Source organism: Rousettus aegyptiacus, unplaced genomic scaffold, assembly GCF_014176215.1.
Source record: "Rousettus aegyptiacus isolate mRouAeg1 unplaced genomic scaffold, mRouAeg1.p scaffold_m13_p_9, whole genome shotgun sequence".
Lineage (NCBI taxonomy): Eukaryota > Metazoa > Chordata > Mammalia > Chiroptera > Pteropodidae > Rousettus > Rousettus aegyptiacus.
In genome coordinates this window covers 100,999,170-101,067,544 of record NW_023416312.1, presented here as the reverse complement: position 1 = coordinate 101,067,544, position 68,375 = coordinate 100,999,170, and the positions used below count along the sequence as shown (strand labels likewise).

At 51.9% G+C, this 68,375-nt stretch overlaps 4 protein-coding genes and 1 pseudogene across 10 annotated transcripts in view; 3 read left to right on the top strand and 2 right to left on the bottom strand.

The window, feature by feature from the left end:
• Positions 1–790, top strand: part of LOC107499636 (tropomyosin-1, isoforms 33/34-like) — a 1,420-nt gene extending 630 nt beyond the window's left edge. Inside the window, exons 2-3 of the mRNA XM_016124040.2 lie at positions 93–221; positions 480–790. Of these exons, the coding sequence (XP_015979526.2) occupies positions 93–221; positions 480–618 (268 nt within the window). The 3' untranslated portion in view covers positions 619–790. The remainder of the gene's footprint in view (positions 1–92; positions 222–479) is intronic.
• Positions 791–18,088: 17,298 nt separating this feature from the next.
• On the bottom strand, positions 18,089–19,607 carry LOC107499630 (EKC/KEOPS complex subunit LAGE3-like). The gene is made up of 3 exons (XM_016124027.2): positions 19,117–19,607; positions 18,585–18,716; positions 18,089–18,384 (listed from the first exon to the last, which is right to left on the bottom strand). Exons 1-3 carry the CDS (start codon positions 19,563–19,565, stop codon positions 18,246–18,248), a joined length of 720 nt encoding a protein of 239 aa, XP_015979513.2. The 5' UTR covers positions 19,566–19,607; the 3' UTR covers positions 18,089–18,245.
• Positions 19,608–35,291: 15,684 nt separating this feature from the next.
• Positions 35,292–57,657, bottom strand: IKBKG (inhibitor of nuclear factor kappa B kinase regulatory subunit gamma). 5 transcript variants are annotated; one of them, XM_016123914.2, is made up of 10 exons: positions 53,155–53,264; positions 49,631–49,832; positions 45,682–45,893; positions 44,778–44,893; positions 42,028–42,180; positions 41,357–41,453; positions 40,147–40,290; positions 39,727–39,869; positions 39,454–39,515; positions 35,292–39,315 (listed from the first exon to the last, which is right to left on the bottom strand). In XM_016123914.2, the coding sequence occupies exons 2-10, from the start codon at positions 49,815–49,817 to the stop codon at positions 39,173–39,175; spliced, it is 1,257 nt and encodes a 418-aa protein (XP_015979400.2). In that variant the 5' UTR covers positions 49,818–49,832; positions 53,155–53,264; the 3' UTR covers positions 35,292–39,172. The 5 variants fall into 5 exon arrangements, with proteins under 5 accessions (XP_015979400.2, XP_036082573.1, XP_015979392.2 ...); XM_016123906.2 differs by lacking the exon at positions 53,155–53,264 and adding an exon at positions 57,181–57,657 and having other exon boundaries at positions 39,173–39,315; positions 44,778–44,896; XM_016123931.2 differs by having other exon boundaries at positions 39,173–39,315; positions 44,778–44,896; positions 53,155–53,551.
• On the top strand, positions 50,024–50,142 carry LOC118608307 (annotated as a pseudogene).
• On the top strand, positions 53,637–68,110 carry G6PD (glucose-6-phosphate dehydrogenase). 3 transcript variants are annotated; one of them, XM_016123868.2, is made up of 13 exons: positions 53,637–53,840; positions 54,681–54,808; positions 62,989–63,026; positions 63,108–63,216; positions 63,921–64,138; positions 65,028–65,186; positions 65,287–65,412; positions 65,769–65,862; positions 66,223–66,409; positions 66,693–66,928; positions 66,995–67,071; positions 67,191–67,283; positions 67,386–68,110. In XM_016123868.2, exons 1-13 carry the CDS (start codon positions 53,729–53,731, stop codon positions 67,474–67,476), a joined length of 1,668 nt encoding a protein of 555 aa, XP_015979354.2. In that variant the 5' UTR covers positions 53,637–53,728; the 3' UTR covers positions 67,477–68,110. The 3 variants fall into 3 exon arrangements, with proteins under 3 accessions (XP_015979354.2, XP_015979379.2, XP_015979364.2); XM_016123893.2 differs by lacking the exon at positions 53,637–53,840 and adding an exon at positions 53,958–54,102; XM_016123878.2 differs by lacking the exon at positions 53,637–53,840 and adding an exon at positions 53,979–54,113.
• Positions 68,111–68,375: the final 265 nt, after the last annotated feature.

The window sequence follows — 68,375 nt, the reverse complement described above, 5'->3', positions numbered from 1 at the left end:
GGCCCGATGGGCGGCCTGAGGGGAAGCGGGCCTCAGACGGGGCCTGAACCATAAAGTCTGTGTTGATGCTGCCTTAATGGTGACTCCACCAGCAACTTCACGGTGCCTTTCCTGTCCCACATGGACGCGTTGGTGGCCCGCGGGTACCTGATGCCAGCTGCTGAACGCTACCGCGGGACTGTTCATTGGGAGCTCAGAGTGGCCGGCAGAGACCTGATCATGTAAGTTCTAGAAAGGGTCGGATGGGAGTGGCAGCGGGAGGCCGTGTGGCTCTGTGCCTTGAGGCGCCCTCTGCTGGAGATGTGGAGACGCCAGAGGGGTGATCTAAGGTGGGCCTTGGGGCGCAGGGACCTATCGCAGCCTGAGTATCTCACTAATGGAGGCGCAAAGGAGTACCTCTAATTGCCACTGTGGGGAGGGGCTGGCGTGAGGAAGGCCAGGAGTTATCACCTCTAAAGTGAGTTTATTTTCACTCTTAGCCGACTAACTTCTGAAGACGCTGACATCCTGCAAATTTCCACTGCTACCTTGCTCAACCGGCTTGCCATCTTGGTGCAAAACATGCAGCACTTTGTGACCCCGTATTTCGTTGTGTCTCATCCTGACAAAGGGGGTTAAGGCCACAGGAGTGTACCAGCCTAGGCAGTGCATCCTTCCCTAGGGCCACGATTTTTGCAGTAGTTGCCACTTTATGTAAGTGTTCTGATTGTTTTTCCTATGTTGTCCCTTGGGCACTCTCTGCTTACTTGTTTTGATTGGCCTTTAAACATTGCCTACGGCAGATAATAAAACTGAGTTAATAGTATTGGTATTCGAGTTTTATTGCTTTTGTCCTTGGGTTGGAGGGGAGGTTCTGGGGCTCAAATACTCAGGTGGTACAAGGCAATTGAAGACAATTTAGGAAATGAAAGAAAATAAAAATTACTTGGGTCCTGTCATTCAGCATTAACTATTGGCAGCATTTTGTAATACTTTTATAGTTTTAGAGTTGTAGGTCTACATGAAATGTATAGCAGTCATATAAATGAATAAGGTTTTTAAAGGCTGATATTATTTTTTTCCCTGAAATTTTCTCATGCAACACCTGGGCCTTAACTTCTGTCTAAAAATTCCTCCAAAACACCTTATTGAATGCGTGCATAGAACATATATTATAATATAAGTGTTCAACACTCAAATCAAATGGTTCTCATTTTGTCTCTGTTATACATAATGTTTCAATGAGATTCCTGTATATAAATCTCCACATGAATGGTTGTTTTCTTAAGATAGTTTCCAAGAAGTAGATATACTTGGAAGTACCTAATTGACCTCCAGAAAATGTGCCTGCCCCCACCAGAATGCTAGTTTCCCCACATCCCAGTCGCTACTGGATCAGTTTCCTGCCACAGTAAAAAACTCAGTTTGCATGAGCAGAGTGAAAAATCCAGAAACACTAGAATAAGAATTTTGTGCTTTACTGGTCCTGTTTCATATCAAAGAAGAAAAGTGCTGGGACAACTGGTTAAGGGTTTAGAGTGGGGAGAGGCAGTGTAGTGTAGTCCTCGGAAAATATAATTCAGAACAAAATCTGGGTACGGGCAGTATGCCATGCAGTTCATCTACATTATATATAATTTTCACAAGCTAGTGAGCTGGGTACTTTTATTAAACCTTTCGTAGATGAGGAATTGAGGCTCAAAGAGGCTGAGTAAATTTCTCAATGTCACTCAGCTACAGAGTGGCAGAGCTTGGATTTGAATCTAGGTCTATTTAATCCAGGCATCTGCTGTCTCAGCCACAGTATCACACCAACCTCGGCACTGCCATGTGAAGCCACGAGGAGGCTGAGATAGTGCTTTTCCTTCCAATGGCTCCAGGGAACAACCTTCTGACTAATGACATATACAGGAAGGAACGAATGCTGGAAAAGTAGATAGTTACAAAACAGTCATGAGGCCGTGAAGTACAGCACAGGAAATATAATCGCTATTACTGTAATGGCTGTGTGTAACGCCAGGTGAATGCTAGAGTAATCGGGGATCCTTTCATAAATTATATAAATGTCTAACCATTGTACTGTATGCCTGAAACTAATATAAAATTTTAAAAATGCTCGAAAAGTAGAGGGGAAGAGAAGGTTGATAAGAAACCCAATCCTGGCTTTCTAGTGGCTACCCTATACTCCCAGAGCCTTTTGCATCTTGAAACCTTCTTTGATCCTCTTTGAAATGGATGTACAGTGATATTACCTGTTTCCCTGCCCTGCTGCCCTCTCTCCTCAACTATGAAGAGGGCTTTTTCAGCTACTTCTAGTAGCTAAGAAATAAAAATATATAGAGAAAATCTTCTGCCACTCCAGAAAATGTCTCTGCAAAGGTAGAAGAAAAACAGTTTTATTATTAACTATTGTACCAGGATATGATATCCATCAAAGGCAATCTGCTAAGAGATTCTAAAGACAAAGAAATCTCATCCTTTGTATAGCCAAGCAGATATAACTCATTACATACATGTTCTCAAGATACACATAACTAGTCTTCAAATAAGAGGACTTGACACCACCAGGTCTCACACATAGTTCATCTTAAGTTTACCTGGTAACTGGGGTGACCATGTGTATTAGTTCATTGGTGCTTTGGACTGATTCTCTGTGTTCCCCCACACACCACAAATTCATATAGTGAAGCCCTAAACCCTGGTGTGGTTGTAAATGAAGATGTAGCCTTTTAGGAAGTAATTAAGGTTAAATGAGGTCATAAAAATGGGGTCCTGATCCTTTAAGATTAGCGTCTTTATAAGAAGACACTAAAGCTCACCAGCACTCTCCTCTCTTCTCCCCTTCTCTTTCCACATACACTGAGAAAAGGCCATGTGAGGACATATAAAACAGCCATCTACAAGCAAGGAAGAGTCCTCGCCAAAGCTGAATTTCCTGGCTTCTTGATCATGGACTTCTAAGCTCCAGAACCATGAAAAAATAAATGCCTATTGTTTAAGCCACCCAGTGTGTGGTATTTTGTTAGAGCAGCTCGAGTAGACCAATACAATTGTCTTTAACCAAGGGAAAAATAAGCGTCTCATATCTTTATGGCAGGAGCTAGTTTTGCAACTTGGAGCCAGGTGCCCACTGAAGTTAGGCTCCTACCTTCCCTCAGAAACCCAGAGATAGGGGCTTGATCTTGCTTCATGTTTACATTCCAAGGAAATGTTTCCTAGGTCCTTGAAAAATATATTCATGGGTCACAAAGCTAGCAAGAGGCTTTTTTAGCCTTTAAAAATATCTACATGCTTTCTCAAAGAGACAGAGAAAAGAACTTACAAGTTTTCTAAAGTAAATGCTTTAAGAAAAGGGAAGGGAGTCATTTCCCCTATTTCAACTGGGAGAATCGTGTCTCGTTTTTAATTTTTACATGTTCTTACAGTAGCTCTCTCTAAAAATATGTTGCATCATGCAAACTTGCTATACTACTTAATAGCTCTTTTGTAGAATCCATCGGATTTTTCTCTGTAGGTGATTACGCCTGCAAATAAAAGCAGTTTGTCTTCTTTCCAGTCTTGATGCCTTGCATTGCTTGATTTCTCTCCTCTTTGTGGGTGGGGTTTTCCTGCTTCTCCTCAGGCCCGGTAATTTTAGATCGGATGCCAGACGTGATTTTCCCTTGGGTGCGGGATATCTTCGTAGGCCTAGACATATTGGGGGGCTTTGTTCTGGATGCTGGAGACAGCTGGATGCTTTAGAGTCTGGCTCTGAAGATTTGCTACGTGGGTCCTCTCAGAGTTGGAGTCCTTTTTCTCCGCACTACCGGGGCAAGACCCTCCTGGGCCCTCTGCCCGAAGCCTCCCGAACTGTGAGGTTTGCCATTCTGGCCGGTGGGGACCGCGGCTGGTCCCCGTCCCACTCGAGCGCTGGGCATCGTCACCTTTCATCCTCTCGGGCGGTCCTCCCCCCGGCCACGAGCAGTTTCCTCACGTGCTGTGCTGGTCAGGGGTCCTCCTCCCGGAATAGTCAGCGGGACCTCTGCGGACACGAGGGTCCTCTCCCCCTGCCGCTCCCTCGCTCCCTTCTCCCCGCTCCTCTGCCCCCAGCTCCAGCTGAGGAGGAGAATTTCAGGCTGGGGCTGTCCGTGGGGCTCTGCCAGGAAACTCCCTCTCCAGACAGGCAGCTGGGGAAGATGCAGGGCTGACCCTGCTTCTCCTGTCCCAGACATCACTGTCCCGCACGGCCTGACACCGGTTTCTTTACAGCCTGGGCTTCATACATTTCATCTGGGTGGGTGGGGGTCTTTCGAGTAAGTGGCGGGGTAAACCCGGTCCCTGCTCTCTCATGTGCGTGAACAGCCCATCATCGGAGGACGTGGAGAGCTGACGTTGGGAGCTGGAGGGAGAGGGGTGCCATCGATGGGGATGGTGGCGCTGGTCATGATGATGACGATGAAGAAGCTCACGTGTAGCACGCAGCTCCTATAGTGGCTACAGCGAGGGTCTCTTGTCTTCCTTTCTTCTTTCCTTCCTGTTTCTCTTCTTTCCCTTCCTCTTTTGCTTCTTTTTTCCTTTTTCCTTTCTGGACTCTTACTTTTTAGAGATTAATTATCAACGAATAGAAGAGGATTCAGCTCTTACAAGTCTATCCACTCTGCTTCTGTTCCTGGTTCTTCCATTATGGTCCTGGTACATTTTGTTCATTTCTGAAATTTTGGATATTTATTGATTAAAATATAATGCATGGATGTTCTGGGTGATATTGACAATGAGGGGCAAATGGGGAACTCCAGGGCCCCATTCTTCCACAAAAGCAACTAATGAGCTGGCAAAACCCATCAGAATCAAAGTTTACAAAACTCTGGAATCTAGTCAAAAATGAACCACTAGGGAAAAGCTCGGTGAAGAAAGAAGGTGCCGATTTGTGGAAGGAGAGTGCTGTGGCATTTTCAATCCCCTACCTACCATCCCTCAATACCCAGATCAGCGGAAGGCTGGCGACAGCAGCCAGCACACCTGGTGCAGGCTGCTCTGCCCTCATAGTCACCACCCCCTTCTGCCCTTGAGGGGAGGAGATTATTATACAGGCTGTACAGGAGAGGGATTGGAATCTGTGTACACATCTTCAAATTCTACCCACCACAGAAAAAGATTGAGGAAAGGGGATGTCTGTGAATTACACTGTCACCTTTTATGCATTTGTATCATGGATTTTTTTTTTTTACCATGAACACTTGTCAGTTTTAAAATGAAGAGCCTGAGCGGATTCTGTCTTTCTCCTGTGCACTCTAGACTGGACTTGCTGTTTCTCTTTCTGTCCTGCTCATGTGGTGTTAGGCATGCAGAAAAGCAAGAAGTTAGTGCCGGGAGCATTTTACTCAACAGAATTGAGCGTTATGTGCTCAGAATAAAAGCTTGAACTTCCTGGAGTGTTCAAAATAAAAATTATTGTTTTTACTTAAATCATTTCTAATCTTTTTGTTAGTCTCTTCTGCTGTTACCCTGAGACACACTGCCACTTAATTGGAATCTCAGGTCTGGGTGGTTGTGCTTGAATGTCTGAAGAATGTCCCAGACTCCAAGATAATAAAATCCGGAGACAGGAAGATGGCAGACTAGATAACAGCAGAGTTCTCCTTCTCCCAGGTCTACATTGAAATTACAACCAAATTATGAAATAATCAATGTGGAGAATCACCGCTCTGAAGCCCAGTTGATCTTAACACCTACATCTGATGATATAAAGGAGCCATATCGAAGCCGGTGAAAGGGACAAAGTGGCGAATCAGGCCAGACTCAGACCCGCAGGTGGCGGAAGATTATCAGGAGGGAGAACGAGGCTACAGAGGCTCCCGTGAAGGAGAAGGGGGTCCTGGCCTCATTCAGGAGCTCCTTAGCTCAGGGTCCCAGCCCAGGGGAGAGGAGATTCCAATAACTCTGACTGTAAAAGCCAGAGGGGATTCCGCACATCTGGGTGAGATGGAAGGAGACTGAAACCCTAGACGCCTCTTTGAAGGACCCGCACACAGGGTCTCTGACCTGCGGACACTCACTCCGGGCACTGGTGATGGGTCAGAGGCACACGTGAGATTTATACAGGGAAAGATGGCATTACCTGGTCCCAGAACGAGGGCTTGCCAGGCAGCCACCATTATGCCTTAGTTGGGCCCCACTATGGGGCAATCTACAGACCAGGCCAGTTTACTCACATAGATCCCTCCCGCATGGCCAGTATGGAAGTGCTGGCCTGAGTTCAGCCGGCCCCACCCAACCCACAGATGGCCCGGAGCTTTGGTGGCTGGGTGGCTGCCACGCCCTGCACGTTTCGGGGCCAGGCATTTGCAGCTGGCAGCCAGCACTGTGAGCGTGAATTTCAGGGACAGTTCATTTCAGGCAGATCTCTGCTGCCAGCATGAACTTGGGCAGATCTCGGGGTTCTGTGGGCCAGTCCCAGACAACAGCTGGTCTTGCTGTGATCTGGGACTTCTGCAGGAACCCAGGATGGGTTACCAAAGTTGCAGCAAGTCTAAGGCTGTATTGATCTGACTGCCATTGTCTCCCTGAGACCCCGCTCCACCCAACCCACAAATTGCCCCAGGTGGGCCATTGACAGTGAACTGCCACCACCCTGCCCCTCCTCCCAGGTCTCCTAATCCACACAGGCAACAAATTTTCGCTAGCACAGGGTAGGCACTGTGGGGAAATCAGTTGCAAGATCTCGTGGGGACATCACAAGGGTCTATGGGACAGTCCCAGATGGCAGCTGGTCTCACTGTGATCTGTGACTAAGGTGGGAACACACAGGCACAAAAGCTGCAGCAAAACTGAGGCTGTATTGTCCTGATGGCCATTGTGTCCCTGAGATCTCACTTTGTTTTTTCTGGGGTTGAGCATTCTTTTCTCTTGGGTGGCGCACTGAGCACATTTCAAGGAAAACAGCTGTGGGCAGACCACTGCTGTCTATACAAGCCTCAATATCTTTTTGGGGGGCATTGCAGATGTCTGTGGGACAGCCCCAGACAGCAGCTTGTCTCACTGTGATATGTGACTACCGCGGGAACATGCAGAAACAGAAATTGCAGAAAAGGGAGGCTATTGGCCTATTGGCCCTTGACTCCCTGAGATCCTGCCCCATCCGATACACAAAATGCCTGTGCACATGCACAGGCAGCTGTCCCTGCCCTGGGGCAGCACACTGTGCAGTCAACAGATCTCAGCCAGCAACGTGAGCAAAGTTCAGAAAATACAGTGACGGCAGGATCATTGCTGCCAGCATGAGATTCAGTATCGCTTGGGCAGATCTCAGGCCTTTTGTGCGCCCATCACAGATGACAGTAGGTTGCGCGGTGATATGTGACGTTGGTAGGAGCCCGCAGTCCCAGAGCTGGCAGCAAATCTGGTTCCATGTAGGCCTGACGGCCCCGTGCCTCTCTGAGATGATGCCCCACCTAACCCACAAATCACCTGGGGCAAGCCTGCTCCCGCGTAGCCCAGGCCCGTTCTCTGCTTTCCTTGAGTCACAAATTCAACAGCAAACAACAGCACTCAGTTCGTGCAGCCCATGCAAAGCCCGTTCATCCGAGAGAAGCATTCCATGGTGGGCCACAAACTCACGCCCACAAGCTTCAGGAATTCTTAAACAGAGCTCGGCTGGCATGTAAACTGACAGGGAGATTTGCACAATAGACCCAGGAGACTCCAGGGGTTCCCGCATCACCCAGCTCGAATATCGCCCAGAGGTTCTCCCAGTTTCATAGACTTGCACACAACAGACAGTCAGTGTCAGGCCTTGAGGAGCACTGGTCCCTCTGCTAAACTGCCCTAGGTCAGGGACAGGGGATAACTAGACTGCTGACAATAGCATTGTCTCTTTCACTTACCTATAGATGTGGCATAGGCAATAACCATCTCCAGATTGCTTTATAGGTCCCACCGGGTAGCCCTGAGCAATCAAAAGCAGCGGCTGATCTTTGCCTATGGGGGAACCCCTCCTGAGGGGCCACAAAACCAACGCATCTGGAGGCTGGCACCAGACCACAATGGAGCAACTCCTGAATAGCCCCATAAGCGGTACACACAAAGGGTGGTTGCAACAAGTACACAAGCCTGCTAGGACACATCCAACTCAGCGGGGTCAGCCACACACAGCAACTCTTACCCTGTGGATGCAGCCAATTTCCACTATCAGTCAGCCTGAGCATTAATCCCAACCGCTGAGGTACTAACAACAATAAAGACTTGGAGACAACAGGAGATCACACACAACCCACATGGAGATCACATCCAGAGCCCCCAGCATAGGGGATCAGAGAGAGAGTGCCACTGGGCCACACAGGACACCTTCCACATTAGGCCATCTGGCCAAGGCTGAGAGACGAAACAAATATTCCTGACACACAGAAATGAACACGGAGAGGCTAATAAAATGAGAAAACATAGAAACATTCCACAAATGAAACAACAGGAGAAAATTCCAGAAAATAAGCTAAATGAAATGGAGGCAAGCAACCTACCAGAGACAGAGTTCAAAATAATGGTTATAAGGATGCTCAGTGAACTTACGGGGAGAATGGAAGAGTACAATGAGAACCTCAACAGAGAGATAGTAAGCATAAAAAAAAACCAGAGAAACCACCAAAAAAAAAGCAGACAGAAATTAAGAATATAATAACTGAAATGAAGAATACACTAGAAGGATTCAACAGAAGATTGGACGAAGCAAATGAACGAATCAGTGAAATGGAAGACAAGGTAGCAGAATACACCCACTCAGAACAATAAAAAGAAAAAAGAATTTTTTAAAATGAGGATAGTTAAAGAGACCTCTGGGACAACATGAAGCATAACAATATCCAGATCACAGGAGTACCTGAAGGACAAGAGAGAGAGCACGGGATTGAGAATCTATTTGAAGAAATAATGACAGAAAACTTCCCTAACCTAGCAAAGGAATTAGACACACAAGTTCAGTAAAGAGAAAGAGTCCCAAACAAGAGGAATTCAAACAGACCCACAGCAAGACACATCATCATTAAAATTCCAAAGGTCAAAGACAAAGAGAGAATCTTAAAAGCAGCAAGAGAAAGGCAGCTAGTTCCTTCCAAGGGTACCCCCATAAGAATGTCTGCTGACTTTTCAATGGAAACTTTGCAGGATAAAAGGGAATGGCAAGAAATATTCAAAGTTATGAAAAACAAGAATCTACAAACCGCAAATATTCTACCCAGCAAGGCTTTTGATTAAAATGCAAGGTGAGATAAAGAGCTTCTCAGACAGGAAAAAGCTTAAAGAATTCATCACCAACAAGCCAGTATTGCAAGAAATGTTAAAGGGACTTCTATAAAAGAAGAAGAAGAAGAAGAAGAAGAAGAAGAAGAAGAAGAAGAAGAAGAAGAAGAAGAAGAAGAAGAAGAAGAAGAAGAAAACAAATACAAATAAGAAAATGGCAGTAGCTATGTACCTATCGATAATCACTTTAAATGTAAATGGATTAAATGCTCCAATCAAAAGACATAGGGTAACTGACTGGATAAGAAAACAAGACCCATGCATATGCTGTCTACGAGAAACCCACTTCAGATCAAATGGCACTCACAGACTGAAAGTAAAGGAATGGAAAAACATATTTCACACAAATGGAAATGGGGGTGGGGGAAGCCAGGGTAGGAATACTTATGTCAGATAAAATAGACTTTAAAACAAAGGCTATAATAAGAGACAAAGAAGGGTGTTACATAATGATAAAGGGATCAATAAATCAAGAGGACATAACCTTAGTAAACATATACACACCCAACATAGAAGCACCTACAAACATAAAGCAATTATTGACTGACATAAAAGGAGAGATCAGTAGTAATACACTCATAACAGGAGACTTTAACACCCCATTGACACCAATGGACAGATCTACCAGGCAAAGAATCAACAAGGAAACAATGGGCCTAAAACACACACTAGACCAGATGGATTTAAAAGATATTTTCAGACCATTTTACCCCAAAGCAGCAAAATATACATTCTTCTCAAGTGCGCATGGAACATTTTCCAGGATAGACCACATGTTAGGACACAAAACAAGTCTCAAATATGTAAGAAGACTAAAATCATATCAACTGTCTTCTCCAATCACAATGGTATGAAACTAGAAATCAACTACAAGAAAAAAAAACTGGAAAATACACAAACACATTGATGTTAAATAACATGCTACTAAACAATGAATAGGTTGTCAATTAGGTCAAAGAAGAAATCAGAAGATACCTAGAGACAAATGAAAATGAAAACACAAGGACCCAAAATCTATGGGACACAGTGAAACCAGTCCAAAGAGGGAAATCCATAGCAATATGGGTCTACCTCAAGAAACAAGAAAAAGCTCAAATAAACAATCTAACCTTACAATGAAAAGAAGTAGAAAAAGTACAGCAAACAAAGACCAAAGTGAATAGAGGAAAGAAATAATAAATATCAGAGTGGAAACAAATGAAATAGAGTCTAGGCAAACAATACAAAGGATTCATGAAACCGAGAGCTAGTTCTTTGAAAGGATAAATAAAATTGACAGACCCTTAGCTAGACCCATGAAGGAAAAAAGAGAGAGGACTCAAATAAATAAAATTGGAAATGAAAGAGGAAAAATAGCTTATAGTCTCCACAGAAATACAAAAGATCATAAGAAAATACTATGAGCAATTATACGCAAATTGGACAATCTAGAAGAATTGGACACATTCCTAGAAACACACAGTCTCACAAGACTGAGTCAAGAAGAAAGAAAATCTGAACCAACCAATTACCACCAATGAAATAGAGTCAGTAATCCAAAACCTCCCAAAAAACAGAAGTCCTGGACCAGATAGTTTCATAGGCAAATTTTACCAAACATTCAAAGGAGAATTAACACCTATTCTTCTCAAACTATTCCAAAAAATTCAAGAGGAGGAAAGGCTCTTGATCTCATTTTACGAGGCCACCATTATCTTGATTTCAAAACCAGACAAAGATATTACAAAAAAATAGAAAAGAATAGGCCAATATCTCTTACGAACATTGATGCAAAAATCCTCAACAAAATATTAGCAAACCAGGGAGGGGGGTTGGGAGGCTGGGAGAAGGGGTGAAAGGTTAGAGAATTACAAATTATTAGTTGATAGATGGTCGCAGGGATGGAGAGCACGGCATGGGGAATGTGGTCAGCAGTAAGGTAATGGCCAGAGGAGAAAAAGAGCAATTAGGGGGATCATTTTATAAACTATATAAATGTCTAACCAATATACTGTATACTTGAAACTAATAATAAAATAAAATAAAATTAAATTAAATTAAATTAAATTAAAAATAAAGAAATAAAATTTTAAGATCCTGTCAATCCCAGCCTTCTCTTTGCATGTGAGAGGTGACACTCTCTCTTTCAGTTTTTTGGGTGGAGCTGTTTTGTTTATCTCTCTAGGGTCTCTCAGCAAATTTCCTAAACAAAAACTGAAATTTGATAGCATCCTCTGCCATCGCCCTCTGGCCCATGACCTCACTGTCCATCCAGTGCAAGTTAGGGTGCTGGAAAAAGAATTGGGAACAGCCTGCCACATAGTATGGTGGCTCTGAACATGGGCTCTGGAGCCAGACTACAGGGATTCAATCCCCTCCCGTTGAGAGCTAGGTGAACTTTGACCAATAATCTACCAGCTCTAGAGCCAATTCGGTGTCTGGGGACTGGAGATGGTAAGAATACCTACCTGGCAGGATTATCTTGAGAATTGTTTGAAGTGAACGTAATAAAGTATTTGGAATAAGGACCCATGCAAAGTCAATATCGTGTAAAGGTTGACAACCATTATTTTGTTATTGTTGTTGTTATTGTTGTTATGGTGTTGTAGCAATTGCTATTTGTTCCAGTTACTGTGGCTGCATAAGAAATTTCCCCAAAAGATAGGTAGCTTAAAACAACCACAGGCTGTGCACGCAGATCAGATTCTGTGAGTCAGGAATTGGGACAGGGACGATGGGGATGTGTTGTGTCTGTTCTAAGATGCTGGAGCCTCTGCTGGGAAGACACAAGCAGATGTGAGCCAGAGTCCTCTGAGGGTTCGCTCACTCACATGTCTTCATTTGGTCTGGTATGACTGGAAGACTAGGCTCTGTGGACCAGAGCACCTCCACGTGGCCCATCCACGCGGCTTGGCTTCTTCACAGCATGGCAGCCTCGGGGCAGTCAGTCCATCTTCTTACACGCAGCTCAGGTCTCCCAGAGCATGTAGGCCAGGGAGCAGTCCAGAAACTGTACTGCCTTGCATGACTCAGCCGTGGAAGTCACACAGCGTCACTTCCACTGTACTCCAATGGTACAAACAATCACAAGTCAGCCCAGATTCAAGGGTCAGAGACACAGACCCCCACCTCTCATGAGGAGACTGCAAAGGCCATCGTGAAGCAGAGGATGTTGGATGGACTATCATTATGTTCGTCTCGGAAAAGACACTTGGCCACGCTGTTGCGATTATTGTCATATGCACACGTTGAGAAATGGTGCTGAATCCTTCTCTTCACCTGAACTAAAGGAATGTTCTTGGGAAAATCAGCAGGTACGTCTATGGCCCCAGGCAGTGTGTTAACTTGTCATAGTCCACGTAGGAGTTTAAAGGGGCATCCATCTCTTTCTCCACTTGGCTCACAAGCCTACCATGCCATTTAGTCACAACTTGTGCATATACTGCCACCTTGTGAGGAAGCCTCCAATTTCAGGGTTTTTTTTTTCTCTTGAGAAGTCACAGGAACCTCTTTATTTAGTTCCACCCAAGAAATTATTCCTACACAAGCAGAAGGTGAGAAGACCATCATTTATCTGATGACACTCCTCATCAAGCAACACTCTCATGGAATGTGGAGTGATTTTGGTGATTTGCAATTACTTATTGGGTCAAGTTGGAAAAAGCCAAGAGACTATCATTCACACTATAGGAGAAGGAAACAGAGAGCTCAGCTGTCACCAGTGGGCAACTGGGACCAAGTGTTCTCTGAAGGCAAACTCTGGGGTTTGGGTAGGGGGTGCCTTAGAACCATTTTTAAAGGTGACCCCTGGATAGACAGTCACTTCTGATTGTCTCACATAACCTAGAGCCTGGGGAGAGGGGTCACAACTCCAATCTTAACGTTATTGCCTCCAAACCCAGAAGGAACCTTCCATCCTCTCCCCGAACTTACTTATGTGATCCCTTAGTGCATGTAGCCAAACTGTTGAGATGCCAAGAAAGCCCAACTCAGAAAAGGATTCTGAAAGTTACTAAATTACTATGGTAGTTGGATTCCCAATTTACCATGTCTCTGTCATAAATGCAAGAGCACCAATTTCCTGCCAGTTATGGGGATGCGTGAGATTATTTGGAAGACATGGAGAACCATAGATTCCTCTAAAATGTCACCCAGCTGAGAGTTCTGTAAGCCTTCCTCCTAGCATTCCAAAGAAACCAGTTTTCTCTGCTTGGTTCTCTCTCTCTCCCCGCCCCCCTACCCTGTTCCCTATCTTATCTACTGTATCCTTCCTGTTATTTCATCAGAGAGGCCCTCCTGGAATCACTCAATCTAAATTAGCTGGAAGAACAAATATGAAAAAATAAACCCAGATGGGGATTTATAATTTAGTGTTTGGAAGCCTGACTAAAACTTTGGAGAGAAAACAAAATTAGATCTCAATGTATTTTATCACCAAAATAAATTCCCAGTAGATTAAACTATTGAAGTACTAAAGGATCTTCTGAATAAATATTTTTATAATTTTATTGTGGGTACAGAAACAATAATAAAAAAATCAATCACTTGAATACATTTACATTTTAACTTACGCATAGAAAAGACCATGAACAAAGTTAAAATGAAACAATGAGTAGGAAAAGTACTTTCCAATTATGATAAAGATTTGCTATTCTAAGCATGTAAAGAGCACTCGCCAATTAATATGAAAAATGACTGTCCCAAATAGAAAATGGGCAAAGGATATGAATGGACAGTTCTCAGAAGACAAGGTGCCACTGGGCAAATGTCACACACATTTTCATACATTAAAATTAAAAGGAAAGTGGAACAACACTGAGATATGATTTGGGTTACTATATGTATTTGGTTTTACAAAGATGTAAAAAATTGAACATATTCTGTTCGAGGTGGGATGTAGGAAAATGGTCACTTTCATACACAATTGGTTAGAGTTCAAATTGGTGCAACCTTTTGGGGGGCAATTTGGTGACATGTCTCAAATACTTTTAAAAAGGCTTACACTCCAACTTAACAAGTCCCCTTCTAAAATTCCATTTCGCAAAAACAAATACACCAGGATATTCATTTTAGCACTGTTTATAATACTAAAAAAATGAGATATAGTGTAAAAGCCTATACATAGGGAACTGGTTTAAACAGCTATGGACTATACATTTGTGTATTTTTATAAGCCTACTGCCCACACCCTCCAGCCTGTGTGTTTCAGTAGATAAGCTTTAGAAGCACGAATGAGAAGCTTTAAAAGCAAAAACAGGTGTGGGAGGCCAAGAGAATAAAGCCCCTCCAATGGAGAAGGCAGTGGGAGCAGCAGCAGTGGACGTGGAGGCAGCTGCTGCCAGGACTGTCCCCTGTGAATAGGGGGAGGGGCGAGGTCCCTGAAGGGTGAAAGTCCGCTGGGACCCAGGGTCTGGTGTAGTCTGGTACCCTGCACATTAGGTTCAAACAGACATAAGAAGTCTAAAAGAAGATGACAAGTTTGCCAGAACCAACCCCTCCTCACCCGGATGTGTCCACCCTGGAACCCACCCGCTGATTCCCCCCAGTGCTAAGACCTCACCCAAGCATACATCTTCCCATGTCGCCTGGGCTTGGCATGTTGAGGTTCATGAGCTTGGTCACAGGAGTCAGCTGCTCAGAGTCTGACTGACCCTGTCTGAGTGACTCAGACATGGCTTGACTCAGGACCTGACACAGGGGAAGACCAGGCTTTGGGGCCCAGTGACTTCACCAGCTGCACCTCCCCGAACGCCCTGTCAGGGCTCTCCCTCCATTCTGCCAGGGCCTTCTCACTGAGACGCAGACCTGGGGACTCAGCAGTGGTGTCTCCTCTAGGACCATCTAAAACGCCTGGCTCAACCAGGCTATGCGGGGGACATGAGACCACTCCCGCTCGTGGCCCTGGCTTCCTGGGACAGATCCCGAAGGCCCCCAACCAAGCCACAGAGTGACCAGGGCCAGTGGTATACACATGGACTTCTTCCTCAGTGTCAGCCCTGCCCTGCCCCTCTGCTGGGGAAGTGTTTCTGACCAGCTTGCAGACCCTGAGGAAATGCGAGCCAACATGCCTGTGCAAGTTAAAGCAGCTGCCCAGAAGCCTTCCTTTGCTTCCTTCAAATCTTCTCATGCCGAGACTCAGAGTCTCCTGTTCTTGCAGCCCCGCCCCACCCATAACTCTCCTTCCTGTCACATCCCAGGGAGAAGCTGCTGTCCTAGTCAAATGGACTCCAAGTCCCTCTCCATTCTCATCAGCCTAGGGGTTAGAGAGCAGCCCACCCACCCTCGGTCGAGTTGCTCATCTACTGTTCACACACAAAGTTCGCTGTACACTTGAACACTCAACTGTAAAGATGCTGGCATGCCACAAAGGTCACCCGTGTCTCTCGCCTGGATGCTGGTCTATCCCCATTTCTGCCCCGCCCGCCCTCAGCCTATTCTCAATGTGGGAGCTATTGGGATCCTGTTAAGATACAAGGTGGATCTTATCCTGCTCTGTTCAGAATCTACCAGTGATATTACTGCATCCAAACCCCTTCATATCTGACTTCTTAACTTTCTCACTTCCATTGCAATTATTGTGCATCTACTTATCACTTATTCCCCATCTGTTTAAGAATGGTGAAAGACAGACAGACTAGGGCAGGCTGGGAGTGTTCTAGGCCAAGAGGATGGTCTTAGACAAGACCTGAATGAGAGATTGTGGTCTCATCAGGGAGCGTGTGTTTGTGACTATTCTATACCAGGCAGGCACTGTTCTGGGAGCTGGGGATGTTACATGGCTAGTAACACAGGGAGTAGAACAGGCAGGATGCAATTTTAAAGTGTGGCCAAGAAAGGCTCTCTGAGAGGGTGGCATTTGAAGGCCTGGAGGAAGTTGGGAAGTGAGCCAGGTGGAACGCCAGCGGAAGAGTTCCAAACAGGTAAGAGCCAGTGCAAAGGCCTTGAAGCAGGATAGGGCCTGGTATTTTGGAAAGGGCAAGGAGGCCAGTGCACCTGAATTAGAATGAGCAACTGGAAGAGTGGGAATGCATAAAATGAGAGGAAAGCAGGCTGGATCACACCGGGCTTTTTAGGCTACTCTAAGGTATCTGGCTTTGTCTCTGAGTAAGAGTCCCCTTTGGAAACTTTTATAATAGAAGAGTGAGGTGATCCGACTTCTGTGTTAAAGCAACCCAGCAGCTTCAGCATCCCATCCGTGAGACGAGGCAGTAAAAAATGACTAAATAAAATATTCACAATAAAAAATAAAGTAGACTGATTCTGGGCTTTGCCAGGTGAGGGAGGAAGGACCAGAGAGAGGTTGGACCCTAAAGCCCAGTCAGTGTACTGCAGATGGAGAGCTGGAGATCTCAGAAGGTCCCCCTTGAGGATTTAGAATACTGATAAGCCCAGGTGTGACATCACATACAGCAGCAGTCCCCAACCTTTTTGGCACCAGGGACCAGCGCTCCTATGAGGATCTAACGCCTGATGATCTGAGGTGGAGCTGAGGTGGTGACGCTGGCGCTGGGGAGCAGCTGCAAATGCAGATGAAGCTTCACCAGCTCGCCTGCCGCTCACCCCCTGCTCTGTGGCCCTGGTTCCTAACAGGCTACGGACTAGTACCGGTCTGTAATCCAGGGGGCTTGGGACCCCTGACATACAGTACTCAGAGGGAACTTGTCTCAGGAGTCTGGAAAATAACTAATCCTATACTAGAAGCTACTCTGCTGCAATGTAGCAAATCTGAAAAGCAAGACTAAAAAGGATCAAATGGTTTCTAAGTAAGTAAACAATTTTGGATTAAAAAAAAGTTCGGACTATATTAATACAAAAAAATACTCAGCACCCATGGAAAAATACACTGTCGCAATAAAAAAAAAATACCAGAATGCCGAGAATCAGAAAGATCTAACCCATTAGGAGATAAATTAATCAAAAGAAGGCATCCCAAATGAAAAGGGAGAAGTAAAACGATCTGTGGATGACATGTTCATGTAGAAAATCCAGTGGAATCTATTAGTGACTAAAACTAGTGAGTTTAGTGAGATTGCAGGAGAAAAGCTCTATTAGCAGGAGCTAACTACCCCGCTCCCAAACACTACACCAGTTGCCCCAGTCCTCTTCTTCCCTGACCTGAAGCAAGTCCAGTCAGGCTCAAATTCCTATTCTCCTGTCCCTGGATCTTATCTCTCTCGCAACCTGAGTTCTTTCATATTAGGAAATCAACCCAAGGGCAGCAAGGGTTTTGGAAAAACAGGAATCTAGTGAGAGGAATGTTTTTTGAAGAGCAACTGTGATCAAGAGTCCTTGAAGAAATACAAAGTAAACATGTAGGTAAATACCTCTACACTCTGGAATCTATCTTAAGGAAATAACCATTCACGGAAAGACTGAAATACAAGAATTCCACTGAAAATTGGCCAGAATAAAACATGGAAATAATATAAATACCCAATAACTACATTATAATGAATCTTTTATCCATCTATTCACTGACATTTTTTTGAGAAACTGTTAGAAAAAGGTAATGTTCATATATGTTCAATAAAGTAATTTCAAGAAAAATTAATGTTAAACTTGCAAAATACTACAATAATCTTATACTCTGATACATTTCTCTTATCATTTTATATTTTATGTGTAAACAAAAGCATAAAACTACGAAGATACGCCAAAATGTTGACAGTACTTACTGCCAAATCAGGACACAACTGATTTTCATTGTCTTGCTTTTCCTAGTTGTCTACAGTTACTTTGTACCTCTCTGAATCCCCAGCACCTCCCCTCCCCTCCAAGCCCAGGACAAAGACAAGGAAATATGCAGGCGCTGAGGCTGAAAATCAGACACAGAACACGAGCTCGGTTTTGTTTGCTGCACTTAACGAGTATTTAATCGCCCCATTCCTGAAGCAACAGGGAAACAAGCAAGTGGGGCTGGAGAAGCAAAGGATAATACGGGCAAACAGTAAGGCCCTGGGGAGAGAATGGCACAGAAATCGATTTCCTGTGCAGTGCCCAGCTGGGGGGTCTCAGGATTAGGGCCCGACCCCTCTTCCGAGATTCAGTGGAAAGAAGTATCCAAACTGATGAATGTTTTCCATCACCACGGAAAGCTGTTCAAAGAAGGAGTTGACGGACTCTTGGAGGCCCCGGGTGTCTTCAGCAGTCCACCTGCTGAAAGTGAGGGGTAAAACTCAAGTTAGAGGGGATGACTCCTTCTCACCCCCAGCACACCGCGCCCCGTCCTGAGACCTGACACTTGAGTGTTCCCTCCTATCCTTACGGAGCCCCCTCTCCGGCTAAGGCTGGCTCTTAGGCCCGAGCGCTGGCCGCCACCCCTCCCCCACCTCCCGTTGGCCCATTCCAGGACTTACACAGCCAGGATCCTGCCATGCACTCTGAACTCCTTCCGAATGGTCGCCGGCTGGGGGCCCTGGACACTGACGTCCATGAACCTGCGGACTATCTCTGCCTCCAGACGGGACTGGAAAGGCACAGTGATGATGCTGAGGGAGACGAGGTTAAAGTACCATCCATGAGCTGCTGAACTGGCCAGTGCCTCAGGCTCGCTCGTACCTCAGAGGGTGGCCTTCACCCCGGGCTTCCCCTCGGGGTGTCCACCCGCAACTTGCCTCACATGCACCCAGTCCTGCCAGCTCAGGCCACCTCCGCCTGCCGCCCTCCTCCCTCAGCTCATCCTGTCCCGCCTCCCCGACTCCGTGGAGCCTGCCTGCCCACCCTCCTGCCTCCTCGCCTGTCCGCACCCCCTCCCACCGGGCTACCCCGGGTTCCCCTCCCTGCTCCCATTTCTGTCCCCCTACCCCGCCCCCGCCCCGAGCTGCCCTGTGCGTCATCCCTGACCCATCCGCTGGCCATCGGGCCTCAGGGGCTCGTTGGAAAGGATACAAGACGATGCGTATGTCTCCCGATCCAACAGCCTCTGGAGGTGCGTCTTCACCTGGTCCGGAAGCACACTCTGCCTGCGCGGCACCGGGAGCACCTACGGCTGCTGATCCCTCCTTTTCCTCGACTCCAGGGCCACCCGGGCCATCAGGGCCACCCTGGTTGTCTGAGGCACTGGCGACACCCTGGTCGTCAGGGGCACCAGGGCCGTTCTCATCGCCATGGGCACCGGCACCGCCCTGGCCATCAGGATTGCCAGGGGTGTGGTGGCCACTCGGGCCACCAGGGCTCTCCTGGCCCTGAGCACTGCCAGGGCCAACCTGACAGTCGGGGCTACCGGGGCCACCCTGGTCTTCTGGGCCGCCGAGGACATCCCCCGCACCATCTACACTACTTGCAACCTCTGCAGCCTGCATGGCTGCTGCGACTTCCCTGTTTTCCTCAGAGGTCATCTTGACCAACTGCCCTCTCTGTCAGCGACTGAGGCAAATGAAGCTCTCTGAGAAACTACCACCCTTTCAAGCGCAATGCAACTCGGGATCTCTGGAGCGCCTGCGCAAACCAAAATTTTTGGAGTGTGACGGACAGCAACTGGTTCCCGCCAAACCAGCCCAGAAAGCCCAAGGACGGCTTGACCAATAAGGACGCCCCCACGAAGCTCCGCCCCCCAGAGCGCTGTGTAACCCGACTGCACCTGTGCAAACGGAAGCCCACGCCCTTGTTTCCTGCGGAGAGGCCAGTTCTCTGGCCGGTCAGTGGTGCTGAGTTCACTGGGCATGCGACTATTTGCAGCCAAGACTGCCCCGCCCCGTACTTGTGGCCCTGTCTCAAAGCCTGTGCCAGTTTCAGGACGGTCACCCACACGTGTGACCAGCTTGCTGATCTCCGGTCACCTGTCAAAGAGTTCTGCCAGTGAGTCAGACAGCTCCTTGTCCCTCTCTCTGGGGTCCACACGTCGCCCGAGACTACGTAGTTTGGGCGGGGTCAGGACCCAGCCCTGAGGGGATTCCCAGCAGGAGTCACACCTAGGCCCAGCCTGACCTGGGGACCCTCAGCTTAGTCCCTGGGGGAGCCCGGATGGGAGGGCTTCACTCCTCCAGTGCCATTTCTCACTCCAGGCACTGTCGTTCCATGGTCCTACCCGCCCCAGGAGAACGCTGGCCGGCAGTCCCGCCGCCTCTGCCCAGGGCCTCCCGGCCTCCAGGCACTCACACTGCGATGCCTCCAGGAGGCAGGCTTGGGCCCCGGTCAGCTCAGGTGCTCACGATGGACCAGCCGGGTTTGAGGGCTGCAGCCTGGGGAGCACCACCCCGTGGACAGGTCCCAGTCGCTTGCCCCTCTGCTGGCACAGCTCTCATGGCTCTGCCTTCCCCAGCAACAGTTGTCCGGCACTCAGGGGTGGGTAAGGGGGCGGGGCTGGAGATACCAGGGATTCTCGACTGGGCAGTGACCCTACTGGCTGCTGGCCAGCTGGGTGCTGGTCCTCTTCTGTGTCTCGAAGTGGGTCAGGTCAACAGGAAAGGTACATCTGGAAGTGGCCAGGACTGGGGGTGCTGGCAGGCCTGGGGTGAGTGAACTGTGCCAGGATCCCCTGATGCCACAGGAGGTGACTGGGCCTGGGCCTGAGGAGGGGGCAGGAACCTCAGTCCAGGCCACTTGATCGGCACCCCATGGCTGCAGACGCTTCCCCACCCTCCCCTTCCAGGCCCAGTAACCTTCCCTCGTGGGGGGCACAGACCCAGGCAGCAGCTGCCCCTTCCCTACATTGGGGTCCACGTCCCCGCCCCCCTCCCAGTTCCTCTCTGCTCCTCACTCACCGTCTGAGTCTGTCCAGAGGGTCTGGGTGCACCTGCTCTATCACCCTCTGTCTCCCATGACTGGCCGAGGGAGGGGTCTAGACATTTGCCTTCCCCAGAAGCTGCTCATCAGGTTCCGGAGACAAATGTGTGAACAGATGCATGATGACAGTGTGCCGAGGGCTGTGGGACATGGCCAGGTCCCTGGAGGGCTGGCTCTTTCCCAGCAGGGTCCGCGGAGCTGCCTCTTCCAAGCTGGCAGCCTAGCTTGGACCAGAGGCAGAGGCCTTTGCTGTCCAGCTGCTCTTGCCTCTGTCTCTGGCCGGCCCACTAATCCCAGCTACCAAGGACTCCGCCTCTCTGCAGATGACCTGGAATCCCATACAGGAGGCATGGGACCTGCCCCCAGGCTGATGTCCCACTCCCTGCCCAGGCCGGCCCTGCCTCTGCAGCTGCCTGTGCTTGCCGTGGGGCTGCCGGTGCCTCAGACGAGCACCTGGCTTCCTTTGGCTCTGAGGTCTAGAGGGGGGGCTGCTGGCTGGCCTCCATCCTCACCTCTGTACACACTGTCCTGTGGTGGAGGACCGTGGCCTGCCCCTCTCAGGCTGCTAAGGTTGGGGGCCTCTAAGGGGGTGGCGGGCACTGCAGGGCCCCTCTAAGCATCCTGGCCCCCTAGATCGTGTACTTCACCGCTACGTTCCCCTACGTGGTCCTCGTCGTGCTGCTGGTGCGTGGGGTGCTGCTGCCTGGCACCTTGGATGGCATCATCTACTCTCTCAAGCCTGACTGGGGTCCCCTCAGGTAGGTGGAGGCAGGAGGGGGCAGGCCACCCCAGCAAACGCCCCTCACACTGACTGTTCCCTGGCCCATGGCCAGGTATGGATTGATGCCCAAATGCAGATTTTCTTTTCAAAACAAATGCAGGATTTTGCAAATACAGGGTGGTATTTAGTTACCAGAACAATCTGCCATCCTCAGAGACCAAGGACCTCCTGTTCCTTTCCAGGCCAGGTCTAACCCCATAGACAGTCCGTGGCTAATGAAAACTACACGAAAACATGAGACTGTCTAAAGTGACATCCAGTCGGGCATTGCGGACGCAAGAACAGTGTAAACTGAAAAACAAATCTAGCCTGCTGAATTTCCTTTTAAAAAATACTTTAGAAGTAGTGAGATCTGTAATGGGGGTTAAATGCATTATAGACAAGAAAAGTCTCTGTTAATACCAATTTCGAGAAAACTAATCTTCAGCCTCTTTATTTTCATTATGATCTGTCTTCTCTTTCCTCATTTTCTTTCTTTTTCATCCTTTACAGCTCAATTGTTTAAAAAATAGACTTTATTTTTAAAGCCGTTTTAGTTGACAGCAAAATGGAGCAGAAGGTACAGCGATTCCCCATATATCCCCTCCCCCCACACGCACGGCCTTCCCCTCTACCCACATCCTGCCTCGCAGTGGTGCATTCGTACAGCGGGTGAGCCCGCGCGGACACATCACTGTCACCCACAGTCCATGGTTTGCCTGCAGGCTCTCTCGGTGTTGTGCAGCCTCGGGGTTCAGACAACTGTACAGCGATATTTATCCATCAGTGTAGTCCTCATCCTCCATCCCCGCCCCCAGCCTCTGGCCACCACTGATCCTTTTCTTGTCTCCATACTTTCGCCTTTTCCAGAATGTCAGATCGTTGGAGTCGTGCAGTATGCAGCCTTTTCAGATTGACTTCTTTCACTTAGTAATAGGCATTTAGGTTTCTTCCATGTCTTTTCATAGCTTGATAACTGTTTATTCATTCACCTACCGAAGGACATTTTGGTTACTTCTAAGTTTTGGCAATTGTGAATAAAGCTGCTATAAACATCTGTGTGCGGATTTTTAATGTGGACAGAAGTTTTCAACTCCTTTGTGTACGTACCAAGGAGCAGAATTGCTGGATCACATGGTAAGAGTACGTTCAGCCAAACTGTCCTTCAAAGTGGCTGTAGCATTTTGCAACCCCATCAGCAAAGAATGAGATTTCCTGTTGCTCCACATCCTCATCAGCATTTGGTGGTGTTGGTGCTTTGGATTTTGGCCTCTCTAACAGGTGCATAGTGGTATCTCATTGTTTCAGTTTGCAATTAGCTAATGACAGACCACGTGGAGCATGTTTTCATATGCTTATTTCCCACCTGTGCATCTTCTTTGGTGAGGTGTTAGGCTGCTACTGCTTTGGCTGTAGAATCAACTGGCTCTCCTAATGCGAGGGAAAGAGTTTTGATCACGCACTCACTAGCACTTACTCTGACCCAGGGAGGAAGGCTCTCCCCTTAGGAATGAACCAAAAGTCTTATATGCCTCCGGAGGTTTAACGGGGTGGACCAATGGGAGGCTTTTGATTTGTTATAGGTATAGACAGGGACAGTTAAATATCCCAGGAGCACTGACTGCCAGTTTGCTAGGTAGCTAAACATTCAATTGCCCATGAGAAGTGCCATCCACCACAGACATAAAAGACACTACATGGAGTACAGAGGACTCCAGGTACAGTTTGGTTATTGATGTACTCATTTGTTGGACTTTCCTGATAGAACTTTTTAAACCAGGGGTCAGAGGGTGTTGGATTACATCCTGAGAAGTACCATCTCAGGCTAAGGGAGTCTTTTATAAAAGTCCTGCAAAGAGGAATGAGCCTGTTTGTATTTCCCTTAGGTGCAGGGGGACAAATTGTATTTAAGTAAGGATAAGAATAGGGGGTGAAGGTCATATGACAAAGGTGGATTTATTCAGTCAAACCTATAAAGTTATGACTGGGGAAAGGAAGAAACAAGGTACAGGAATGGAACACCTGACTGCTATAGTCTAACCTGATAGGGACATCCTTGCCCTTGTGGGTGTTAAATGGGGCCGCTTACAGGGCACCAGAGTATCCAGGAGGGTCAATGGGAGAGGCCCCAGTGCAAGCAGCTAGAGAGGTGAGTCCCTGAGATGGAGAAAGAGGAGGAAGAAAGCATTGCCCTGAGGGATGATCTGCACTGTGATCTGCACTGTTTGCAGAGAGAGACTGAGCTGTGCGGCAGTCTGACTGTTTTTGAATTTATACCTGTCTTATGTGTCTAGAAATATATCTGCCTGAAGGAATTGGGAAAATAAAGGCAAACCTGTCTCATCTGCGAGGAAGGTAATGAAGTCAGAGGGTGACCAGTTCCTAGAATGGCTTGTGGCTTGAAAAACTGAGAGGGAGGAAGGGATAGAGAGACCCCCCCCCCGGTATAGGGAAGGGGCAGCTGCTGCCTGGGTCTCTGCCCCTCGGGAGGAAAGGTTACTGGCCCTGGATACAGATGGTGGGGAAGACTGTGCAGCCATGTGGTAGGCATCTAGTGGCCTGGTTTTAAGTACCCGCCCCACACCTCAGGCCCAGGTACCTCCCCGTGGCAACAGCAGTTCCTGGCAAAGACCAGAGGCCACCTCACGGAATGCAGCCCCCAAGCCCTGCCATCGCCCGCAGTTCTGCCTGCCTCCAGCTGTAGTTTTCCTGTTGATTTGACCTGCCTTGCAGACACAAAAGTGGACCAGCACCCAACAGGCCAACAGACGCAGGGTCACCTCCCCTTTGCCACTGCCAGGCCCCACAGAGCCCTAAGAGTGTTCTTGGGGAAGGGAGAGCCCATGAAGGCTGTGCCACCAGAGGACAAAGTGACTGGGAGCTGTCCCCAGGGTGGTGCTCCCCCCGCTGCTGCCTTCCAGTCCAGCTGGACCCTCCTGAGCACCTGAGCTGACCCGGGCCCAAGCCCGCCTCCCTGAGGCATCACAGTGTGTGCGCCTGGCGCCTGGGAGCCCAGGGCTGAGGTGCGTTGGCTGGCAGCCAACTCCTGTCCCCACCCCCCGCCCCGCCTGGGGCTGCCAGGCACCACAGAGCGACAGTGCCTGAAGAGAGAAATGCTGATGGAAGAGTAAGATTCATTTATTCTGGCTCCTCCAGGGACAGGGCTGGACATTTCCCAGGGTCCGGCAGGGCTCAGAAGTAACTCAGGCAGAGACTCAAGTCGTGTGTGGTGTCTGCAGAGAGGGACAGGCCGGGCCTGACCCATTCGCGACTGAGTCATTCTCGGAGTTCAATGATAGTGGACCTGTGGTCGGTAAGTTGGTCACACTTGAAGATGGCTGGGTGGCACTGTCACAGGGTTTGCGGCTCACTGGGAATCACGGGGCGGGGCAGGCTTGGCGGGAAAGAGTCACGTGCCCAGAGGGGGGTCCAAGAAGGGCCCCAGGAGCCGCAGCGACAGCCGGTCTGCGCAGGCGCCCTGGGAGCCCGCGCAATTTCGCCCCTGTGGGCGGAGCTTCCCGAGGGCGCCCCCGTTGCTCAACGGTCAGTCGCCTGCCGGAGCTCGGAGCTTGCAGTTCGCAGTCCAGGCTGAGGTACCATGGAGGCTGGAGGCAGGGGCGGCGGCCGCAAGGCTAAAGGCCCAGGCGGTCCGGGTAACTCTGGCGGCCCAGACGGCCGTGAAGGCCGCGAGGGCCCTGGTGGAGACGGCGCGCGGGAGGCCGGTGCGGCAGCCGCGGGGTCCCCCCAGGCTGCACAGGCCCCCCCGGCACCCGGGCAGGGCGCCTCGGAGGTGGGTGTGCGGGCCGGGCCGGCAGCCGGAGGGCCAGGAAGACAGATGCTCCAGTTGTATCCTACCCGAGTGGCCACGTGGCCGCATGGTCGGGGTGTTGGGACGGGGGGGGGCAGGCAACGGGATGGGGGAGAGGGTGTCTCTCGGGGTACGGAGTGGTAGCGAGAGAGGGGGGACCCGGGTGGCTGGGGAATGGGCCCGTGGAGGCTAAGAGGGGGAGGGGCGGAGGTGGGCTGGGGGAGCAGAAAGTTGGGGAGCAGACTGGGGCGGTGGGGCCGGGTGGCAGTGGCCTGAGGGGAAGCAGCCGAGGTGGCCTGAGGCCCAGGCACAGTCGGTATCAGATGGCGCCTTGACGGAGTCTCCACCAGCTTTCTGACCGTGCCTTTCTCGACACCGATGGAGGCAGAGATGGCGCGCCAGTCCATGGCCCCGCGCATCCAGCTCCAGGGAGCCGTTCGGAAGGAGCTCTTGGTGTCTGGCAATATTCTAGCCATGTTAGTCCTAAAGCGGGCCGTGGGCGGTGGGGGAGCGGGGTGCGGCCGGGAGAGGGGGGAGGGCGGGGGGGGCGGCCTAGGATCAATCTCCTGAGGGGGGTCATTTTTGATTTAAGGCTTTTATTTTTTAAAATTTTTTGTTTCTTCCTCCTTACAGTTAACATTCAGCATTATATCAGTTTTAGGGGTACAGCATAGAAGTTAGACATTTATATAATTCATAAAGTGATTTCCCCCATAAGTCTAGCACCCACCTGGCAATAAACTGTACTTTATATCTCCTAGACTATTTCTGTAACTGGTAATTTGTGCTTTTAAATCCCTTCCCTTTTTTCACTGACCCCCACCCAACCCCCTTCCCCTCTGGCAATAACCGGTTTGTCCTCTGTATCTATTAATCTGTTTCTATTTTGTTTGTCCATTTCTTTTGTTCCTCAGATTCCACATGTAAGTGAAATAATACGATTTTTGTATTTCTTTGTCTAACTTATTTCACTTAGCATAATATTCTCTAGGTAGGTCCATCCACGTTTTGCAAGTAGTAAGATTTCATATTTTTATAGCCGAGTAATATTTCTTGTATATACCTACCATCTCTTCTTTATCCAGTCGTCTATTGATGGACACATAGGTCACTTCCATTGGTCTTTGGTATTTTTTTAGACTCTTTCATTTATTTCCACTCTGATCTTTATTGTTTCTTTCATTCCATTCACTTGGAGCTTTGTTGTTCTTTTTCTAGTTCCTTTACATGTAAAGTTAGATTTTTATTTGACATGTCGCTTGTTTCTTGAAGTAGGCCCGTATTGCTATGGAATTCCCTCTTATGACTGCTTTCACTATATTCCATAGATTTTGGGTCACTGAGTTTTCATTTTCATTTGTCTCAAGTTATCTTTTGATTTCTTCCTTGATCTCATCATTAACTCATTCATTGTTTAGTAGCATGTTATTTAGCCTTTATGTGTTCTGTGTTTTTCAGGTTTTTTTTTCTTGTAATTCATTTCTAGTTTCATACCATTGTGGTTGGAGAAGACACTTGATATGATTTCAGTCTTTAATTTATTGAGACTTGTTTCGTGGCCAAAGATTGGTCTGTCTTAGAAAACGTTCCATATGGACTTGGAAGAAAATGTATATTCTGCTGCTTTGGGATGAAACGCTCCAAAAATATCAATTAGTCCATCTGGTCTAGTATGTCGTTTAAAGCTGCCTTTTTCTTGTTGATTTTCTGTCTGGAAGATCTATCCATTGATGTCATGGGATTTTAAAAGTCCCCTACTGTGACTATGACTGTGGCTCTCTCCCTTTATGTTGGTTAATATTTGCTTTATGTATGTAGGTGCTCCTATGTTGGGTGTATAAATATTTGCTAGGGTACTGTCCTCTTGTTGGACTGATCCCTTTATTTTTATGAAATGTCATTCTTTGTCTCATAGCCTTGTTCTAAAGTCTATTTTGTCTGCTGTAAGTATTGCTACCCCAGATTGTTTGTTTCCAATTTTATGAAATATATTTTCCACCTCTTTTCTTTCAGTCTTTGTGTGTCTTTCCATCTGAAGTGAGTCTCCCGTAGACAGCATATGTATGGGTCTTATTCTCTTGTCCATTCAGCTACTCTATGTCTTTTATTTGGAGCATTTAATCCATTTACATTTAAAGTGATTATTGGTAGGTATGTAGTTATTGAAGTTTTATTATTAATACTTACGTTCTTTTCCTCCCCATTCTCCTTATAGAAGTACCTTTAACATTTCTTGTAATACTGGTTTGCTGGTAATGAACTCCTTTCGTTTTTTCTTGTCTGAGACCGAGGGTCATTCTGATAGTGAATTGGAGACACTCAAAGGTCAGGTGTAAGGAGGTACATGGGATACACTGAACCTGTCACCACTTGAGGGGCAGAGAGAGATAGGTGTAGGGTTATCATATTTAATTTTATCGTCTTTTTCCTTCATTCTAGCCGACTGAGTGCTGATGATCCTGGCCAACTCCGTGATTCGATCGGCTCCTGTCTTGACCAGCTTTCCCTGCTGGTTCACAACATGCAGCGCTTTGCGCCTCCTTTTTTCCCTAAGCCCAAGCCTGGCAAAGGGGGCTAAGATAACCTAGAGTTCCTTCCCCGATAGTGCCTCCATCCCTAAGCTGTCATTCCTGCAGTAGTTGCTAGTTACTATGAAATTCTAATTGCTTGCTTGTAGAGGGTCTTGGGCTATTTCTCTGTTGCTGGAGGAGGGGGTTATTTCTTGTTACAGCGGAAAATAAAACTGAACTGTTGTTCTGCATCCACGCTTATTGTCAGCTATTGCGCCTCCTCATTTTCTTGCCTTCGCCCCTGGTTTGGAGGGGAGGGCTGGGATTCAGCTATTCCAGTGGTACGAGGCAGTTAAAGCCAATTTAGGAAATGGAAGAAATTGAATTGTGTCTTGTCATTCAGCATTAACAGCTATCAGTGTTTTGGAATATTTTCTTAGTTTTAGAGTTGCATTTATATATGAAATGCATAACAATAATATAATGTACAATTTTTGCAAGTTCAGGATTAAATTTTTTTCTGAATTATTTTCACTTAATATGAGCTTTTCCTCTTCTTAAAAAAATTAAAATACATGTAATTGGATGCAGAGAAGGAGTACCGTGTAACTGTAGACCATTTAATATGTTTTTGGTATTCTGTATGATTTTGCCTGAATAATTATTTCCTCAGATGTTAAAGAATTACTGAGTTAAAAATTTATGTTTCTCTTTATTTTCTAAGTCTGTTAGTGTACAGAATACAACTGCTATTCAGAAAGTGTGCCCTCCCACCAGAGTTCGAGTTTGCCCACCTCCTTATATCAGTCGATCAGATTTCCGCCAAAAGAAAAAACTTAGTGTGCATGAGAAAATAAAACAACCCAGAAACACTGGAATTGGAATTTTGTGACTTTCTAACCTCGTTTCAGATCGGTGAAGAAGAGTTGAGATGATTAGTCAAGCATTTGGAGGGAGGAGTTAGCTCCCTCTAATAGATCTTGTTTCCTTGCCAAACTCGCTCATATCTTAGTAGCTATTCTGGAGATTACATCAGATTTGCTACATAGACGATTAGGTCGTCTGCTGATAACTGCTGTTTTCTTTTTTCCTCTCCAATTTGGGTGCCTATTTGTGATCGACTTCTCTCCTCAATGGGGTTGGATTTTCCTACTTCTTTGCATACCTGGTAATGTTAGATTAAATGCCAGAGATTGTGAAATTTTACCTTGGGTGATATCCGTGTTTCCCAAAATGTGTGAGCTTTGTTCTGGGACTCTGTTAAATTACTTAGGAACAGTTTGGTTCTATTAGATTAAGGAATAATCTTTCCTAGTCTTCTTCTTTTAAAATATTAGAAATGGATTTTTAAATTGACAAAATGTCTGCACCCTAGGAGACGTCTGTTGGTTTTGTCACCCAGCATCCAATCCCCTTCCCCTGGTACCAGTCCCCTTATTTACTCCTAGACATGTCATTTTTCCTTCCCCTCAGTAGTTACACTTCTGATAAGGTTGACTTCATTTCTAATTCCAGGGGTGAGCTTGTGGCTCTGGCCTGACCACTCCAAGCAGTGCTTTTCTCTAGCCACGGTTATGCCATCCAACCAGTGACACTTTTGGGGTGGCAGAGATGCAGGCAGGCCATAAAAAGTGGAAGCTATGGCTTAGATAGGGTATTAAATGGGGGGTTTCAAGTGGAGGCAGAGAAAGGAGAATCTGCTTCATCTCTCCTCCCCACCTCTGGGAGACCACCTACCTTTTTTCTTCATGGACCCTTGTCACGACTCTAGGGGGAAAAGCAGCAGCATAATAAGTTGGAGAAACACATAGGGGAAGGATGATTTGACAGAGCCAAAAGGGGACTGAAGTTGGAGCCTAAAGCCCAGTCAGTGTACTGCAGATGGAGAGCTGCAGGAAAAGAGGATTCTTGAGATCCCAGAATGCCCCCTTGAGGATTCAGGAAAGTACTGATCAGCCCAGGAGTCTCAGGAGTGTGGAAAATAATTAGTCCTGCACTAGAAGCTGCTCTGCTCACACATAGCAAATCTCAATAATTAAGACTTAAAAGGATCAAATGGTTTCTAAGTAAATAGCATTCAGTGTTTTTAAAAAGTTTGGGGATATAGTAAAGAATATAAAAACTACTCAGCACCCAAAGAAAAATACTGTCTGCAACAAAAAAATTACCAAGATGCCAAGAATCAGAAAGATCTGACCCATTAGGGGATAAATCAATCAAAAGGAGGCATCTCAAGGGAAAACGGAGAAGTAAATTATGATCTGCAGACAACATGATTGTTTATGTACAAAATCCAATGGAATCTATGGGAGAATAATTAGTAAATTTTACAAGATTGCAGGACATTATAGATGAATTGCCCCCTTTTTTCATTATAAAAGGTGCATCTTTGTGTCTTGTTACCTCTTTCATCTTTATTCTATTTTGTCTGATATAAGTGTGGCCACTCCGACAACTTTCTCTGGATGCTTTGCGTGGAGTATCACCTTCCACCCTGTCACATTGAACCTGTTTGTCTTTGTAGCCGAGATGGGTCTCCTGAAGGCAGCATGTAGTTGGGTCTTGTTTTTTAATCCATCCAGCTACTGTGTGCCTTTTGATGGGTGAGCTCAGTCCACTTACATTCAGAGTGATTATTGATATAGAAGACTTAGTAGAGCCATTTCATCTTTTCTGAGTGCTCAGTACCTCTCTCATTTCTCTTCTCTTTTGTCTCTGCCTGCTATTTTAGCTTGGCGGTTTTCTATGCTTTTTCCTCATTTTCTTTTTTTGATTTGTTTATGTCTCAGCTCTGGAGTTTTGCTTTGTGGTTATCGTTAGGTTTGTATAAAATGTTTCTTAGAAACAACAGTCCTCTTTCTTCTCTTTGCATCTCATCTTTATTTACCTGTACAAGTTCAGTCCTTTTTCGACTCCCCGTTTACGCTTTTGTTATCGCAAATCACCCCCTTTTATGCTGTGCTTTCACGACCAAGTTACAGTAATTTTAGTTATTTTTAGTACCTTTTCCCCTTTAACCTTTGTGAGATAATTAAGGGTTTAATACCCTATCCTGAAATACAGTGGTAATTTCCTGCTTCCTTCTGTCATCTTCCTCTGAGTTTTGTATACTTCTGTCTTTTGTTTCAGGTAGAACTACTTTCAACATTTCTTTAATGCAGGGTTGGTAAATTACCTCAGCTTGTGTTTGGGAAAGCGTTTTTTTCTCCTTCATATCTAAAGGATAACTTTGGCTGGATATGTTATTCTTGGCTGGTGGTTTGCAATATTTTGAATATATCGTTCCATTCTCTCCTGGCTTGTAGGGTTTTTGCTGGAAATTCTGACGATGATCTGATGGGGTTTCCTTCGCAGGTTATTGTCTTTTTTTCTCCTGGCTGCCTTGAGAATTCTTTCTTTGTCTTTAAATTTGGAAAGTTTTAATGTAACGTGTCTTGGAGAAGGTGTGTTTTGCATCATGCTAATTTATATGTTCCATTAGATTCTGTGTTCAAACCTCCATCTCCTTCCATAGGTTTGGGAAGTTCGTATTGATTATTTCTTTGAACAGGTTCTCTGTGCCCTTCTCCCTCTCCTCTCCTGAGATACTCATTGTCCTGTGTCGCTCTTTCTAATGGAGTCAGCTAGTTCTCGTCGAGTTCTTTCCATTTTAAAAATGTTAGTTCTCTCTACTCTTCCACCTAAATCATTTCTATATTTCTGTCTTCGAGCTCCCCAATTCCCTCCTCCATGTGGGCCACTTTATTTCCAGCTCATCTGTTGTGTTCCTCAGCTCAGGTTTGGTTCTCTTGTGTAGCTTCAGTGTCTTTGGTAAAGTACGCCTCCTGTTCACTAATTTTATCCTGAGCTCATCGACTTTCTGACTTTTCTTGTATCTCGTTGAGTTTCTTCATAACTGCAATCTTCAGTTATCTGTTATTTAAATCACAGTCTTTCAGGACTTTGAGTTTGGTTTCTGGAGACTTTTCATTTTCTTTCCGTGCTACTGTGTGACGTTGGTTATTCGTGGTACTAGAATGGTTTGTCTGCCTGCTCACTCGAGGCAGTGAACTTTTTTCCTGTTTACTGAGTTGCTCTTAACTCGGCAGGCTGGGAAGGAGGGGTCTTTCTTTTGTTTCCCAGGAGATGATGCTATAGCGCACGTTGGGTTTTTTATTTTGTTGTTTTCTCTTCCCCGTGCGACTTGCAGCACTGGGACAGTGGTGGGGTGGCATCCCCTCTGTGGTCGAAATGGCCACGTACCCACCCCGACGGTGGGTGTGCCCTCTGTACCCCGGTCTCCTGGGTCTTGGGGCACCGCCACTGCGCTGAGGAGGCGCGGTGGGGTGAGCACCCGGGTTCCCGAGCTGCCGGCACCGCCAGCACTGTGACTCATGGCCCCCGGCCCCCCGTGCTGCACGCATCTCCGTGTCTCTGCGTCTCCGCCGCCTCCGCCGGGCCCTGCCCCGTGGGTGGGGAAGGGAGGCAGGTCCCCAAGTCCACAGCGCTGCCTCCTGGTTGGTAGCAGCTGCGGGCACCGCTGTGCGGTGCAACGCGTCTCAGCTGCTGCCCCGGGTTCCCCATGACGCGGGCTGGGGAGCCGGCTCGCCAGGCGGAGACGGCGCGGCCGCCCCTCAGCGCCCAGGCCGCAGGGCGAGGGCTCAGCCCGACTCCTCCCGCGTGGCCGCGGCCGCCGGTGCTGAGCCGCGGCTGGACGCCGTCCGTCGCCGTCCCTCCCGCGTCCCGCCTGCGCCGCCGGGGCCGGCGCCCCGCGCCAGGGGCAGCCGTGCGGGGACCCCATGGGCGTGTCTGCGTGGCGGGCGGACGCCCCTCTGCCGCGCCCCGCTGTGTGACCGTTGCACGTTTAGGGGAGACGCAGGGCGTCTTCTCACCCCGCCCAGGCGGGCGCTGCTCTCTCTGAGCACATTTCCACCATGTGCGCGGAGCTCGCCGATTTGGCTGTCCTCGGCGGTCGTGGTGTCGCGGTCCCCGTTTTGTACCCGAGGGGACGGCACAGAGCAACGCGAGCAGATGTGTGTAGGGCCTCGGAACGCCCAGCGGAGTCTAGACTAGATGCAACGACGGTCGCTGCGTGCGCATCCACGTCTATCCGGGTTTCTTAGACTAGGTTCTGCATGAGTTTTGGTCAAAGCTTTATCTTCATCGTTTGCACGTGTCGATCTGTGCGAAGCCGCCTCTTGAGAGGGCGCCGCACACTCTGCAAAATGAAACGCGCCTCTCCGCGCGTCGTGGTCCCCAGGGCTCCGCGCCTGCCCGACGACCACGTTATATATAGAACACGAAAGGGCCAGGTGACTTGAAACCTGCATTTTGACCATTGAAACAGATGGGAAGCCGCCTGGTGCCTTTCGTGACATCAGAGCCACACAGCGCCTGGCTCAATGCCACCGCGGCCATCCATTTCACAGTAGCGTGTCGGGGACTCAGTTTCAGGCAATGCCATCCTGGTACGTTGTGAAAGGCTTAGATATTTGTGAAGGAAAAGCATTTCATAAAAGAAGAACGAAGATTTATGGAATGTTTCAGAAAGACTCTTTCAGCGCCTCCTAAAACGTCTTTGTGGGGAAGGGAGGAACCTGGCTCGTACAAATAAAGATGCGCGCCAAGTAACGACCAAGCAAAAGCCGGCGCGACTGTCCACCGCCGTCGTTGCAGAATGGCCCAGATGGCGTGCGCTTGGCGTTCTCTTACTTGATGGTCGGTCGGGTAAGGCCACAAGCGGGGGCCCAGGAGCGGCCTGGGCAAAGAAAAACTTGGTTCTACCCAGTTTCTAGAGAGACAGAGTCAGTGCACTGCGTGTCAAGAGGGAGTCGCGTGGGAGGAGCGCTGGGGGGGTGGGCTCCGCCAAGCCCGTGGGGAACAGAGAGGAGCCAAGGCGAGCGGCAAGTGCAGTCAGGGCGGGGCACACAGGGGGAGGCGCAAGGCCTTTAGTTCGTGTGTTTGGACGTTACCAGGAAAGGGAAGGGAAGGCGAGGGTAGGCAGGGGAACTAGTGTCAGGGGCGCACCTGGCCCACAGCCACACCTGGTTGCTTCCGGGAGGTATGCGCATGGTGTTTGTGGGCTGTGGAGGCAGCGGGAACGGTGAGGTTTTAAATTTGCGATACCCCATTGTTGGTAATTTCCATTTCCGTCCTCTATTATGCAGCCCATGTACAGTTTGTCCTTGGCCTACATTTCAGCTGATTGTGATTCTTTACCTGAGGTGACCTAAGCCTTCATTGTTTTCAGTGCTGAGCCCTTCCTAGTCCTATCCTTGAGAGGTGGCTGCCGTATTCCCCTAATTTTTTTCCACTATATATGGCAGTACTAGCAGGTGCCCTCCAAATTCTGTGGACCTCAGAAATACTTTCCTCTGACTCCAGTTACTTAGCAGAAATTCTCTCCTGATAATCGGCTTCCATCACCCCAGCCATCACAGTGACTCTGCTTTTGCTTCTTGGTAGATAGCACAGGGATCCCCAGAGGCTTAGGTTTAAGTCTCATCCCTTCTTCGGAGCTTTTGTGTGGGAGGCTGTGATGGTGACTTCGGCTTTAGTGTGTTCACGGGTGGTTTTGCTAACACAACCCCAGTGGTAAGATGGGCTGGTATAGGAAAACTGTGAATTCCACAGAGGGTAACTTGCTGCCCACTGCAGAATGGGAAAGAAGGTGACTGCCCCCCACAGGGCAGGTCATCCAGCCCAGATGATTCCAAGAAGCCTCCTCTGTGGTGGATGCTCACAAGGGGTGCGCATTTCCTCCCCCAGGGCCCTACTCCTGGAAGTCCATTCTTCCACCCCTTCCCTAGCCTGCCTTGCGATCAATTCTCTAGTCTTGGTCCTCCCAAGTCCTGACCATCTGGACAAACTATCATACACTCATTAACCACAGTATTTATCTACTTGCTTCTGGGCAGAATTAAACAGATGCACTTCAAGTTTTGCCCAGAGAATTACAAAAACTTGTTGAATGTGGCTTAAGTGGTTCTAGGAGGGGAATTTACAGCATTGAAGGCTTAAATAAGCAAACAGTGAGTAAAAGGAATGAGCTAAGACTCCAAGTGTATACATTATAAAAAGAGCTGAGTAAAGCCAGAAAAACTAGATGGAAATGAAAAGATGAGAATTCAGAAAATGAATATGGAAATAAAGAAACATTTTTAAAAAGGATTTCCAAGACATCTTTCAAAAGAGAAAAAAAAACTAGGCAAACTTCTGGAAAGATCGATTTTAAAAAGTTAAGACATTATGCATAGAAATATTAGGAGGGAAAAATACATAATACAGGTATAGCAAAGATTTTTTTTTAAATAAGATAAATTCATTGCAGTAAACGTGAAGTGATTAACTGCATATTGTGCTAGAACAATATAACTTACTCAAGAAGTAAAAAACCAGAGTACAACTAAATAAGGAACTTGAATCAGTGGTTTAAAATTTCCCCTTACCCACATGGAGTACACTCAGTATAAGCAAAGTTACCAAGCCTTCAAAGAGCAGATATTCCTAATGTTATACAAACTTTTATAAAGAGTAAAATTGTGAATGCCCTCACAATTCACTTAATAAGGCATCATATCATTTCACCCATAAATACTGCAGTTCAACCTCTAAGAGGACATTTTTCTTTTGTAAAGAACATTAATAATACCATTTTTGTACCCAAATGGCAGCAGGGCATGTGCATGAAGCTTTGACTTTTTTTACTGGGGTCACGCTTTATACGTAATTTCGTCTGCTGGCTTTGGCACAGCAACATGCTACAGGGCATGTTCGCAACACTGGCAGCGCACGTCCACGCTGTCCAGAAGCGCAGCGTCTTCACCACGACCTCCGCGGCTACAAAGAACGAACGATACAGCGAGCGTCTCCACAATGCCCACGTCACTGTGTGTCTCGATCGTCTCCTACAGTTAAAAGTGCTGAAGAAGCTTCCTAAGTGCTTGTTCCGTCCCGCCAAATCGGTCCACGCAAGCGGGGTGGCATCGCAGGTCTGTCCCCTGCACCTTGTCGGCAAGACACCAAAAGTCTTCATTTGTTGCAACTGGAAATCACTGTTTGTTTGGGTTAAGTCTGTGCTGTTTTAGTCACCCATGAGGAAGACGTGCTTTCTTTTTGTGCTCATTTTACTGGCCGTCTGGATTTCTCTTGAGCATTGAGCAGCAGAAACAGAGGGGGTATGGGTCTGAGTAACAGGGAACCAAACAGGTCCTGTTGAGATGCGCTTCTAGCCGTCTAGCTCTACCTCTCAAACCCAGGGTTGCAAAAATCGAGGGGACAGAGCTAATAAGACAGGTGGGGTACTTCCCCCACAGGAGGAATCTAGCTACCTGTTCTGGAAGCCCAAGCTAAGGAAAGCCAGAAAGGGAAAAAGCAGAACCCCTCACTTCCAGACAAACGGCCTGGTTTAAAATCCTTGTGTCTAATGCAGTTGGCCCTACAGAAGGGAAGAGGGAGAAGCCAAAGCTCAAAAGGGTAGCGGTTCCCAGCTACTGCCCGGTCCCAAACCCAGACTGTGACTCAGGTGTTCCGCAGCTCAGGCAGGGACGTTTGTAAAGTTCCCAGCTGCTGCTGCTGCGTGACCCGCGGGCGTGCCACCGCCTGAGCCTGGGAAAAGTTCCCCAGGAAGAGAACGTCCTCCTCTCTCACTGCTCCTGGGTCTCACCTTCCTTTCAACCCCCTTTCAGAAAAGGCAGCTGGTCAGAGAACGTGTCCTACGTGCCTTTGGCAACCCTCTTAGGAGCACAAAGCGCATCCCTACTCGGCCAGCGGCCACCACCCAGGACGCGGGTGGCAGGACAGCTCCATCCCACTGCAGCCTACCCCCTTCCCGCGCCCACGTCCGCTAGCCCCGGCAGCAGTGTCCAGCTGGAGACGAGACATCCTAAGGGACAGCAGTCCCCACACCTGCAAGGGCCTACCCCACCCCCAACTCTAGCTTTCCTCGCCACAGGCCACCATCACCCTGGAGAACATGCCCTCCGACGGAGCTGCAGGTCCTGGAGAACCTGCCTGCAACTGCGCCCGTTCCAGCCTGAGGACTCCATCCGCAGTGGATGGAATGGTGGCCCCAAAAGATATGCTGATCCCAAGAACTTGTAGATGTGACCTTATCTGGAAAAAGGGTCTCTGTGGGTGTGATGAAGGCAAAGACCTCGAGATGAGGTCATCCAGGCTGGCGCAGGTGGGTCCTAAATCCAATGACTGGTGTCCTTATAGAGACAGAAGACAAGATGAAGAGAAGAGGCCAAGTAACCATGGAGGCAGAGAGTGAAGTGACATGGCTACCAGCCAAGGAACACAAATGGTCGCGAAAGAAGCTGGAAGGAGGCATGGACCCTCCCTCAGAGCCTCCAGAAGGAACCAGACCTGCCCACAGCTGCGCTCTTGGCCTCCAGAGCTGTGAAAATGTGAATTCCCGGGATTTTAAACCACCAGGTTGCTGGTACTTTGTGACAGCAGCCATAGGAAACTAATACACCCCCCAACGACCAAAAGTGCTCTGAGAAAAACTGCAGAATCCAGCTTAGAATGCAGCGCCCATGGGTAGACCACCCAGATGTGCCTTTACTTCTTCCCCAAGTACCATCTGCGATGAGACACCTGGGCTTCAGGAAATGGGAATGTTGCTCCCACCCCTACGGATGCCAAGGAACCCCCGAGTGCAGGCTTGTTTGCAGAATGGGCTGCTGGCCGCCTCCCAGCACTAGACTTAAATCCTACTTGGAGTCAGCCCTCTGCCAAGGAGCAGAAAACCCTGTGGCAAAGTCCAGGGATGGATTCGCAACATCCCATTCCCGCCCAGGGGAGCCGGGGGAGGGCAGGGGTGAGGGCCAGGGCACCAAGGAGTAAACGATGCGCATTCTTCCTCTACTTCCAACATCCTTTTTTTTAAACAACACTGCACGGTTCATGCCTATGGCTTTGACATCCTATGAAATATTCAGAACCTTGCAAAACAGCAAAGTTTACAAGGTCCTCTGGTGTTCGTAAGCTGCCAAGCACTGCCAAGCGGCTTTCATTCACAAGGCCCGGAGCATCTGGGGCTGGTGCGGGGAAGAACATCAACAAACTTCTGGAACGTGATGGAACATGGCTACCACCACTCACACTGGGCGCACGCCCTCAGGGAAGACAGGAGCACGCCGAGGTGCAGGGAAAAGTATACCTGTGCGAAGCATCGCCCCGTCAAGCCACAAGGCCACGGGGTGGCCGCAACGACTCCAAAGCATGGCAGTGGAGGAAAGGAAGGGAGATGTGCCCGCACAAAGGAAACAAACTTTATATCCAAAACACGCCAGTACAGAGTCACCGTAGGAAAAGATCAGCCCAACTTCCATCACGCAAAGAAAGCTGATCCCACTAATGACCAAAGCGCTCTTACAAACTGAGGAATAAAACACTAACGGCCCAAGACAAACATGGGCGAGAAATCCAGACAAGCCACTCACGCCAGAACTGCAAAGGACCCCTGAAGCTCTGAAAGATGCTCAAGCTCATTCTTAACACAGAACCTCACGCCTGGCGGATGGCGAAGCCCACGGCCTGGACACCCCTCACCGGGGCAAGGCTCTGGGGCATGAAGGGAGAGCAGGAACCGACACAGGGCACCGCGGGCCTCGTTTGCAGATGCTCAGTGCTGCTGCGTCCAAGAATCTGACCCACACACACACGTGATCGATGCACGTGGAGTTTCGCTGTGGCGTCATGACAATCAAAAGATGGGCAGTGACCCCCAAGCCGTGCTGCGGCCTCCGTGTGGAGCAGCACAGCCTGCGAGCATGCTGACACGGGTGTTGGGGAGCTGGGCCAGGGGCGGGGGACGCTCCTGTCTCATCTCGGGCTGGGAAGCAGCTCTCTCGGAGAGCCCTGGGCTTGACTTCTGACTTCCCCAGTGGAGGTAGAACAGGGGCCCCCGATGCAAGTGAGCCAAGCGGAGAGAATGAACGAAAGAGCAGAGCGTCGGGCCAGGCTGGGACTCCGGGTACCCTAAGAGAGGCGAACCAGCAGACGGGGGAGCTGAAGCGTAAGGCCCTAACGGCTAGCTCTTGGGGCTCAAAGAAGGAGCCTGCTGTTTGTCACCTAGCCCATCATTCAGGACTAGGCAGATGAGAGGGAAAAGCATAGATTGCACTGTCCTGGGCCGCTCATCGGCAGGTGACCCTACTCAATGCACTCCATGACGTGTATCTGCAGGGTGTCCATATCAGGGGCCTGATACTGGCACTTGGGGCAACAGAAGTCAGGCGGCTCCTCGGGCGGGCTCCTCCTCTGGCTGGGCAGGACCAGGTGAGAGGAGTGGTGAGCTGGGGAGAGAAGGCAGGTCCCGGTTATGGCACAGACTGCAGGGAGGGGAGGGGACACGAAGTGCTGAGACAGGGTGGACCGCCAGCTCCTTCCCTTCAGCCCTGCCCTCCCCGGCCCTCCTCTTGCAGCTCACTCACCTGGGGCAGGGATCAAGGGGGGCTGGGAGACCTCTACGTGCCGCTTCCTCATATCTTCAATCCTTTGAGGAGAGAAACCGTCCAATCAGCATATGTGAGCGAAGCTCCGGGGGGGCATAGGAAGCTGATGGGAGGACAGGGTGGCAGGAGGGGAGACGGGGGCCCAGCTCACCCCGCCCTGACAAGACAGGAGCACTCAGTCTCCTGCACTCACCACTGGAAGCCCCCAACACCCAGCCCCCCTCCACATGGGACGCACGCTCCAAGACGCACCTGGCCGACTCCTGACAGCTGGCCTTCAACCTGCTGTACTCCCGCTGCAGCTGCTCCAGCTGTTCCTGCAGGAGCTCCTTCTTCTCGGCCAGCTTCTCCCGGGCCTGCCTCTCGGCCTGGAAGTCTGCCTTGTAGATATCCGCCTGGCAAAGCCAAGAAAGAGGGATGTGCCCGCCACCCGTCGGCCACTTATTCGACATTCCGTGCCAGGCACCAGGGGACAAGACAGAGCTCGCTCTTGCCCTCCCAGAGCCCATGGCACAGAGTCACCTCGAGTGCACTGAGAGGTCAAGGAACAGTGTGAAGGGCTCAAAGAACTTCCGAGAAGCCACTGCAAAATAACGCCAGAGACATAACAGGTCCAGCGCCAGTGGGCCTGGTCTGCTTGGCCACACGCAGGCCACAGAGGAGAGCGCTCACCTGGGCCTTCAGCACCGGAACGGTCTCCATCACAATCTTGTGCTGCTCGGCCTCTTCCTTCAGCTTGTCGATCACTTCCTGTTTGGCCACCAGGGCCTCCTCGGCCTGCTGCAGCTGCTGCTTGAGCTCTTCCAGCTGCGTTCCCTAGGGACGGGCAAGGGGGTCGCTGCTGAAGCCCAAGCTGGCCCAGGGTGGTGGCTGTGCCTCCCCCAGCCTGGCTGCTGCTTCAGGCAGGAAGAACCAAGAGGAACCAAAGATCGGCCCCAGCTGGCCCACGGTGGGGTGATGCCAACCACAAGGTGTCAATGTGTGCAAGGCACAGGAAAGGTGGAGGCTGGAGAGGACCTCTGAGGTCACCTGGCACAATGTCCCACCCAGGCTGACATTCCTGTCCCAAAACCTCCAGCTGGACAGCCCTCCTGCGACCCTTCAAAGGACAGGGGCCGCACTTCCTCCCGAGGCTGCCTGTTCCATGCTGAGCTGGCCTCCCGCACCAACAGTCCGCCATGGGCCCACTAAGCCGAGACTTTGGTCGTTCTACTCTGCTATCTGGCCAAGGGTCTGCTGGTCCATCACAGACACTTCACACACAGACACAGAGATGCACACACTCGGACACATGCACACACACACGGATGTGTGTGCACACACACGCACGCACGCACCACCAAGCCTTCCGTCCAGAGATCAAAAGGCCACAGTTTTGTAATTAACTCTTCCTGTGTAACCTGCTTTCAGGCTTTCTCCCTGTAAGTCTCCTCTGGGTACCGTCACGTGTGACAACTTCCTTCTTAAAGCACGATTGCTAGAAACTGAACCCACTATAGGTCTGATGAGGACAAACTAAAAGAGGACTCCTGGCTCCTTTCAACACTGGGATGGAAACGGCCCAGAGCCAAACTGGTGAGGGCTGGCAGGAGGACCCAGCCCATGGAGGGGGCATCGGAGGCCCAGCCCAGTCCGCCACTGGAAGCAGGTAGCACAGCCCAAGTGTCCCCAGGTCCCCGTGGCCTGCCCTGAGCCATCATACTGTGGCCTTGACAAAACTCTAGGACGAGTCACGTAGCCCTCCCAAAAGCCAACTCTGTCAAGTCCTAAGGTAGGGCCTTGAGTTCCAACATCCCCAAATTTAGGACAGCAAGCCCCATGGGAGAGGGACCAGGGTCGGGTCAGTCGTCGGCAGTCCCAGGGACATCCCTGCCATACTCACTCGGTTTCGCTCACTGCTCACCATGCTGCTCTTCATGTGGTTGTCATACTCTTGGAAGAGCTGGTGATAGGCCACCTGCAGCTGGGCCAGCTTCCGCCTAAGAAAAAGGAACTTTTGCTGGAAATGCCGTCTTGTCCTGGTTCAGCCACAGCTTTTCCTGCATCCAACTCCACCCACTTCCTTCCTGTCACGTCCACAGACCCGAACGGGACTTTGAGGGTACACACGTGCCTTCAAGACCACGGGCTCTGAGGCACACTTGGCTAAAACGGTTAACATCGTTTTCCTTAAGACTAACATTTTTTTAAAGTATGAAAAGAAATGTTTATAAATAAACTGCAACTGTCTTGCACTCTTCAAAAAAGTCGACTTTGTGAAAAACCTAGAGGCAGGCCTGTTCTCCACTAAAGGAGATTCGAAAGGCATGCCAGTGCAGGGAACGCGGGCTGCTGGCCCGGATGCTGTTAACGCGCGGGCCCAACAGTGGCATCTGAACGTGGGCTGGAGAACGGAGAATGTGATCATATCAAAAATGGATCGTTTGGGTGTGATGACAGTAAGGGACCGAACCTGGCCCTCAGCCACGGCAAGTCCCTGGAAGGGCTCCCCGAAGAAAGCAAGCCGCCGACGCCCTCTGGCCTCCGTCCCTCCCGTGCTAGGCACCCACTCACTTCTCCTCCGAGGCGGCCTGGCGCTCCATGCGCAGGGCGGCGTCCATGCTTTGGTTCTGCATGCGCAGCTGGTCCACCTGCACGCTGTGCTGCTGCTGCAGCGCCTCGCGCTCGCTCTCCAGCTGCCGGGCCTGCTCGCTGGCCGCCCGGGCCCTGGCACGGGGGAAGGGGGAGGTCACGGTAGGGCCACAGCAGGAGCGGGGATGCCCACAGGACCCCCCGCTGTGCCGAGCAGGACCGCAGGAGCCGGAGAGCAGCAGCAGCTCTGCAGTCCAGGGGAGGGGCGGGCGCTGGGAGCAGGGCACGGGGAGGAGCCGTGGTTCTGAGCATCCTGCCAACGCACAGCCAACAACCTGTGCCGTCACTAGAGACAGGGATAACTGCAAGGCGCCGGGTTAGGGGAGACGCGCTGGTGTCAACCAAGGGTCCGGCAGACAACCAAGTGCCAGGAGACCTGGGACTCCGGCTCAGGCTGATGACACTCATCACAGAAGCCCCTTTGAAGGTGACGGAAGTGATCCCACAAAGGGACGCTGCTGGGGCCGGGGGAGCGAAGCCCCCAGGAACCGCCCATTGGGTTCTGACAGGTGGGTGCTGGGGTGCCGGCTAAAGCAGTCTCAGTGGAGGGGTGGGAGAGACTGGCAGGAGAGGAAGTCAGCCAGCAAGGATAAGCCCTTCTAGAAGGTGGGGGAGTTAAAGTGAGAGATGGCGTGAGGCAGCTGGAGGGGAAGGCGGGGTCAGGATGTTCAGGTAACTCGTTCTCTCCTACTCGCTGTTCCAGAAGCTGGCGAGGGGGTGGCTGGCCCACCTCAATGTCTCATCTAGAGTCCCAAACGTCCACACCTGTAAGGGGAGCCTTCCATCGGCCTGCCTGGGAGACAGCAATGGCCCCGGCAGGGAATTCCTCGTTCCCTCTACGATCCCGCTGTAACGGCCCATCTCCTCTCTGCGGATTCCCCCCAACACCCCCGATCCTCTGATCCAGGCCCTATATCGCCCCACGGCCCCAGTCTGCCGTCTGCACAGTCCTATGTCCACGGAGCTCCCTAAATCTCCGGTTCCAGGTTCCAGCCTGTCATCCCACTGTCGCAAGGGTTTCCACAGTCCCCACTGCAAGGGTGACGGTGGGTATTTCTGGGTGGGTGGGGGGTTACTGGGGGGTCTTCACTGGTCTGTTTCTCCACACATGTCCAAATATATCGAACACACACTTCCATCTGTAATCGGACAAAAGTTAGGTGCCGTCATCATCGCCGGAAGGAACTGCTGCCTGCCAGGAGCCCAAGAACGAGGGGGAGGGCCATCCCAACGGTGACAGGCCAGGGGCCCAGAGGGCAGCCACGTGTATGAAGTTCAAAGCTGTTTAAACGACTACACGGAATGATCTGAGAAGCAGGCAAGGCTTCGTGCCCTGAACTGTGCAGCTCAGCATTTGTACACTTGACTGCACAGGTGAGGAGGGACAGGAAAAGAGCTGCCCAAGGGCCTTCGGTCACCAGAGGAAACGCCCCTGCAGGGTGCTTCACTGACCCAAGTCGGCTGCAAACTGCACTGACAACGGAATGCCTCTGGCAGCTTCTTTTATGTGCACAGAAAAAGATAGGCAGAAAAGACACCATGCCCTAAAGCAACATATGTGGTTTTAGAAACACGGAGGCAGAGAACATACAGGGAAAACACCAGAGTGTGACGAGCCAAAGCCAGCGAGGCTCAGCCTTCCGATGCCTGTCCTCGCAGTCTGCTCTCTGAGTGGGAGGGCGTGCGCACCATGTCCCATGTCGCTCGGATGACGGGAGGGGAAAACCCGTGCCTGCTCCTCCAGCCTCCTTCAGGAAGGCAACCCTGACATCACCCACGTCACCCTGATCACCTGCACTGGGAGAGCTGGGGCCACCGCTGTCAGCTGGACCCGTCTTTCTGGAGGGCAGCAGCTGGGCAGCATGGGAACCTCAGAGACGTCCGTGCCCTTTACCCAATGACCCCACCTATGGGAACCCCTCTTTGCAGACGACAGTGACTGGCAAGCCCGAGGCGGCCAGTTTCAGAAGGGCCACTTATAAGGTTGGTCCTCAGGTGGCATCTGGGCAGTGGGCTGATGCAAGTCCCCTACGACATGACACTTTCCCTGATGATAAGGGTGGTCCCTGCGGAGCACCTGCTTTCCTCTGGGAGTCGGGAACTGTGGTGTGCGCATGGCACAGAGGCCCACGTGACCAGCCCCTAATACCACCTAATACCACCTGGGGTCCCGGGTCTCAAGTGGGCTCCCTGGGTCCGCAGTGACGCATTTTTCACTGCTGAAGAGGGGAGAGTGCTCAGTGGACCCCTCTCATGAGGGAGGGTGGGAGCCTAAGGCCTGGGGCTCTCCACCCCTGCTCTGCGTCCTGTCCTCGCGGTCCTGACGTGCGCCCTTTCCCTGTGACAAACCTCGGCCGTGAGGGCACTGGGAGTGAGCGCTTCCACAGACCCGCGGTGGATCGTGGGTTTGCTCTTGCCACCGACGATGGCCCCCAAAGAAATAATCCGAACTCCAGAAAAAGGTCCGAGAGCCCAGAAGTGCTGCTGAGACCCAGGGCCCGGACGCCTGGTCCGCCTCTCCTCAAGCACCTGCTCCAATGCCCCACGCGCTCACATCCCATGTCCCCCAGTCCGTCCTGTCACAGAGGAACCTCTGGAGGCTCCAAAATGGCCTCATTCTTCTCAGGTATCCCAATAGTGGCCTCCAGGGCGGGCTTTCCCTCCCCACTCACCTGCTCTCCAAAGCCTGTCGCTCCTTGGTGGCAGCTTCCAGGCGACTCTGGCTCTCTTGAAGCTCCCCCAGCAACGATGTCACCTGGGCCTTCACCGAGGCCTTGTCCTCGGCCATCTGCTGCATGAAAAAAACCCACTTCTTGTCAGCAATGCTTTCTCATGGGCTTCCCACCCCTGCTGGCCCCAAACCCCGGGGCAGCCTGCAAGAGCTGCGATGTGTCATCCTGAGGGCTTCTCTCCTACCCTTGGTACTCTGACTTGCCTCACCTCTCACCTCCAGAAGATTCCTGACCTCAGCAAGGCAACTGAGGCAGCGGAAAGGGATCAGGTCCCATGATCCCACACTTGCAAGGCCCTCGTCTCTGCATATGGGGCACAACGAGACCCAGGGACACTGGAGCACAGAGGGGCCTCAAGTCTCTTGAGGATGATGACCAGGCCACGAGGGCTGAGCCCCACAGGAATCTCTCAGCCTCTCCGAGACTCGGTGCCAAGGGACGTGAGACACAAAGCCAGTGTCAAAAGTACACGTTCCGTTCCACATGCCCCAGGTCACCAGAAGGTGACATGGACTGACACTGTTTTCAGAAGACCTCCACCAGCGACAAAATTCAAGTTGTCCAAACTCCCCACTGGCTGGTCTCTCTCATTAAAACGAATGGAGCCAGGTCCCCCGTGACCTCAGGCTGCTCCAGCCCAGGGCTGAGACTCAGTCCTCCACAGCCCCAACCCCTCCATCGTAACCGCCACTCCTGAGGATGCTCTTGGGGACCCCAAGCACCGCTTCTCTCTGGAAACACTGGCATTGCTGTGGGTTTCCAGGACGCACCTGGCTGCGCACAGGTGACCAGCGGCCCGAGCCAGTGCCTCCTGGGAAAGGGCCTTCCCTGCCCCCCTGGCTACCTGCTGGCACCTCTTCAGGTGCTCCACCTCCTGCAGGGCCTGCTCCCTCTGCTCCCTCAGGTCGAGCTTCTCCACACTCAGTCTCTCCACCAGTTTCCTGGCCTCCTGGAACTTCTGCATGAGGAACTGCTTCTCCTCCCTCTGGTTGCCTTGGAAACGCTGCAGCTCCTCACAGCACTCCCGCAGCATCTGGTTGCTCTGGCGGATGGCATCTGGCAGCAGAGGGGACAGCAGCGGGGAGGTGAGCCCTGGAGGCCAGCCTGCCAGCCAGCTCCCTCCTGGGGTCCGTCACGGTGTCCTCCACACACTACCAGGCGGCCTCTCACACAGAGAGGTGACTTTAAAACACTTTTATTTCATGAAACGCTTTCAAACTCAATCACGCTAATGATATCCTACACATCTCCAACAAAATACCGAACACAACAGCTCCACTTAAAAGTGTTTGCCGAACGTCACTCTCTTTGTAAGTGACTCGAACTCATCTGTATTCCGATGGGGTCAGAGGCATGCCTGCCCTGGAGAACTGGATCACTGTCTTTAGGACCAAGAGGTCCTAACCGACCTGCAGACTCAGGGGACGGCCACCAGGGCAAACGTCTTTGTGGCGTTGCTGGCTGCAGCCTGGGAGGGCCGGAAGACTTGGACTGGACCAGTTACTCACCTCTCTGAGACTCGCTGTCCTCATCTGCACAGTCAACAGGGACAACAGTGCCCATCTCACAGGATGAGGAGGGTTAGATGAAAAAGCAGACAAAGTACCCGGATGCACAACACAAGTTCAAGAAACAGCCGGTCCTGCTCTCCCCAGGCCGTCAGCAGGGGCCAAGGAAAGGAAGCCACGTACCCCAAGGCAGCAGAAGACTGTCAGGGGTGACAAAACCGATCGGTGACACGCAGAGGTTCTAGCAACTGCAGAGCTGTACGAGATACGGGCAGGCAGTAGCTTCATGTCACCCTCTGGTCAAAGCGCTTGACTAGCTAACAACTTCCTACTGATGGAACATTCTTTCACTGGAACTGCAGTGGCTTCTAACCTACCTTCTGTACTGTACTGTCCCCATGTGACTTCTCCCCTGCAAGGGAGCTACACTGGGCTCGAAGCCCTCCTGCCTCAGGCACACTGTTCCCCCGCCGGCCCCCACCTGTCGCAATCCTGCTCAGCCCCGCCCAAGGCTCAGCTCGTGTACAATTTCCTTTTTTATTGAGGTGAACTTCCCATAACATCGAATTCATCGTTTTAACTATTTTAAAGTACAGCTGACCCCTGACTGACAGGGATTTTTCCAATAAATATACAGTGGGCCCTGAGTATCCACAGGTTTTGCATCATAGATTTAACCAACCTCAGACTGAAAACAGTATTTTTGATCCGCGGCTGGGAATCCGCAGCCACAGAGGGCTAACTGCATGTGTTGTTCTACGCCATTTTCCATAAGGGACTTGAGTGTCCTTGAGTTTTGGCTTTGGAGTGGGGAGGGGTCCTGGCCCCAATCCACCATGGATCCCGAGGGACACCTAGAGTTAAGTTTTGGTGAGTCAGGTTATACGCAGATTTTTGACTACGCAGGGAGGTCGGTGCCCGTGACCCCTGTGCGGTTCAAGGGTCAACTGTACACATTCGGTGGCTTTTAGTGTATTCGCAAAGCTGTGCGTCCATTCCCTCTATCTAGTTCCAGAATATTTCCATCGCTCCCGAAAGGAACCTCATACGGTCCCTTCGTGGCTGTCCCCTCCCCACCGCCCCCGGTCCCTGGCACCTACTCATCTGTTTCTCTCTGTGGACTCACCTCCCCTGGACATGTCACGGAAATGGACCCCTACACTAGATACATGTGACTTCTTCCCTAAAGTCCCCCTTAAACATTTCAACGTCTGTGTCCTCCCTCCTGCACCCTCCTCCACAGGCACAGTCCTGAGCGTCAAGGGGGCAGACACCTATGGCTCCAGGGGTCTGGCCCAGGGCCTGACACATACCATCTGTTTAGCAGAAATTTGTGAAGCCAACCCGCCGCACAAGCAAGGGACAGGCAGCGCAGGTGGAGGCCATGTGGCGTCGAGGCCTCTACTGCCACTGGAGCCTGAATTCCTGGGGGCGGGGAGTTAAGGGTGCCATGGTCCCTGCCCTGATGACCTGCCACACCCTGCCAGAGTACTCTCCTGGGTACAAGCAGAGGCCACACACATAGCTGTGGAGGATGTGGTGTGTCTCCCTACTCCCCCCCCACCTGGCTGGCAGCTCCATGCAGCCCCAACACAGCAAGCCAGGTGACAGCCGCTGGGGACATTACTGGTGGTCATAACTGGAGGGGTGCTGTTGGCATCTAGGGAACAAAGGCCAGAGATGATGCTCAGTAGCCTGCAGTGCCCAGGATGGCCCCTGATGTCTGGGCGCTGGGGTGGAGGACTCTGCCCTAAAGGCAGGCAGGCATTTTGGCTCTCTGTGCTCAAAGCAGGGCTGTTCCAAAGCAAGCCGGGCCTCCAGGAGACAGAATAGCCCCTTGGTGGCAAGGTGACTGCACTGGACCCCTTCCATCCTGGAAGGGAAGGCGATTCGCCTTGACAGGAAGGAAAGACACATTTCGGGCACAGGTTTGCTCCCTGACTGCAGGCCCTCAGCTACCACCCCTCTGAGGCTTACAGAGCACGCGGCTTGTCAGCATAGGGCCCCACGTAACATCCCGTCACACTGCGGGACACACTATCCAGCAAAGGAGGCGGGGGAGTGACCCTATGACTGTCGCCGCCTCTGTTGTGTCACATGACAACCCACCGGTCCACTAGGACAGTAGATAGCTGATTGAAAACAACTGAGACACTGGCTTGGGGACAATTTCTGCAAAGATCAGGCACCGACCTTCAGGATGTACGGTACACGGGGGCTGTGACCTCCATAAGCCCTAAATTCCCAATAGGAACGAAGGGATGAAGCAAACGGGGGGGTGTGCCCCATCATCCCCGTGACCCACCTGGGGAGTCCGAGCCGCCCCTCCCTGCAGCTCTGGGCTCGGCAGTCTCGAAGGTCCCCACAGCAGATACACAAGAGTCTCACTGACTCAGAAGCTGGGGGTGCCACCTGGGCACCTGGGGCTACTCGTAGGTACCAAAGCAGCAGCAGGCCAGATGTGGAGCCCCGGGGCATGATCACCAGGGAGGGCATTGTCACACGGGGGGGCGGAGGGGAGGTAGGCAGGAATGTGCCGCATCCACGGACACCCATGCCACCTGAGGGGCACAGCACAATGCCCTCTGGGACCTGGAGACGCTGCCCCTGATACAGGTGAGGGCGTGGAGGGTGGGGGCTGTGATGGGGACAGGGACGGGATGGTAGGGAAAGAACATGACACCCAGACCCTTGGCGGGGCTGCTGGAGGACGGCCTTCAGCTGGGGTCTCTTCACAGGGCTGCCTGGCCCCGGGGTCAGGGGCCAAGGACCCCTCCCTTTTCCAAAGCTGCCCACAGGCGTCCCAGGGCAGGCCACGCCCCTTCCCAGGGCAGGCCACGCCCCTTCCCAGGGTAGCCTGCACTTGACCAATCAGTGTGGAGACATAAAGGCCTGGCTGTGTTGGCCCAGCTTGGGACAATTCAGAAGGGCCTGGTCCTTCCAGCCCCAGAGCGCGCCCTGTAGGGTCGACCTGCACTGCAGCCCAGCGTCCCCTCTGCCCACCCCGCTTCTTTCCTGCCCTTCCTTCGCTTCCCAGGTGCGGGTCCCCAGATTGCTCTGGATCAGCGCCCTGCACATTAATCTCAGCCTCGAAACATGAATCCGGGGAACCCCATCTGAAACAAACAGAGAGGGTAGCTGAGCGTGAATCACTAGCTGGCTCTCAGGTGCATGCTCACCCCCGGACCCAGTAAACAAAGAGGCGCAGGTGAGTAGAATAAGCCTTCTCCCCAGCAGGGCTGAGTCCCCTGACATTTTACTCCTCACACCCACTGTCCTCCTCACCTCGGAGCTCCTGATTCTCCTCCAGACAGCGCTGGAAGGTCTCAGGAGCGCCCTGCTCCGAAGGCAGGTGGAGCATGGTCGGCTTCCCCAGAGAAGACTCTTCACCCAGCATGTCCTGGTCCCCGGCCGGGCCACCGCTGGGCTGCACCATCTCACACGGCTGACTCTTCCAGGGGGGCCTGCTCATCCAACAAGTCAACGTCTGGAAGAGAAAGGCCACAGAGGCATCACATGAGACCTGTGCTCTCTGCAGGACGAGGAATGAAGCCTGTGCGGTCCTGGGGCCACGCGCTATGCAGAACGCCAAACACGATGTCAAGTGTAGGAGGATGACAAAATGGGCTTTCTGACCCAAGAGGTGACACCTACTCCCCATTCCAAAGAGAGGTACAGGTCTATTGCCATGCTACCATGAACAAGCCTGATCCCATCTGATCTCAGAAGCTAGGCAGGGTCAGACCTGGTTAGTACTTGGATGGGAGACCACCTAGGAAAACCGGGCACTGTAGACGTAAAAAACAAAACAAAACAAACAAACAAACAAAGGGAGATGCAGGCCCACATGTAGGGCTTGGAACGTCCACGGTTCAGCACCGGTTATAAACTCCGCCTAGCACCTCTCTCCAGGCTGGAAGCTGAAGGTGAGAATTTCAACAAAGGAGGGGCAGTTAGAGGATTATTTTTGGAGGGAGGTGTCCATGAGCTGGTAATTCTAGCCCATACACACATCTCCAGGCAGGAGTGGAGGGTTTTGGCCCCTCGCCCAGTGCTCACATCCTGCCTCCCAGAACCTGTGAACATGATCTTATTTGGACAAAGGGCTTTGCAGATGTAATTAAGTGCAAGGTCTTTAGAGGAGACCATCCTGAGTTAGGGGGACCCTAAATCCAATGACAGGTGTCCCCATAAGAGATAGAAGAAGACACAAACAGAGGAGAAGCTGTGTGAAGATGGAGGCAGAGACTAGAGTGATGTGGCCACAAGTCAAGGGACACTTGGAGCCACCAGAAGCTGGAAGAGGCAGTAAGGACCCTCCCCTGGAGGGAGTGCGGCCCTGCCGACACTTGATTTCATACTTCTGGGCTTCAGAGCCCTGAGAGAATAACTTTCTGTTGTTTTAAGTCACCCAGCTCACGGTCAGCTCTTACAGCAGCCTGAGGAGATTAATATACCTAGTAAGAGGGGCTTCGAGGAGACCAATCAGGACCTGTTGAGTGTCCCCTGGAACTGAAGGGCCAAAGGGGGCATCTAGTATCTGATGCGTCCCGAGGAATCTGAAAGTGGGAGCTGGGCTCACAGCCTAAGACAGCGGGGCAGAGACACAGGCTGAGCTGTCCCCATTCTTCTGTGAACTAGAGTAGAGGTGGGCCACATGGGATAGCGCCAGCCTGGAGCCCTTCCACATCCTGCCTAAGGAGACCGGCTACCTGGAGTAGGAGGCCAATCTCATTGCAAGCTTCCAGGACCGGGCTGAGGGAGGCTTTAACACCAGATGCACTTGGACGTTTGACTATCACACTGAACACCGCACTAACCCATCAGCAGTATCTGACCAACCACAGATCCCTCCCTAAGCTTCCAGAACAGCCACTCTCCTGGTTTTCCTCCTACCTCACTGGCCGCTCTTGCTCAGTCTCTTTCACTGAATCCTCATCAACCCACTCCACCATGTTGTGGTGCCCTGGGGCTCTCCTCTGGGATCCTGTCTCTTCTCTATGTAGTCAGCCCAGTACCAACTCCGCCCAGCCTTATAGCTTCAACCTCCACCTGAATGCCAATGATGCCCCAAATCAGACCTCTTTCCTGAACTCGACTCACACATCAAACTCAACATCTCTACTCAGAATCTCGTAGTCCTCTCCAAACTAATCTCTCTGAATCTGCACTCCTGACATTCCCCAGAGCCAGCTGCCCACTGCCTTCCTTATTGTCAGTTGATGGCAAATCCATCCTCCGGTTATCAGGACAAATACCTTGGATCCTTCTCCATTCCTGTCTGTCTGTCACAGCTCATACCCAATCCATCAGGAAATTCTATCAAAATGTATCCCAGAATCTATTTGATGACACTAAGCAATCAATGTTAACTATTTTTAGACATCACAATGGTATTGTGGTTATGTTTTTTCTGAAGTCCTTCCTTAGAGATGCATACTGAAATATTTACAGATGGTGTCAAAAATTCACTTCAAAATGATGGGGGAACTCCTAGGTATATACCCAAAAGAAATGAAAACACATGTATACACGAATGCTCACAGCGGTGTTACTCATAACAGTCAGAGTGGAAACAACCCAGGCCATCAACCGATGAATAAACAAAATCTAGTATACTCTCATACTACCACAGGGATGCATCTTGCAAACATTATACTAAAAAGAACTCACAAAAGACCGTATATTGTATGATTCCATTTATACAAAATACCCAAAATAGGCAGCTACATAGAGACAGGAAGAGTACCGGATGCTTAGAAGTGGGGGAGATGGGGTGATGGGAGTGAGAGCTAAAACTACAAAGTTTCTTTTCGGAGTGATAAACAGTTCTGGAATTAGTGGTTATGGTTGTACACCTGTGAATATACTAAAAACCAATGAATATCAGATTTCAAATGGATGACTCATGTGGTAGGTGAATTATATCTTCATAAAGCTGTTATTAAAAATAATAATGACGGGAGAGGATTGTAAAGAATGTTAAAATCAGCCACAAATTGATAACTGTTGAAGCTGAGGTGGATACGTGGGATTTACTGTTCTTCCTACTTTTGTACATCTTTGAAATTTTTCAGAATAAAATGCTCAAAGCACCACCGTCTCTCATTTTCATTACTGCAATAACCTAACCTGTCCTTACCCTTGCCCCCACCTCGACCAGAATGATCAGCCTAAACGGTAATCGCCATCACGTCCGTCCTCTAATCAGATGCCAACCATGACTCCTCACTGCCCTCTGTGTAAAAGCCAAAGTCCCTACAACGGCCCTACTAGACCCTGCACTATCTGATCTCCCACTGCTTCCTCTCCAAGGACCTCACTCACTCTGCTCCAGCTATAATGGCCTCCTTGCTGTTCTTAGAACATGCCAGCCTGGCCCATTCATCCTCGAGTCACAACCGGTATGAGCTCGGGTGGACATCGATCGTTTTGAAAAGTGAGCAAACGGAGGCATATGAGGTAAGCTACTTAGCTGCCACACTCTATTCGAGTCTTTTTTACAGAATTTAACTACCTCAAATGCAATCAAGTTTGATGAACAGAAAATGTCTCCGAACTGAAGTCATCCACGAACTAGGGGTGTGGTCAGACTCCGCGCTATGGGAGGAGGGACAGGCGGAAACAGTCCTGCTCACTGCCAAAGTAACCTGGGTCCTGCATCGGCCCGCCTGGGCCAGTGCTCTAAAAACGGATGGCAGAAACGGACCGGGGCCCAACAAGACGGGGAAGCTTGGTTGTCCGGGGGACTCTAGGAGGCGGCGGAACGCCCACCGATGGTACCCTGTCTTTGGGGGCAAAGACCACACCTGTCAGCAGAATCGGTCCGACGTGAGAAGGGCGGGAGCAGTGGGCCGCGAGCGCTCCTCGAGCCCCGGCGCGCTGAGAAAGTCCGGGTTCCGCGGTCGCCCTTCCCTTCTCCCCCTGCCGAAATTCCCACTTCCGGCTTCCGTTGTCGTAGCTGTGGGATCCGGAAGTAAAATACACAAGCCCCGCCCCCGCCTGGGAGGCTGTCAACAGGTTCAAGGGGGAACCCCAGAGGGAAGCCTGAGCCCGCCAGCCTCGGCCGGCCCGCAGGATGCCCCCCAGCGATATGAACCTCCCGCTGCTTTTCGGCGTAAACCCACACTCCCCCTTGTCTCTCGGGCGGCGGCAGCCCGCCTCAGGGCGCTCGGTCGCCCCACCCCCGCCAGAGGAGGATCCAGGCTTGACCCGAGTGGACTACGGGTCCGGAGAAGGGGCGTGGCTGAAGCCGGCCCCGCCCATAAACGGAGCCGATGGGCGTGGCCACGCTACCGGCGGAAGTGGAACCCTCCGCGAGGGCGCCGGACCGCCCGGGGCGGGGGAGAAAGCTAAGGCTGTAGGGGCGGGGCCGGGCCAGCGATGGAGACGTTGGCAAATGGCGCAGCGCTGCACGCTGACCCACGAGGCATCGGGGACGCAACACAGCGGCACCGGGGACAGCGGGCTGCTCGCGGCCCAGCAGACAGCGCAGGTGCCCAAGGGGCGAGGCGGGTCGAGGGAGGGGACCTCGCTCGGGGACCTCGCGTGGGGACCAGCCTGGGATGCGCGCGCACCTGCCTGCACTCCGCCCCGCAAGGGAGGGCCACATGGAGGCCCCGCCCGCGCTCCTCGCCTGAGGCGGTCAGCTCAGATCAGGTGCCCGCCCCCGCTGGTTAAATGGACCGGCGGGTCTCAGGCCCCGGAAACGGCCAGGAACTCTGGGCCTGCGAGCGTGACAGGCAGTGGCGGCAACGGTGAGGCTCAGGTAACGAAGTGGGCGGGTGCCACGCCGGCGGAGGGGCACGCTGTGCCGCGAGGCCCTCCGATTTGCCATGCTTGAGAGGCGGGCAAAATCAAAGGGTATTAACGCATCCCATGGGACCCTTGGGGAAACCAAGACCCTGAGAGAACCAGGGACTTGCTTGTCCGGGTGTCCCAGCTTGGCAGGAGGAGGGCCAGAGCAGCGGGGTCTAACACGCTTCAGCTCATTGTGGAGTTTGTGCCCGATTCCAGGGAGAGAGATAAACCTAGGCGGGCCGTGCAGTGCCCCAGCCCAAGCTTACTCAGTCCCCCGGAACTGAGGCTCTAGTTGGAATCCACTAGTGTTCTGAGTAATTTTGTAATGTACGCTGCCTGGGGAGTATGGCCGGAGCTCAGAGCCAGCAGTTTCTAACTTCCCAGCTGTCCCGCCCCACCCCACCCTTCACGGCCAGTGGTTTCAAATAATCAGAGTTCAGCTGGATGAAAACCCAAAAGACCCCTCGATAAAAGGGGCCGGCTTCTCAAAGCTCTTCTGTTCTCGTGCCTTGTCAACAAGTCTGTCTTTCACCAGAGAGCATAATGGCAGAGCAGGTGGCCCTGAGCCGGACCCAGGTGTGCGGGATCCTGCGGGAAGAGCTGTACCAGGGCGATGCCTTCCATCAGTCCGATACACATATCTTCATCATCATGGGTGCATCGGTAAGTCTCCCCCAGGCCCCGCGTCTTAAAAGCTAAACTTAGAGTGTGACATTGCTTCAGGTCCCTTCCTGCTGGGTGCCTGAGCTTTCCCAACTGATTGATTGTTGTGGGGCCACATGGGCTCTGCTCACTTGGGCTGTCCCTCTTGCTCCTGCCGTGTGCCACTATCACCGCGACACCAGCTGGTGTACACACGCTGCGAAGCATTTGTAAACTGCACAGCCGTTGACTGCAGACCCGCGTCCCGGAGCTGGACGGCCCTCGGGAGCTATCTGATTGAACTTCCTCCTCCGTGGGGAAAACCGAGAGGCAGACAGGGGAGGCTTTTCATTCTGTGTGTACCTTTTTCAAACCTTTTTTATGGCTTAACGAATGTCACACAGTCGGTTAGTTCCAGAGGCAGGATCTGAGGCGCAGTCCCCACCTTGTCTCTCTCCACCACGTAAAGTTCTGTGGGAACAAACACTCAAGCTTTCTTCGAATATTATCTCTTAGTCCCAAATTCCAAGGCCTGCTGAGGCGCTGTGACCCAGCCCGTTGTCTAGCCAAGGGCTCTGCCATTTTGCTCTGATAGGAAAGACCTAGGTCCCCACACTAAAGTCCCCTCCCAGTGTTCCGTGTGGAAGCGAGATCTGCCAAGTGGCGAGGTGTGGGCGGGGGGATGGTGAGGCGAGCTGCCAGGGCTATCTGGAAGTAAAAGTGGCCTCCTCGTCTCACTCTTAACCTTGGACATGACCGAGAATCTGCTAAGCATCACATGGCCATTTTTGCCCATAACTTATTGTATAATCTTGAGCAAGAATTTAACCAAAACTAGATAACAGATAATAGACGTTTGCTCTCTGTGCCTTCCACATCACAGCCCCTTCCACTGGGGGGGCAGGGGCCTCGGTTCTTTGTACATGTATCAGAACATGCCACTCCCTGCCAACTTTGGGATCCTGATCAGAACTTGGAAATGGAGTGCCAGAATGCAGGACGGGAGACAGAGTGGGGGGCAGGGGGCTCTGCCCCCGAGAGGAAAGAGGAAGGGCCGTCCTAGCGCTGTCCTCTGACTCCCCATAAGCCCAAGACGGGGACTATGCATGAGGAGCACATGGGGTCAGGTATGGCCTCCATCCTGGCCCCAGCCTCGTCCCTTTAGAGGACCCATATCTGCGCTGGCCACAAATCTTAACACCTAGGACGCTGACCATCAGGCCCTTTGTCCAAAGAATAGCTTGGAGGAGAAAGGAACTCAGGATTATTTCTCCTTCCTTCATCCTTGTAGCGGAGCCTCCCAGGCCACAACAAATGGCTTACAATTCCAGGCCCTCAACTCTTATTAGATTCTTCACTGAAAGCATCCAAGCTTGCTATGCGACCTGGGGCCAGTGTCTTCCCCTCTCTGAACTTCAGCATTTCCATGTAACGAATGAGGGCTTCTTTGTTTTTTTAAGTCTTTCCCCTTTATTGAGGTTCGCAAATGAGGACTTTTGAAGCAAGTGCCAGGGTCTTCGGGCTCCACTGAGCTGATCCTGTGACTTCTCACTGCGTTTACCTGCGGCCAGCTTGGGGTTGGGCAACTTTATTTCCTTGCAAGCAGTAGGGTTCCCCTTTTCCTCTCTGCTCTGGGAGCGACAACTAGAGGCTTCAGAGCAGAAGTGGGACATGCCACTTCAGCAGGGCGGAGGGGGACTTCAAAGAAGAGCCTCCTGTTTGTTTCTCTGTCCTCCTACTCCAGGCAGGCGGGGCTCCCCTGCTCAGGCAGCACCTAGAACAGCGCCCAGAATCGGGCATCGCCTGCCTGCCCCGTCCACGCAGCAGGCTGGTAGGCAGTAGGCAGGTAGGCAGCGTGGTACCCTGGGAAACCAGTGAGTCTCTGTTTATTCAGCCGACAAATGGCGACTGAGTGCCTTTTCTGCAGCGTAGCAACGCAGGCCCCACCCTCCTCGTTGGACCTCTGTGCTGGGGGGCCGGGACCCGAGGTGGGTTAGCAGCGCAGTAAGAGTTCAGAGTGGCACATGCGACAAAAGACACAAATGGTCTCTTGTGTCCCCAGCGCCCCCACACCCATCCCCAGCACACAGATCTCATGAGGAGGGCCTGCAGAGCAAGGCTGGTCCACGCAAACAGAAGAGCAGACACCGAGCACCCAGCGGCCAGCGGGCCCCCGGGGCAGGCCAGGCCCATGCAGCCGTCCTCTGCCCCTTCCTCCTCCCTCGCCAGCTTACCCAACCCTCGCCTTCGCACCCAGCTTCCTTCCTGGGCGCATTGTGATACTGGAATTACCCAACGGGCTCGGAACCGCTCTCTGTTCCCCGCCACTGCATAGCCACTTCCACCCTCTCAGGATTCCCACCCCCAAGCAGAAAGGAAGTGGAGGTACTTACTGTCCCAGTCCAGAAAGCTCTGGAATGAAAGCAGCCAGTTTCTCCTTACAGACCAGCAAGAGGGGAGGAACCTTGGGCCTGGCAGATCATGTCCTTCTTTATCTGATAAGACCTTGGCCAGGCCAGAGTGACTTCCCTCCAGGGGATGTGGAAAGGAATGGAGCCGAGAGAAAGAGCTAGAACTGGGAGTCCGCTTGGGCAGGATTGGCTCACTGCGGGGGCCTCAGGCTTCCCTCCTGGAGCACAAGGGCCACAGGGTCGATGGGCACTCAGGACCCACCCCAATGACCGGCCTGTGTCAAGGATAACCTGGCAGCCCTGGCCCCGCCCTCTGCTCAAGATGTTTCTGGGCTGCCTTCCCCTCGGCCGATAAGTTTCTTGCTGTGTCATGATGATGTTGGCACCCCCCCAAAGCCCTGGTGATTCACGAGCCCCAGGGTGGAGGAAGGAGGCCCTTTTGTTGGCTTTACAGCCGAGCCTACCTCAGCGACCTCCAGCTCTGACACTCCAGAGGCCAGGAGCCAGCTGGGCCCCAGCCAGGGCCTGGGCTCCACCCTGGGAAACCTAGCAGGTCCTCGACTTGACTGACCCAATGGGGACAGGACGGCCCACTCCTGTAGCTGGCAGCTGGCCTGTGGCGCTCCTTGCAACGCCTTCTGCCCCAAAACCCTCACCAACGCGCGTTGGCAGTGGTTTGGCCTTATAAAACGAGAGACTGGCGCCAAACCTGGCTGACAACGGGCAGGTGGTGGCCCAGGTTCCTTTGCCCCAGCCAGGCCAGATACTGGTGGCTGGAGATCCTAATCAGACCCTGTTTCTCCAGTTAAGTCACTGTGTCCCCAGTCTCCGCTGTGGTCCTTGAACGAAATGAGGGGTGTGGGAAAGATTGCCACATCTCACCAGTAGCCCCCATGCCTGCCCCGCCCCCACACGGCGTGCTCAGATTTGCTCAGTGCGTTCCCACATTCCTTCTGCAGAGTAGTCCAGCCTGGGCCGGCAGGGAGGACAGGCTTCCCCCAGCCCAAGGAGACCGGCTGCCGGGCCCCACACTTCCCACTGTCCTGGGTCTTACGTCACCTCTCCGTCGGGTGACTTGGAGCCCAGCAGACCTCTGGTCGCAGGGGCTGAGCTGAACAAGGCAAGCAGGTTCTATCACTAATTAATTCCCAAGGGAGCAGGAAGAACAAACAGCTTGGACTTTGGGGCACCGTGACTCAGCAGACAGGAGATTGTTCCTTGCTACCGATCCATCACTCGTAGTCTGCCTCGGTTCCTCGCAGCCTGCTGGAGTTTGATGGGAAGCTAACGTGACCTGTCACAGGGAGGCTGAGAGCAGTTTGCAGGCCACGATTCTGGTTGTTTCTCCTGGGGGCTGGTCCCCAGCAAGCTGGCCCTCTCTGGAGTGAGCGGGGCCAACACTGAGCCAAGGTGCCAGGAACAGAGTCCCCCTCCTGCCCCACTGGTGGGAGAAGCCAGAGGCAGGCGTTCGCTGAGGGACGTGGAGGGGGAACTGGATGCCCAGACTGGGGGTCAGACCTGGACCTTGAAGGACCAATAAGGGCTGTGGCAGTGTTTCACCTGGAAGGTGGCGATGCGCATAGAGACCCACTCCAGAGCGCTGGCAGGCGTGGGCAGGCACGCTGTCAGGGAACCCTGGTTTGGGAACCACCCACTTGGGAAGTTTGGGGTCGTAGTGGAGCCTGGGGATGGCCGGTAGACACTTGCCTGTGTGGACTTGGAGCTCGGTGAACTCCGGACTGGAAGACACTTGGAGTTGTCCGCATGCGGGTCCTCACCCGAAGCTCAGGAGGAAGTCAGGTCACCCACGGAGACTGGAGGCAAAGCAAAGAACAGGAGGAACCTGAAGATTCCGAGCGCCAGCCAGCCCTGAGCTCCTGATGCATGACGGGGCGGATCCCCCTCAAGTGCGGACTCAAGAGACAGGGTCCCTGGCTGCGCGCAGGAAAGGCTTCAGGTGCGAGCCTGAGTCCGGGACAAAAGGGAGGTTTGTTAGAGAAGGAGTAACGCTCCGCAGACAGAGACGCAGCCTCGCAGAGACCGAGGACGGGGAGTGAGAGAGCCCCCAAGTGTTCGGGGGATTCGGTTCACAGGGGATTCTCAGTTTCTGGGGATGACAGCTGGAAGTTCCGGTTTTCCTGCCCCCAGGTCTGCAGCGTTAAAGACCCGTGAGCCAGCCCAGCCTTTGTTCTGCAGCTTCCCCGTGGTCTGCGGCTTGGTTTTGAATAGGGTGCAGCTTAAAGACCTTGCTTAAAGACCTTGTTTTCCTTGCGGGTCTGTATGCAGGTTAAAGGCGGGGTAAATAGTTCATTAGGAACCTCAGCAGGAACCTCCCTTTGTTCTGTAAGTTCCCTGGTCTGTTGCAAACTCTGAATACAACTCGGTCTACTAGTCAATCAATTTCCGTAGTTCTCGTGCTTCTTCCCAGTATCCCTCACACTGGCCTGCAGCCTCAGAAATGGCCCGTGCCCACCTCCACCCATAGTGGGATCGCCCGCCCCAGAGCACCCGGCAGGTCCCCAGTGCCTTCCTGACTGCCCGTCTCCAGGGGCATTTTTAGCCAGGTCGGGATTGCTTTAGTTCTGATCACATGGCCTCCATTTTGCAATGGTCACTTGCTTCTAAAAGGTAACCTCGCATCAAGTCCTCAGCTCTCTATCTCTGGGGTTGGTTCTTCAGCCTGGGGCGAGTGTGGATCCACCTGGTCGGGCATGTACTCCCCTGTTGATTTGGCGACACCCCACCGAGCGTGGGTTGCTCCCAGACTCATCCCGCGCTCCAATTACAGGGCAGGCAGATGAAAGGGCTCCCTGCCCTGTTCTCCAGGAGCCTGTGACATCCCCGCCTCGTCCTCGTCCACCCGGAGGGGAGAATTCCTTTGTCAGGTTACAAAATAAAAGCACGCTGGAGTGGCTGCAGCGGCTGAACTAGAGCTTGGGGAGAAGGAACTTGGTGATTCTTTCTCGTGAGTCTTCCGTCTTGTTTGTGGGGTCTACCGTATTGTCCGCTCACCGTTGCCGTGTGTTGCACCTGAACTTTTATTTTGGAAAATTTCACACGCACACGAAGTCGACAGAATGGCACATCAAACAGCCACCGCCCACCGCCGAGCTGCCACGACATTCTGCCATCTTGCTTCACCCCCTCCCACCCTCTGCTTGATGACTGGTTTTGTTTTTTTCAGTCTGTTCTTTTTGTGAACCAAATTTACACACATCGAAATGCACAAAGCTCAACTGTGCAGTTAGTTACACACCTTTATCATGATATGGGATGTCTCCATCTTCCCAGAAAATTCTTGGATGGCCTTGCCACCCCCCGCTCCAGACAACTGCTGATATAATTTCTGATAGATTAATTCTTGCCTAATCTGGAGCTTCGGCTAAGTGAGTGAACTCATAATTAGTCTTGTGTCCGGGTTTTTGGCTCAGCATGTTTTTGGGATTTGCCTGCATTGGGTGGGATCGCTAGCTGTCACTTGTTGTCACTGAGCAGTAAGCCCATCATGTGAATATACAGCTTGTCCATCCACATGTTGATCATTTTGAGCATTTGGATTGTTTCCAGCTTGGAGATTTTGTCAAGTAAGCGCCCCGCATCGTGTCCAATGCTCTGTGTGGTCATTCTGTCGGCGTACAGCAAATCCTAGTAGGTGTAAAATGGTATCTATTTGTGGTTGAATTTGTGTTTTTCTGACAACCAAAGACCTAGAACATTCCCTCACGTGTTTATTAGCCATTCATTTCTCTTTCTTGCGAAGCGTCTGATCAAGCCTTCAACCACATTTTTAATTGGGCAGTTGTCTTATTTTGTCGTCGGATGCTTATATATTCTGGATACAGATACATTTGGTGAATATGTTCTCCCAGTCTGTTTTGCCTAATCCTCTTCTTAATAGTGTCTTATAAACAGGAGTTTTTAGTTTTGACAAAGCCTTAATTTATTGTTTTTTTTTTTCTGGTTATCGTTTTCTGTGTCTTACGAAATCTGTGCTTACTCCTATCTATTGACTTATCGAATCTAGCACTGGCAACCTTGCTAAAGTGTCATTATAAAAATGTGCCTGTAGCTTGGTTCAAGGCGATCTCGTTTCAGCAGATTGTCATCTACGAGTAACGCCAGTTTTGTTACTTCCTTCCTTTCTGATCGTTACGCCATTTTCGTTCTGCTGCCTTGCTGTGTGGGCCGCTAGTTGGCCATTGACTGAAGAGCCAATGGCAGGTACTTCTCTCGCTCCTAGATTTTTCAGGGGGATATCTCCACGTCCCTCCCACGTTTCCCCATGTCTGTGGGGTTTTTATAGGTGTCCTTTATCAAGTTAAACATGTACGTTCCCTTTTATCCCTAATTTGATAAGAGTTCTTATCATGATAGATGTAGAATGCTCTAGAACACTTTCTCTACATCTGGTGAGTTTAGCAAGGTCACTAGATTTTTTAAAAAATCAATAAATAGGAGTAGATTTTGTTTTATAACTTTGCACCTTTGATCTGTTCATGTGACTTTCAATGATTTTGTGCTTTTTGATATGAAACCAACCCTTTTATTCCCAAGGTGCCCCTGGAACGTGGTTCTGACATGTTACATTTTTAACATCACACCATTGGGTTTGCTGCTGTTCGCTGCAGGGTTTTGCATCTGCGTCCGTGAACGTGACCGTGAATGAGCTGGGCAGGGCCTTCCCATTGACCTTCCTCATAGATCTCAGTACTCAGGCTCGGTGACTGGGCCCTGTGCCGTTTGCAGCAGAGTTTGTCTCAAAATGGAGCTCTGTCTCTCTCCTTGGCATTTTGGTAGAACCAGCAGGCGAAGCTTCCTGTGCTGGGGTCAGAGTTGGGGTTGTCCTGGTGGGAAGGTTGGGGACTGCAAGCCTATTTCCTCAAGGACCGTCGCCCACTCAGGTCTCTTACTCCATTTTGATAGGTTGGATTTTTCGTGAAATTTGTCAAACATGGAATAAGGTTGTTCGTAAAACCGTCTTCTGTGTCACGTAACTATAATTTTGTCACATCGCACTCCCGATTCTCAGTACATTTTAAAAAGCGATCTTGCAAGAGAGTTGTCTGTTTTTATTAGTCGTTTTCAGATACCACCTTTTGGCTTTGTTCGTCTTTTTGTAGTGTTGTTAGTTTGTTTTCCATTTTATTATTTTTGCTTTTCATTATTTGCTGCCTTGTGGTTTGTTTGGCTTAAAAATTCTACTGTCTTGTTTCTAACTTCTTAAATTAAATGCTTTAGCTCATTAGTTTCGAGCTCTTCTTCTTCTTCTTCTTCTTCCTCCTCCTCCTCCACCTCCTCCTCCTCCTTCTTCCTTTTTTTTTTTGCTAACGTAAGCATTTAAGGCCATGTCTCACGAGTTTTCCTGTGTGTTCCTTTTATCGCTACTCAGTTCCAGCGAATGGAATGTTCAGATTTCCTTCTTCGGCCTGTAAGCTGCTTCGAAGGGGGCCTTTTGCTTTGGGTTTGGTTCTGCTCGCTTGCACTGAGACCAGAGATGGTGGTCTGTGTGACTGTGGGGTGGCCAGGTTAGTCGGTCATGGTACCTCCTGTCAGCACAAGGTCTGGCCACCTCAGGCTGGCTCCTGTGACACACAGACACAATCAGCTCAAGGTCAGGATAAAGGGCTAGCACGGGCTCTAATTCAGTGTCCTCTGGCTACATACAGGAACAAGATGGGTGTGCTTGGGGCTGAGTGGTGACCCTGAGTGAGTACCTGGGTCTCCAAGAGGGGAGGTGATCTAAGTCGTGTCCCCAGCCTCTCCTAACCATGCTTCTTCCGCCTGCCACAGGGTGACCTGGCCAAGAAGAAGATCTACCCCACCATCTGGTAAGTGTCCCCCTACTGCCCATCACCCTCCTCGCCTTCCCTGCCCTCCCTGCCCAGGCCACGGCCATGCTCTGCCCTCAGGTGGCTGTTCCGGGATGGCCTTCTGCCCGAAAACACCTTCATCGTGGGCTATGCCCGCTCACGTCTCACGGTGGCCAACATCCGCCAGCAGAGCGAGCCCTTCTTCAAAGTGAGTGTCTTGGGGATCTCTGCGGGGGGCGTCCCCGGCCCATTCTGTTCCTGCTCTCCACTCCTTCTCCCCCTGGCCTTCCTCCCTTGTCCTGGCGAAGTGGTAGGGCCTGTTAGAACTAGCGCCTGGGGCCTCTCCTCATTGCCCTCCTCAAAGCCACCCACACTATCCTGCCAGACTGGTGCAGAAGCTCTGCCCACCTGCGCCCACTGCTTCCGTGATCATGGGAGGAGCACTGGGCGCAGAGAGGGGGCAGGGACCTTTCTAGCCTGAGACCCCGGTTTCCCAGCTGCCCCTCGCCTGGACTCTCTGGTTCCCCGCTGCTGCACCCTGGGGCCAGGAGCGGGAAAAGCCTCCATACCATGGCGGTCCTACAGATTTGTGTTTTCCCAGCACACCTGATTTTGGCATAATGACTTTGGAGAGAGGTGTTTCTCCCAGGTCGAACTTTCCCGAAGTCTGACTTCTGTCTTGGGGCACGAGGTCCCCAGGGGTGACACGGCCCAGCCTGCAACTGCTGGGTCCCACCTCCTGCAGTGTTCCCGCTGCCCTGGCCTCCCCCTGTGGGTGTGCAGAGCTGACAAGATGGGGGCGCATCCAGTGTCGGGCCATGACTGCTGAGCCCTGAGGGAGCCTGCCCTGGCCATGGGGTGAGCAACGGAGGGCTGAGGAGGGTCCAACTCCCCTGTGTCCGTCTTTCCCAGGCCACCCCTGAGGAGAAGCCCAAGCTGGACCAGTTCTTTGCCCGCAACTCCTACGTGGCTGGCCAGTACAACGAAGCAGCCTCCTATCAGCGTCTCAATAGCCACGTGAACGCCCTCGACCAAGGGTCAAAGGCCAACCGCCTCTTCTACCTGGCCTTGCCCCCCACTGTCTATGAGGCTGTCACCAAGAACATCCGAGAGAACTGCATGAGCCAGACGTAAGGCTTGTCTTTTGCCCCTCCTTCCCACCTCCTAGGCGTGCCCTGCCTTAGCCTGGTCTGCCCTGGCAGCTATCCAGAGCCCCTGGGGCAAACCGGTCTAGGGAGTCTGAAGAGAGATGGATGCCCCTGTTTAATTAGCTTTACGAAGAAAGGAGGCTGTAAGGGAGGCTATCGTATGATAGCCTCTCACAAGCATTACTGAAAATTCTACCATGCATATTTACATTCCGGATCCTGTAGACCAGGGGTCCCCAACCTCTGGGCCATGGCCCGGTACTGGTCCGTGGCCTGTTAGGAACTGGGCCACACAGCAGAAGGTGAGCGGCAGGCCAGTGAGCCAAGCTTCATCTATATTTGCAGCCGCTCCCCAACACTAGCATCACAGCCTCAGCTCCACCTCAGATCATCAGGCACTGGATTCCCATAGGAGCGCCGGTCCCTGGTGCCAAAAAGGTTGGGGACCGCTGCTGTAGACCCTCAGAGTCCATCTCTCTAGAAATCCAATTGTCCCTGGCAGCAGTTCCCGCTACCACCACAAGATGGCAGTGTGACTCCATGAAACTCTGCCGGTTGCTTCTCTGGCTTTTTGGCATTTCCCAAAGTGTCCCCCTGTGACCAGAAGGTGGCAGTGTTGCTCCATGAGGATCCTGCTGTCTGCACTTCGTTGTTTTCCCAAAGCCACATTCATCTGTGTTATTTTGTCCTGGTTTTGAATGCAGACTGCCACGTTAACTCTTACTGGGGACTAGCAAAGAAAGGGACCTTTTCCCATTTTTAAACCCACGAAGATAGCTGTGCCCTTGAGGTACCCTCCCCTTGCTCCCCCACTAGCTCCCACTCCCTGAGGAGGGGTTATTGGGGGTGACGTGGCTCTGGGCTCTTGCAGAGGCTGGAACCGCATCATTGTGGAGAAGCCCTTTGGGAAGGACCTGCAGAGCTCCGACCGGCTGTCCAACCACATCTCCTCCCTGTTCAGCGAGGACCAGATCTACCGCATCGACCACTACCTGGGCAAGGAGATGGTCCAGAACCTCATGGTGCTGAGGTGCGGCCGGCGCCGGGTCTGGGGCGGGCACGGGCGGCCCAGCCTGCCCCACTGCTGCCCGTTGGATGCGCCACCAGCCTCTGCCCCGCTCCTCCCCCAGGTTTGCCAACAGGATCTTCAGTCCCATCTGGAACCGGGACAACGTCGCCTGCGTCATCCTCACCTTCAAGGAGCCCTTCGGTACTGAGGGCCGTGGGGGCTACTTCGATGAATTTGGGATCATCCGGTGAGAGCCTGTCTCCCCCGCCCAGGAGGCTCACACGGGCACGGGGTGCAATCCACCTCCCTGTGGGGGTCTCCCCTCCCTGTTGTAGGGGGCTGCTCCTTCCTCACCCCAAGTTCGAATTCTGCAGCAGGAGTATCTGAGCAGTCGGCGGCGACGGGGGGGGTCACCGTCTCTTTCCTTTCCTTGGGGGCATCTGGCAAACACTGAGGACCAGGATGCAAGTTTTGTAACTTGTTGCTCGAAAACCCCACTTGAGGCCCTGTGCCCCCGGAACCTGGCCAATGGGGAGGAGTCCAAGGCGGGCTCACTCCCAGCCTGGAGGCCCCTGACCCAACTTCCACCCGTTTCCCCACCAGGGATGTGATGCAGAACCACCTCCTGCAGATGCTGTGTCTGGTGGCCATGGAGAAGCCCACCTCCACCGACTCGGACGACGTCCGAGATGAGAAGGTGGGTGCAGGCGCACCCTCCTGGTGCCCGCCGCCAGCCCCATCGGCCAGCCCTGAGCACCGGGTGCCCTGGCCTAAGGGTCAGAAGCCCAAGATGTCATGTTGTGGGACTAACAGTGACTGCCGTGTGACCAAGGGCAGACCCATTGTCTGCCCAGGCCTCCGCTTCTTCAGAAAAAAGGGAGGGGTTCCTGGGGGGCCCGTGGGTCGGGAGTGGGGCCATGGTCGTGCCCTTGGCTGGGTGGGCAAAGCTGAATGGGTATCTCCTCCTCCAGGAAGCCCACCCTACCGGGCTATGTGGCCCCATGCACAGGCCACTTTGCCTAACAAGGGGCCCCTCGCTCCCCTACCTCTCTCCCAGGTCAAGGTGTTGAAATGTATCTCAGAGGCAAAGGTGAGCAACGTGGTCCTGGGCCAGTATGTGGGGAACCCCAACGGAGAGGGCGAAGCCACCAAAGGGTACTTGGACGACCCCACAGTGCCCCGTGGGTCCACCACTGCCACCTTTGCAGCTGTGGTCCTCTATGTGGAGAACGAGAGGTGGGACGGTAGGTGACACCTTCGAGCCTGGCAGGCAGGGCTGGCGTGTCCTCATGGAGCTCTTCTCCTGGGGTCCGATCCACTTAGGGGCAGTGGTCACCGCCACAGGGGACGCGGGAGGGGAGAGGGCCAGCAGGGCGGGCCACCTTGCTGTATACTCGCTACACACTGTCACTCACACACACGCACCCTGTCACACTCGCTCTCAGACACACACACGCAGGTGCACGCGACCTGTGGCCTGGACCTCTGGCAGAGCCATTCTTGAGACCGGCCTTGTCCCCCACCCAGGGGTGCCCTTTATCCTGCGTTGCGGCAAAGCCCTGAATGAGCGCAAGGCCGAGGTGCGCCTGCAGTTCCGAGACGTGGCTGGCGACATCTTCCAGCAGCAGTGCAAGCGCAACGAGCTAGTGATCCGCGTGCAGCCCAACGAGGCCGTGTACACCAAGATGATGACCAAGAAGCCCGGCATGTTCTTCAACCCCGAGGAGTCGGAGCTGGACCTGACCTACGGCAACAGATACAAGGTGGGCGCCCGGCCCGGGGCGGGGGACTCTGTGTGCGGGCAGCCTCAGTGACACCCCCTCTCGCAGAACGTGAAGCTCCCCGACGCGTACGAGCGCCTCATCCTGGACGTCTTCTGTGGGAGCCAGATGCATTTTGTGCGCAGGTGAGGGTGACCCCGTGCCCGTATGTGGCAGGGGCCAGGGCTCTGGGCAGTGGGGGCGGCCAGCTCCCTCCCTCCCTCCATGTCCCCGCACCCTCCAAAGCCACAGTGTGTCCCCTCAGTGACGAGCTCCGGGAGGCCTGGCGGATCTTCACACCGCTCCTGCACGAGATCGAGGGCACGAAGCTCAAGCCCATCCCCTACGTTTACGGCAGGTAAGGGGGGCAGGGGAGGGAGCCAGCGGGGCAGGGGGACGGGGGAGGAGGGTGCTGAGACCTGGCCCCGTCACATCTCCCCTCCGCTTGTCACCCTCCCAGCCGAGGCCCAGCGGAGGCAGACGAGCTGATGAAGAGAGTGGGCTTCCAGTACGAGGGCACCTACAAGTGGGTGAACCCCCATAAGCTCTAAGCCCCGGCGAGCCCCCCGTCTGTCTGCCCTCCCCACCTTCCCAGCACCTGCCCCCACGTCGGGAGAACTTCGGGACCATAGGCCTCAGCCTCTCATTCCTGGCCCCGGGCCCAGCAACATTCCTCAGCCACTGAGCACTTGACACTTGCGCTGTGACCGTCCCCAGCCACCAATGGCCCTGTCTGAGCCAGCTTCTGTCCGCAGGGCTGAACCCCAATGGAAGGAAGGAGAAGAGTGGCCCTTCTGTCTGTCCCAGGGTCCTTAGCCTAGGACAGGAGTTAAGGGCAAGGGGGAGGAACCAGGGGTGGGCCCCAGCGGGCCAGTGGCTGACCCACACACCCACGGGCTGTGGCCGAGCCCCTCAGAACCTGGGGAAAGGGAGCAAACGTGTCCACACCAGCCTCAGTGCTACTGTACATTCCTGGTCACCCATTGAAAGGACTTCTGTGCCGCCAGCAATCCCCCATGTATTGGGCCCCCTGAACGTCCCTCTGCCCCGCCAGCTGCCCCAACCAGCCCAGCTCTGCACTCCATGGCCCACCCAACCCGCAGGTGGCCCCCTCTCTATTAGAAAAGCAGAAGCAGCAGGTGGGACCCCCACCTCAGCTCCCTGCCATTAAATATGTAAACAGATCCACCTGTCCCCTGGTCGTTTCCTTCCTGCCACCTGTGACCGTGGAGGAAGGTGCCAGCACCTGAGGCTAACCTACCTGGTGGAGAGCCCGTGGCCACCGGCCTTTCCGGGGACCCACCCCTCATCCCCTCCCCGTCACCCACTTCCCTGCACTGGGCCAGAAACCTGGCTGTCCTTCGCCGGTGACTACGTGTCGCAGTGCCTTCAGAGTCCCCACCTCCGTGCCCTCCTCCTGCCTCACTCCATGGGGTGCCAGGGGACGTTG

What these genes read in the sequence shown, in the direction of transcription:
- LOC107499630 (XM_016124027.2), bottom strand. Translation starts at nt 19,565, where the DNA reads ATGACCTCTGAGGAAAACAGGGAAGTCGCAGCAGCCATGCAGGCTGCA. An exon ending in GGAGACATACGCATCGTCTT is followed by an intron (nt 18,717 to 19,116) that starts GTATCCTTTCCA and finishes CGTCTCCCTCAG; the next exon opens with CATCATCACTGTGCCTTTCC. An exon ending in CATGGCAGGATCCTGGCTGT is followed by an intron (nt 18,385 to 18,584) that starts GTAAGTCCTGGA and finishes CCTCACTTTCAG; the next exon opens with CAGGTGGACTGCTGAAGACA.
- IKBKG (XM_016123906.2), bottom strand. Translation starts at nt 49,817, where the DNA reads ATGAGCAGGCCCCCCTGGAAGAGTCAGCCGTGTGAGATGGTGCAGCCC. An exon ending in ACCTGAAGAGGTGCCAGCAG is followed by an intron (nt 44,897 to 45,681) that starts GTAGCCAGGGGG and finishes TTTTTCATGCAG; the next exon opens with CAGATGGCCGAGGACAAGGC. An exon ending in AGCTGTCAGGAGTCGGCCAG is followed by an intron (nt 39,516 to 39,726) that starts GTGCGTCTTGGA and finishes CTCTCCTCAAAG; the next exon opens with GATTGAAGATATGAGGAAGC.
- G6PD (XM_016123868.2), top strand. Translation starts at nt 53,729, where the DNA reads ATGGAGACGTTGGCAAATGGCGCAGCGCTGCACGCTGACCCACGAGGC. An exon ending in GATGAATTTGGGATCATCCG is followed by an intron (nt 65,413 to 65,768) that starts GTGAGAGCCTGT and finishes TTTCCCCACCAG; the next exon opens with GGATGTGATGCAGAACCACC. An exon ending in GGAGAACGAGAGGTGGGACG is followed by an intron (nt 66,410 to 66,692) that starts GTAGGTGACACC and finishes TCCCCCACCCAG; the next exon opens with GGGTGCCCTTTATCCTGCGT.